Source organism: Cyprinus carpio, chromosome B5 (genome assembly GCF_018340385.1).
Source record: "Cyprinus carpio isolate SPL01 chromosome B5, ASM1834038v1, whole genome shotgun sequence".
Taxonomy (NCBI): domain Eukaryota; kingdom Metazoa; phylum Chordata; class Actinopteri; order Cypriniformes; family Cyprinidae; genus Cyprinus; species Cyprinus carpio.
Genome location: NC_056601.1, coordinates 17,708,656 through 17,780,744, shown reverse-complemented (window position 1 = coordinate 17,780,744; position 72,089 = coordinate 17,708,656). Strand labels below are relative to the sequence as shown.

At 37.5% G+C, this 72,089-nt stretch overlaps 3 protein-coding genes across 8 annotated transcripts in view; 2 read left to right on the top strand and 1 right to left on the bottom strand.

Annotated features, from left to right (window-relative positions):
* Positions 1–10,662, top strand: part of mctp1a (multiple C2 domains, transmembrane 1a) — a 165,898-nt gene extending 155,236 nt beyond the window's left edge. For all 6 annotated transcript variants that reach the window (XM_042724640.1, XM_042724642.1, XM_042724639.1 and 3 more), the window contains one exon: positions 8,537–10,662. In XM_042724640.1, the coding sequence (XP_042580574.1) occupies positions 8,537–8,608 (72 nt within the window). In that variant the 3' untranslated portion in view covers positions 8,609–10,662. The remainder of the gene's footprint in view (positions 1–8,536) is intronic.
* A 2,077-nt stretch (positions 10,663–12,739) lies between these two features.
* LOC109054604 (SMC5-SMC6 complex localization factor protein 1-like) lies at positions 12,740–43,477 on the bottom strand. Its single transcript, XM_042724638.1, has 15 exons — positions 43,195–43,477; positions 42,929–43,040; positions 38,885–39,055; positions 38,645–38,713; positions 38,141–38,287; positions 36,792–36,958; positions 36,570–36,704; positions 35,915–36,059; positions 35,483–35,630; positions 34,653–34,798; positions 34,317–34,447; positions 30,980–31,059; positions 25,415–25,507; positions 23,933–24,115; positions 12,740–13,549 (listed from the first exon to the last, which is right to left on the bottom strand). The coding sequence occupies exons 2-15, from the start codon at positions 43,037–43,039 to the stop codon at positions 13,044–13,046; spliced, it is 2,232 nt and encodes a 743-aa protein (XP_042580572.1). The 5' UTR covers position 43,040; positions 43,195–43,477; the 3' UTR covers positions 12,740–13,043.
* A 6,269-nt stretch (positions 43,478–49,746) lies between these two features.
* Positions 49,747–72,089, top strand: part of kiaa0825 (KIAA0825 ortholog) — a 118,423-nt gene continuing 96,080 nt past the window's right edge. Inside the window, 4 exon segments of the mRNA XM_042724637.1 lie at positions 49,747–50,093; positions 56,141–56,309; positions 56,440–57,118; positions 71,851–72,021. Of these exon segments, the coding sequence (XP_042580571.1) occupies positions 49,963–50,093; positions 56,141–56,309; positions 56,440–57,118; positions 71,851–72,021 (1,150 nt within the window). The 5' untranslated portion in view covers positions 49,747–49,962.

Sequence of the window (72,089 nt, the reverse complement as noted above, 5' to 3'; positions counted from 1 at the left end):
ATAGCAAAATTAGTCTGTTTTCTGAGGACATAGTCATTTATACCTTTTTTTGGCAATTTATGGCTGATTTTGTCCCCAACACATTTTGAAGCAGCTTGCAGCAGACATGGATGTAATGTATGTAATGTTTTCACTTTGTTAAAAACATTAATAAAAAATAAAGAAATAAAAAATCACTAAAACACAAAACGTTATGTTCCCAAATGTTTGACAAGTATGCTATTGGTTAGGTGTGTAAAGAGTGACTCGTTTTCGATGCATCGATTACAAACCCTGACGATGCATATGCATCGATCTTGAAACATGATTTTTGAATTGTGATTTCAGACAGTAATCGATTTAAAATGCTAAGAATTTAATGAATCGCGATTTCTATAGCGATTCAATGCTTTCAAAATATATACACATTCAATTACTCCAAGCACGAATTAATGGAGACCTTGAACAATGTTCGTGCCCTTGCATCCTTGCATCCTTGCATCCTTCACACGCTTCACTATTTACCACCTTTGACTGTCATAGGATTGCGTTCGCTCTCCGTTTGTCTCATTGACACATTTTTTGAGCAACTAATGTGTGATCTCTCCTTAGGACTCATTGCCAGTAATGCTAAAGTGAAGCAGTTTTACTTTTCTGTAGTTTTTCAATGGCTCTCGGCATCGACGACATTACCTGAGCAATAAAGCTACGTATTTATTGCATGGACAGAGCAGAAATGTAAGTGTCTAAAGCATACGCACAGTTCCATTGAATGATAAATGTTTTTTAACAAGGTTGTTGAACCGAATGTACGAAGGAAACTGTTAAAATAACCACAGCATTAACAACAACCTTGAAATAAGAGTGCAAGGTTTATCTGATAATCAGATGCATGAAAGTCACGTTCGTTGCTTTAGCAAACAGACACTGGGTGTGTTTTCTTTCAGAATCATCATTCGCTGATGGAGAGGAAAAGTTAAATACTATAGCATTTTATTTTATGAAAATGAGATGAAATTTTCGCACTGAAAGAGAAGCGATTTCGTGCTCATAGACGTGCCAGGCTATATCTGCAGCTAAGCTGAATAAAAAGCAGAATGAACTGATGAAACGTTCAAACAAAAAACATAATAAATAAATAACATTTTTGAATGATGCAGTGCTAATTGACATATCATTTATTACAGTACAGAAACTATTAAGCATATTTTCTACCTTATTCTGTGCAGAAAATTGAAATAATTGTTTGTAGTAAAACAATCATAAAATTGCCATTAGAAAAAAATTTTAGATTACAAATGAATGATTATTGTCCAGCAGTGTATTTGATTTCTTATAGCAAAATCAAAGTAATAGATAAGAAAAGAATTCGTTGTAAAAAAAAAAATAATAATAATAATTATAATAATACATGTATAAAATTATTGTATTTGACATTTCTGTCACTTGTAAAAAGATGGCTACGCCCCTGGTGTGACAAAATGTTAGCCTATGCATAATACTTTTACAGCTCTTTTTTAAAATCTTGGTTTACATAAATTTTTATGTATGCCATGTCACGAAATATTGTATTTGATATATTTTTTTGTAATGGACAAAAGTGTTTTTTTTTTTGTAATCTCTAACCTATGGTTCTGTAACCATAAAGGCTGCTGTGTAATTTGCCTCCTGACTAAGCATTTAAAGAATTTAGGGGAAGTATTTAAATAATCCTGTGAATGCACTTAAAGAATGCAGAATCGAATCGTTATAATCAAATCAAATCGAATTTAATTGTGAATCGAATTGAATCAAATCATTCTAAATATTCAAAAATCATTCTTGATTCGAATCGAAAACCTATAAATCATGAATCGAATCGAATTTTTTTTTGGAGGGGGGGGTGCAATAATTGTTTTCTCTTGTATTGTATTTTAAAATGTAATATATTCCTGTGATAGACAGCTGAATTTTCACCATCATTATTCCAGTCTCCAGTGTCACATGATCCTTTAGAAATCATCCTAATACACTGATTCGCTGCTCAGGGAACATTTATTATCTTATTATTCTTATTAAAATCAATGTTGAAAACAGTTGTGCTGCTTTATATTTATGAAGAAACCGTGATATATTACCATTTACATTTTTAAATGTGGGGGGATGTTTTTAGTAGAAATAAATGCTTTTGTTCAGCAAATACGCATTAAATTGATCAAAAGTGACAGTAAAACAATTGTTACAAAACATTCTATTTCAAATAAATGCTGTTCTTTCAAGCTTTCTTTTCATCAAAGAAACTTAAAAAAAAGTTTACACAAAATATTAAGTAGCAAAAACTGTTTTTAACAGATAATAGTAAGAACCATCATTATTAATAATATTTGAGCAGCAAATCAGCATATTATAATGAATTCTGAAGGATATGACGCTGAAGATTGGTGTAATAGCTGCAGAAAATTCAGCTTTGCCATCACAGGAATAAATAAAAATGTAAAATATATTCAAATAGAAATTATATCAAATTATAATAATATTTTAATATTTAGTTTTAAATAAATGCAGCCTTGGTGAGCATAAGAAACATAAAAATGATTTCCAAACTTTCCAAAGTGTCTAAACTTTTGAAAACTACTGTATACATGTATGTTTTTGTATTGTTTACATTTAACAACTTGGAAACAAAGCCCTGTCCCAAATGGCACCATAAACCCTTGCGGTCTTCCTCTGAGTCCGCACTTTCGTGACGTAATGCCACTTTGACTGTCGGGTAGAAGTCTGCTACGGAGCTTGCCCCGATGCAGGCTCGACAGAAGTGCGGATCGAGGGCGCATAACAGCCACAAAGGGGGCACTCGTGAGCACCCTTCTGAACTCTAAAAGGACAAAATGGGACACCGTACGGTCTCGTGGACTTAACGGACACACACACGCGGCGGTCATTTTAAGTCGCAAGACCGCAAATGCACATGAAGTGTTCCATTTGGGACAGGGCCATAAATGGATTCTTCTGGCTCAAATGGTAGAGCATGAGGCTAGCAATGCTAAGGTCATAAGTTTGATTCCCAGAAAAAGCATAACCTCCTAGTACCACAGATCAGATATCAGATCAATACATTGTAAATTTATCAAATACCATGTTCAATTATTTGTACACCCCCTAATTAATATCCATGAGCTAAGCCTTTGATAAATTTGTGATCTCTCCCACAGCTGTCCTAATCACTTTTGTATCTGAGGAGAGAGCAAGAATCTTTTTTCAGGCCTGTATTTGCTGAACCAGGGGTTTCTATTTAGAGTTTAAACAAGCAATTAGCGTGCACCTTACCTCAGGAAAATAAAAAAGTTAGGAGAAACTTTCCTCAGTGCCTTTCCCTCTATATTCACCTCGACAATGGATGTGAGCTTGTCTGTGGGCGTCTGTGAGCCCTTTTTTTCTTCTACAGGAGCATTTAATGCCCCTAATGCAAGGTTAGGTGTCACTGGAGATGAAGCAGGCACGGTTTCTCTGCTCCTCTATAAACAGCATAGCATAGTATCATTAAAAATGTTCAGCTTTCATTTACTTATTTATATTTGCCTGCCGCCCATGTGGCTTCAAACCCCGATCCACGCTTAGCAGCGGGATGACATGGCGTACTCGGCTGCGGCAGGTCCCGGGACGGCGTCTGACACCGCTAAACGAGGCGCTCGCACGCTTGGCGCCCTCTCTGCGAGAGCGCACTTCAAAGTGTGTTTTGTAGTGCAACTGTCAACATGGGGGAGCAGAGCGAGGGTGGAGCAGCCTTTGAGCAGCGTAAGGTCTTTACCCATCGTCTCCACGGATGTTCTCTTTGTGCTCGGCACTTGCTCCAAATTGCTATCTCACCGTAGTCACTTTTAACCTCCCTTATTCCATCTACTAAAGTTCTTCTCTTTGTATTGTTCCTTTTTTTTACTTTCTCTGTGTGCTTCTTTGACTCTTTGACTAGTGTGCTATGTTATCTTGGGTGGGACAGCTCTCTGTCATTAAAGCTGCAGTGCTTGTTGCACCATACAGGGTGGCATAACTGTCAGCAGTTAAGAGTAATAGAGCCTCTGACGTGCCACACACTCTCTATAGCGCTACTTTTGATTGAGCCTTTATTGTTGTTTCCCTTCATTTCTTTTCTTCCATTAGATTCACTAATGTCGATCTTCATCGCCTCACCTTGACACGTAAACTTTTGTTTACACGCAGTTCAAGGGAGGCTTCTGAAGTCAGACGCGACCCTGATGTGTTTAAAGTGAATATGAAAATAATGACCCCGTTAGGTTGCAATTTAAAGCGCACTTTGAAGTCAACGAATTCCAGGCCGCTCTGTAATCCTCCAGAAATGCTCTAGCTGTAGTTATGGCCCCTATTGTCAGTGTTGCGTTAGTATTTATGAGGTCTGCCAGTTTTAAATTGACTAAATTTTATGTTTTTTAATCAAATTAAAATTCAATTATATGTTGAATAATTAATTAGAATGATCGTATATATCAATTTTTTTTAGATTTTGCAAATGTACTACATTTACACTCTCATTAAGGAACATGATTGTTATTGTATTTTTTTAATTTTTTTTTCTTTTTTACACTGCAGACAATTTTAATTTTAGTTTGAAATTAATTATTGACCCAGTACTTTAAAAACTGTAGAAGCACAACTAACATAAAGATGTACGGAGCCCCTAAAGGGTCATGGTAGTGGAAAAAATTTGGGGTGTGAGGAAAAAAATATTTTTTTGATTTTTTGCATTCTCTCGCAAAACCTTTGCGTTCCCTCGCAAAACTTTTGCGTTCTCTAGCAAATATATTTGCGTTCCCTCACAAAACATTTGCGTTCTCTCGCAAAACTTTCGCGTTCTCTCGCAAAACCAGTTGAGTTCGGACAAACACTTCCTGTTTACTTTACAGCTTGTAGTGGTTCATACAGCTCCATACATTCACAGTGGAGCGGTTCATAGAGTTTTGTTTTGAACTTGGAAATACGAAATAGTCAGTGCATGCTTATTAAGGCACTGTTTTGGGACATTCTAAAACTCTTTAATGTTAAACACTGGATGACTAAATTTACCTTATTAATAAGCACATAGACAAGCAGAATAGCCCAGAATATGAACGTAACCCGGTAAATTGCACTTTAAGCGTGGCTATCCCTCATAGAAAGAAAACGCTTACTTAATGGACTAAGACAGTGGTATAAAAAGGCTGAATTTGGTACAGTTTATTAATAAATTATACGTGAAAGCAGGTAAGCCCAGAAGAACTGAAGCGTTTTCCTCCCATAAAGAAAACGCGGCTTAGTGAAGACGGTGATTAAAAAAAAGACCAAATATGCTATAGGACTTAAAATAAAAATATATTCTGTGTATGCAAGCAGATGAGCCCATATGAGCTAAATTGCATGATAAGCGTTTTCTTCTCATAAAACGCGCTTAATGTGGCTTAATATAAGAACATTTTATATTGTATTTAAAATATAGGCTACTGCAAGCAATCAACGCAGTAAGCCAGTGGTTCTCAGACCTTTTACAACGGCGTACCCCCTAGAGTATTTAGCCTAACATTCTTCTGAGTGCCCTAACTTAGACCACACCTTTTCCATTAAGGGACAATATTTCCCCCCTTAAATTGATTTACAGGTGCATTTTTACTGTTATTTAGGCAAAGTTTTCTAGCCTTATTTATTTTGTATCCTGTTTAATGTCATATTCTAGACATTCTATTAAGTGCATTATTAATATAATAAATAAAGCAATAAATGAGGCAAAACGAAGTGATACTTGTAGATTCAAAACTAAAATCAGCAGTAGGTGGCGGCAAGTCTTGCACTGTCTAATGAGCAAGGCGTCGCGTCATTCATTCATTCAGTAACGAAGCAAATGGTTGTAGTTACGAAAGGGTTATTAATCATTACTGACTCTCCGAATCATTCAAAGCTGCAGATTCGTTCACTAATGAAACACTGCTGTTGCTTGGAGATGCACACGAGTTCTGTTGCAAATTTCATGGAACTATTATTTTGTTGTAAAATATAACATTGTAAAATGTACATTTAATATTGCCTTTTTTGTTGAACTGTTCTATAAAATCAATGTCACATTTGCAGTCTTATGGATATTCAGGGAAAACTGCATTCTCATAGGTTCCAGAGCGAAATAAGAATGTAACAGTGTTCGCTTTATAAAATTTCTAATAAACTTTTATATTATTGAATCTTCAAACTGAATTTAAAATTGAATTATGCCCTACTGTAAGTGATGGAGTGTTTTATGTTTCAGCATTTTGATGTCGCCGGCGCCTCATGCACACATATTCATTGCAAGTGAGGGCTTTTCATTATTAAAATAAAGAATCACCAATACAGATAAAATGTTACACAGTCAATTTAAATAATCTTTTATAGTCTGTGCCATGCAGCGTGAGCCCCAGCCCACTCCAGTGTGGCACATTTTTGTTCATTATGATTTTTCCCGTCAACAAAACTCTATGAACCGCTCCATTGTGAGCTTATGGAGCTGTATGAACCACTAAAGGCTGTACAATAAACAGGAAGTGTTTGTCTGAACTCAACTCGTTTTTCGAGAGAATGCAAATGTTTTGTGAGGGAACGCAAATGTTTTGCGAGGGAATGCAAAGTTTCTTGAGAGAACGCAAAAGTTTTGTGCGAGAACTCAAAAAAAATCAGGAAAATATATTTTCCTCCCACCCCAAATTTTTTCACTCTGGTTTTTTTCCCACCACCATGTCCCTTTAGGGGCTCAGTAAAGATGTTCCTCTGCTAGTAACTAACAGTGTTTTGTATCAACCAGAGATGTCAATAGAGAGCATAGAATTTTGTACTATACCTTTAAATTATTTTTTTATTTAAATTTTTATACAAAATTAAAATGTACACTACCTTGCTGATTTTTTTGAAGAAAATTAATAATTTTATTCAGCAAAGATGCAAACTAAATCCTGGAATAAAATTAAGCAGAACAACTGTTTTCAACATTGATTTTATTAAGAATAATAAGATGATAATGTTTCTTGATACAAACACACACACACACACACACACACACACACACACACACACACACACACACACACACACACACACACATATATATATAATGTAATTTTTTTCCCCTGAATTGGCCCTTAAAATAAAGCTCTACCAACAGTTAATTTAAATTGTAATAATATTTTACAATATAACTGAGTTACTGTATGTTTCATCAATAAATGCATCCTTGACTTTTTCCAATAAAGAAATTACACAACCCTCCATTGGAAAATTGGACATTGGAAAAACAAAACAAAACCAAAAACTTTTGGTCAGTTGATTTAATGCTTTCTATCAATTTTCCGTGCATCTATTTAAATCTTTGTGTCTTGATGAAAAGATGCATGCAAAACTACAAAGCAGACCAACTTGGTTTGGAGAAACTACTTCAGAACCACATCAAAATCACATCTGATGTGAGCTGAATGTGGCACAGACAAACCCAGCCTCACACCTACAAGATGGATGGCTGAGAGATGGACACACTTCTCAGTGTAGGTGGTGACTGATGTTCCTGTCGAGTTGGCAGTACATGGACAACATTTCTTAGGAAGTCTGAGTATGGCGTCAGACAGTTTGAGGGCCAGATCTGAGGAAAAACCAGTGATCTGTCTGTTTCAGTCAGAGACGCTGACTGTTGCCGTCTTATTTGTCTGAAAGTGAATACTAGTATGTTGACAACCCTGTGAATTTTAAGCTGACATACCTCCCCTTTCTGCTCCGTTCCAAAACCTAGTGAGCTGCCTCGTTACCTAGATAGGTAGCCTTTTAATACACCCTAACTGGAATAGAACCTTATAAGTGAGTTTTTTGGAACAATCTACATAGGTTGCAACATAGTGTTGTGCAATTGATTCAATACAAGCAATGTGAGATCAACAACTATATACTGTAATATGCATACACATAGCACTTACATTCTGGTTTACATAGATCATTATAGTTATTAATAAATGTTTTTATTATAAGGCTTTCTACCCTTTTGAATATTCAAAAGTTTGGGGTTGGTAAATGTTTTTAAAAGATGACCAAGGCTCAGTTTATTTAATCAATTATACAGTAATATTGTGAAATATTATTACAATCTAAAATAGTTGTTTTCTATTTTAATATATTTTCAGATGTATTTTTTCCCGTGTGATTACAGCAGCCATTTCTCCAGTGTCCTATGATCCTTCAGAAATCACTATAATATGCTGATTTTATGCTTGAGAAACATTTCTTAATATTATCAATGTTGAAAACAGTTTTATAGCTAAACTGTGTGAATTTTTGTGGAAAGTTAAAAAGAACAGCATTCATTTGAAGTTTGAAAACATTAAAAGTGTTTGAAATTGTTTAAATTATGGCCAATGTAGTGTGCCTCTCAGTCATATGTGGCTTTTAACATGAGCCTTTAGTGTGACAGCACAGCTCTGCTCTCCATCATTGCAACCATTGCTGTGTTTGACGAGGCCTTCTCAGAAGCTGCTATCAATCCGCCCACCTGACCATGTGTGTGTGCTTGTGTGTGTTTTAACAGATTCAGTACCAAGAGCTGAAAGTGGAGCCCAGTCACAGCCCAAACAAAAGAAAGAAAAATAACCCAGGATAGCTCCTCTTCTCGTACGGATGCTCTCCCAACGCCAAGGAGAAGGAGAGGACTGACTGGCAACCAGCCTCTTTCTGTCTTTCTTCCTCGCTCTTTTTTCTATGTTTTAGCTGCAGCGTGGAGAGTTAAAGAGTGCATTGTTAATTACCATCCGTCCTTTTTTTGGGTTTATTTTTGCAGCGGGGAGAGCGGCGAAAGCTCTTGACCCCTTTTAGAGTCAAACAGTCTGGGTTATTTGTCAGCGCTTGCCACTAGCCAGACAGCTCTAAAAGCCAAGGTGTCCTTCCACGGCAGCAAACTGAGCCGCTCTAGCCACAAATAGCAGGATCAGCTGATAATACACCCACCTGTGCCGACACACCTCACCTCTACAGAAGGAAAAACGACCGTGGTTAAGTTGCAGTTTGCACCCTATAATTTGCGCGGCATGGTCACTGCCATATCTAAATCTATCCGCAGCTGTTATCGGAGTCGACAGCTGAGCCTGTTACGGTCCGATTTATGGCTGTAACTAAAGTGCTCGTGGAAATTACTCAAAAAACGCCCAGTGCCAGTGAGGTTTGCGATATCTTTACGTCATTTTGATGTTCTTTTAATGGTATAAATGATGCATGCTGGGATTGTTTATTGTAAACCTTTTTCGACCAATAGTAGCCGTGGCAGCGTCAGCGTTGTCCTCATACTGGAGATTAGGGAATTTACGTTCCCTTGCATCATTCCCTCTTCATCCTTTGCTCCTAAAGCACCACCAAGTGCCACTCCGCTGATAAAGATGTCGGTTTTGGCTGCCAGAATTTTGATGGTGTGGCGAGAGAGGCACTTCTCATTTGAAAGCGATTTCCTCTGTCATGTTCCCATGTGCCGCAACTCTGCCCTACGTTGGGCGCCAGCTCAACTTTGATCTCTAAAGGCCAAGTGCTGTTATATAGAGGAAAAACCGGCCGAAATCTTTTGAAAAATCCCAAACTTGAAGGGCGAATGTCTGTGTGTGTTTTCATTGCTGTGGATTGGCTGCTTGACAAGAAGTCGATAGCATGTGACAGGCTGCGTTAGGGCCTCCGGGGGTACCGGAGGGCAGAGGTTTACTGACACCGCTGTGGAGAAAAAGGAGGATGCAGGCTGCGAGGGAGGTCATGGACGGGTCCACGGGGCACTCTTGAAAAGCAATGAAAGATCACAGCGCAGGCTACATCAGAAAGGATGCTAGCCCTATCCTGCGCCTCCCTCCTGACTTCTCATTTGCCGTATCGCATCTATCATATGGAAAGACCATTGATTTGTCGGAGGGAACTCCATTACAAAGACGACACAATCCCCACTGAGCAGGACACGAAAGACAACACAATCCCCACTGAGCAGGACACGGATGGTACTTCAGTGACTTGTGTTATAAAAAAAAACAACAACACAATGATGATTTGAACAGCAGAAAGGATAGTTTTCTAAGCCTGAATGTGTTTCTATGTACTGTACGTGTTGATTTGAGTTGTTAAGTGGGTTCATTGTGAATGGTTTTTGCATCCCAAAAGCTTTGTTTCGGTGCAAGCAAACCAAAGTGGATCTTTTTTTGGAAATTATATATATATATATATATATATATATATATATATATATATATATATATATATATATATATATATATATATATGTATATATATATGTATGTATACTGTATATATATATAAAAGATAAACAACTACGTAGAATGTATTCAGTGGAAAGGGAATTAAGGCACTTTCATTTATACCAAATTTTTTAATTATTTAACATAAACATTTAGTTTTTTGTAAATATTCCTATTGTAAAAACAAACAGACAAAAAAGCAGAATATATATGGTCAGAGAATATATGTGATCACTTTATGAACCTGCTGCCTGTGATGTCATACTGTTCCCTGTGACTGGCTGAAACACAGTTGGCAGATTTGTGACAAAATTGAAACTAAAATATGAACTATGAATAATTTGTCATAACTTTTCAAGATGTTTTGTTTCTTTTTTATATAATTATTGCTTGTGTTCATCAATAAAAAACAAATCTCGAAGCATGTAAACAAGAATGACCTGTACAGTGCTATTTTAGTTTTATTTCTGTATATTATTATAGTACATATTAATATTTTTCACAAATATTGATATATTTTTATTTTATTTAGAGTTTTATTAATTTGTTTTTACTGTTTCTATTTAGCTTTATTTTTATTCCAGTTTTTCATCCAGAATTTACATTTACATTAGTTACTTTAAATTGTTTTTTAATGAATGAATGATAAAATTAGGTACTTTGAATATGAAGAGTTTACATACTGAAGGAACAAGGTCTTAGCGGTGGATCTTTTGTAGACAAACACACAGGTGTGTACGAGCTGGTTCAATCATTTCTTACACCTTCACCAGCGCTGCTATATTTCAAGCCGTTTGCCGTGAGCCAGGTTTCCCTGCCGAACACCTCACGATGTAAGCACTCTTCACACGCTCTCAGAGTGATGGAGGGACTGTGTGTTCCTCCAAAGGGGCTCCCCTGTGCTCTCAGCCTCTGCGGCCTCCCATCATTTGTTAGTCTGGCTGTTTCGGCCCTGTCTGATCCCTGCTGTTATTCAATATGACACCGTAGCATCACACGGCGTGATCCAGTACAAACGGCCGCTCTGCCAGACGCTAATAATCACAGTCACGCTGAAAGCAAGAACACTTGAGCTTGTTATTTATTAACCTCAGCATCCTCCATCGCTCTTGGGCTGTCAGGCTCAGACCATCCGCAGCGTCTTGGGTTCTAATCCCAAAGCCGGACTCTGTGATCCCTCGTCACCTCCGGAGGCTGCATTGTAGTTGATCAGGAAACGGCTCATTCTTCATGGAGGTCTTGGATGGATTCTCTGCTTTTGTACTGGAATCAGTTGTTTGGAGGGGATTGATTATTAACCCCACGTGGCACACATATGAGTTCCCTCCATCATCCTGGATCAGAGAGCTGTGAAGCGATGTCTTACAGGCTGGGCTTGAGCTAAAGTTAGGTTTATTCATTTGGAACAGAGGCATAGAGAGTCTAATGGACTGCAAATTACAGGTATATATGCTACAATTTCTCAAATGATTTTTTTTAAATGAGTGGACCAGATAAGACTAAAAAAAAAAAGTGTCTTATAATGTGAAATCTGTTTTTAAAATCTTCCCAGGATGATGTCCAAAGCAACTGAGCTGCAATTGAGAGAAGAATTTATATTCTGATTTAACATTTGGTTGTTCAGTGTATATTTCTTGTACATCTATTTGTTAATTCATAGTTTTGAAGATTAAAATTTGGAAAATAGCCAGTGCTGGGTAGTAACTGATTACATGTCATTTGGATTACGTAATCAGATTCCAAAAATGAATTCCTTTTAATTAGATTCTATTGAATTTTAAAATACTTTTAATCAGATTACAGTTACTTTTTTTTACTGATTACATTATATTATTCACACAATAGCAATAAATTAATAAATTTATTGATTCTTCCTTATTCTTTTTCATCTTTTAAATTTTCTTCTAATATATTTACTTGATGTCACCTTGAGATTTTAAGGTTATAAGTTTGCAAGTGACACATTTGCATGTTCACACTTTTTTTTTATAATTCATTTTATCATTTTAAACTCACAAACCCCCTGCAGTTCCTTCACAACCCCCAGTTTGGGAAACCTTGACATATTGTAATGTTTAATTGACATTTCATGTTGTTAATAACAACAAATTGAATATATTTTATTTCTCTGTGTATTTTTATATCAATATGGTACAAGAACATGATAAACAGGTTTGCTCAAAAGTAATCTGATTATATTACCTTAAATGTATAATGTAATGGACTACATTACTGACTACAATTTTTGTCATGTAATTTGGAATCAGTAATGGACTACAGCTGGTAAGTAATCTACCCAGCTCTAAAAATAACTATAATAATGTGCATAGGTGTTGCCACACTTTTGAACAGGTGTGAAAATTAAATATTTGAACTATTTGCATGGTTCAAATAATCTTTCTTTTCTTTCATTTTTCTTTCTTTCTCTTTTTTAAATTTTACAATTAAAAAAATACTAGCAATGAATTAAATTAAGAAAATTCTTAAGAATAACCATTTTTATAAAATATTATTTAGCCTACTGTAAAAATTACATTCAAATATTATTTCTAGTGTTTTATAGAAAAAAAATTTGCGCATATAAAAATCAAATAATCCCCAGATTTGAATATTAACAACCAACAAACAACAAAGTGCACAATCACTAAAGCATGAGCGGTACGCTGTCAGGGTGATATTAATTATTTGTATCCATTCAAAACTCACTAATCACACCAGGAAACATGTTTTACTAGTAGTTTACCAAAAGCCAGAGCTTTACCACTGTCTCTACAGATAGATGCCCATTTTTTTCTTGGTCCTTTATAGACTCTTTTAGAAATAGTCAAAATCAGATCGTCCAGTGATCAGTGCCGCCCCCTCTGCCTGCAGATCATCCAGCAGCTGCACGAACAGTCTGGTTTGATCCCCATGACAGCATCTCAATGCGGGGCTCATTTGTGACCCATACTGTTCCAAACTCAACACAGTCCTCAGGTCCTCAGCCAGGGTCACGGCACGGAAATCTCCCCAGGTGGAGGCTAGCTCATCTGGACGGAGGCGGATGAGGGTGCAGCATACAGTGGGACTAAGGTGGAGAGGTGTAAGGGGGGATTTGTAGGTAGGTATGTGTCGCTCTTGGAGGTAAGAGAGGAACAGGCAGCTGAGCACCCATGAGCAGGACTCTATGAAGGGCAGATCCCGAACCTCAGAGCAGGGAGCGTCCAGAGCTTTGTCACCTTCTTCTGCACAACGAAGGAGCTCATCACGTAGGGCCTCAGAAGACACAAGGTCCAGAGGGGTCTGGCCTTGATTGTCACACAGCTTTAGTAGAGGAGAGCCTTGAAAAGAACAAGAAAAGTACTTTACCATACAAGCTTACAACAGCATCGACCATTTGAGATGATCAGACGTAGTTAAGATCACGATTGCACTGCTAAAAAAGAACTTAGAATGGCCTGCTGGTCTCCAAACAGGGTCAAGCTGGTCTAGTTTGGTGGTTATAGGGGGACTTTGACATCTTATAAGCCTATAGCTAGACCATGTTACATTATTTGAGACCAGCAAACTTCTGAGGCTGATTTATCTGTTGTTTTTTAGCAGGGTAGGGCTAGTTACATTTTGGCAAATTTACAATGTTTAGGTGACTGACGTCACATCAACACATTTAGCAATGGGTCAATAGCAAACTGAGTCATGATTATTGTTCAATGTGAAAATCCAATCTACTGAAGTGTTTTAGTTTCTTAAACACACCGTCAGTCATCCTGAGTAATTTAAGCCATGCTTTTTTATCAATTAAAGCTAAAAAAATAAACAACACAGCTCTGTGAGGAGGAAGAAAGGATATTTTCCAGGCACCGTTAGTCTTATGTTGAGCCACAGGTTAACATCACAGCTAACTTATGCTACCACAATTAACAGAATGAAATCTCACATAAGAGTCAAAATGACCCCTAGAAATGGCACAGTTAGAACAGGAAAGATCTTCAGTGGCTTAAATTCAGAAATTGTTCTTATAACAATAACCCCCAGCCAATATAGTAAATGTAAAAACATCTTACGAGATTAGCATGCTCTGGTACTCTGGAAATTAGTTGTCTCATGCTCTTTGCAATAATACATTTCTTGATGTTTGATTTTTACGACATAATTTCTAGATGCCCATATATGAATTGGTTAAATTACTTTTGCTCTCTTTTGTGACTGCAGTTAAAGTGGCTTTAATGTGGCTGAAAGTAAAGCCCATGCACACTCGCTCTTGGCGTAGCAAACGCCAGCTGTGTCAAGTGCGCTCTTTGTTTGCATTTAGATCTCCCCATTTCTATGGCAAACTGCTCTCGATGATACTTGACTCTTAAACCTCTGTGCTAATGTGGCAGCCGTTCTGCTAAATCTCACACAACTCTGCACCTCTCTTAAAAGCTTTGGCATGATTTCTGCTCGCTGTTGATACTCAGATGAAATCCCACTATCAAAAGACAGGATCATTATTTGCACAAGTGCAAGAAAAAAAAAAAACGCTGCTTTATATCACAGAATTACTAAAGACCGGGCCACGAAAAAAATCTTCTTGCCTCTGTTGTCTTTTACATTTTTTGATGGTCAATCTGTTTCAATTGAATTCTTTTGAATACTGAATACATGAACTGATAAAAAAAAAATGTATAAATGTAAAGTGGTTTGGATAAAAGCGTGTGATGCAAACCTGATACCATCATTGTACATGGGACCATCACAGTATGTTTCATTTGTTTGAAAACCTGCTTATGCTGACAGATAACTCCTGGTACACTTTGGTAAAAAGAAAAAAAAAGTGGTTTTTCAAAATCCAGGGTCAGAGCAATTGCTGAGGTCAAGGAGTTGAAGAAGACATTAAGTCCATGAGACCGAATGGAGGAGAACAACAACAAATTTCTTCATAACAGGTCATCACCGTGACCCCCTCCACGGACGAAACCTTGCCCAGAGCTCAAGCAAGAACTTCACAAGTTTAAGGCCAGTGTGCACTTCTCTGAATCCTTGACAGATGTGTATGTTGTTGGCTTAAGGGAAACAGTGTTGTTTGACAGGAAGAAAACACTGTTTTCCTTTCGATGCTTACTGTAAGACTGAAATACAGTGACAATTGAATAAATCTGCAAATCTCTATTCTTTGTTGAAGGGAGAGGCCTTGGATTGGCTCCAGCTTCCCCCTGCTTGATGTTCTACAACTTTGATAAAAATTGGACAGAGAGAAGGCCATGTTTTATGCACGGTTAAATGGTGCCCGAGCTCTGAAAAGGGTTGTTTTTCTTTTCTCCTGTAAGGGGAAGGGGAACACTTGTGTCCTTCACAACACACTAAACATTCAAACATCTTTTTCATTGGTACCAAAATGAGTGCACACACAAAGTCATGCTCAAGTGCTCAAGTTCATTTCGCACTATAAGTACCATGACACCACACCGTAAGCTAATGATGAAAATACAGCATCGGTATTCATAAAACATTTATTAAAACTATATTGGAACATGCCGAGAATGTTTAAGCTACGATTTTACCACAGTTTTAAACCATGTTCTTCACTATCAGGAGATACAAAAAAAAAAAAAAAAAAAAAAAAAGACAGTAATCATGGTGCCCAATAGGTCGATCGCAGATCTTTTAAACATGCTTTAGGACAGCGTAAAGGGTGTTTTTACAGTGTTGAGCAATGTAGCCAATCACAGACATATCTGTTGATTTCTGGAACGCAATGGTCAGTCAGAGACATATATGTTAAGACAGAATCCACTCACCGCTGAAAACACAAGTTTTTATTCAAAGTAATACAAGTTTGCGAATCCTCTCATTACAACATACAGTGTATACACAACGTAGATGATAAGATTGTTTGTGCAGTGTAGAGAGTGTCATAGATTAGAACAAAACTTAGTGAGATCGTGACAGATAATTACTAGGAGAGAAGGCTGTTGGCGCAGACAATGTTTTGGGCATATCTCGGCATACAGCGTTGTTGCGCTTCGGGTGTCCCAAGTTTGCGTTCCGACTCGTGGACCTTTCTCGATCACACCTTCACTGTCATAATCTATTGCTCTGTGGGTGTTTTCAATGTAGTGTTAAAACTGAACATTAGTAAAAATTGAACATTAATGTTTTTATTTAAGTATTAGATTGATTCAAAATAAATATACATGTGTTGGTCCGAACAAGCTTTTTTGGTTTTTAATTGGTAGATGTCAATGAGTTTGTCATTTGAAAAGTCGATCCCAACACAAAAAGTGTGGGCACCCTTGCTTTAAATAAATAAGGACACTTTTCACAAGACTGTGATGATGCATTTAACGGTCATCAGCATCGTAAATCCTCCGAAGTTTTTTATATCTTGATTTTTTTTAAAAATGTATGTACATTTATAACACTATACTTTGTGTTATATCACATTTGAATCCAATGACAAAAAAACTAGTTAACGCTAATGCGAGGGTGTTTCTAATGCAGTATCGTATGGGAGGGACGATAAATTTGACATCGTTCTCTCTTCTGACTGCCGTTATCAGTCTCTCTAAATTTTTTTCCTATCTTGGAATTCTCTCTCAATGGTTTACTTTTGCTATTTGAGTAAATGGGAATGCAAAAAATATATTTGTGATACTCTCCCATTCACTGTTTGTGAAGTTAACCCAACTATGACGACTTCCACAACTGAGAATCCCAGAAATGTGAAAAAGACCCATGCACAATCATTTAAGCACACAATTCTCCTCAAGTTTGTTGGAGAATCTTTCTCGTTGAGAATATGCCCATCCACCAACATCTGAATAAGGTAGTGCGCTTTTTTAATGCCGGTCCCGCTGCAGAGCTGTCAAATATCTGACAGGCCAAAACCTGGAATGTGACAAAGGCTGAGACGGGGCCCTGCTTTCCCAACTGCAAATATGAGCTCGCCAGCGCTGATGAATGCGAGCTACGGGCAGATCTCCCTCCCCCAGGACGGCACGATCAGCCACAACCCCTTCTTCACAATGGCCCATGAAACACACATCTGTCAGCGCTTAGCCACGCCGACGCACGTGCAGCCACTGGAGTGGTCAGCCGGGGGTTTTGATATGACGCTGGCGCATTCATCACACCGACCGATTGAAGTCAGTCCAGGTAATGGCGTGATGTGTGAGATACTTCACTCAGCAGATAAATAAAACACCTGGGGGGATTAAATGCCAGTGATGGTAATTATGCCCCCTGTACAGGCGACAACAATGCAGGGGGATTCTGTCCTAGCAGACAAGCTGCTGCTGCTAACATGCATGTAAACCACACAGCAGTCAGAGCAAAGCAAGCCGCCCCTTAGCCTTTAGAGGGCAGACGAAGACTAGGAATAGAAAGGTGGAGGAGGGGAGGCAGAAACAGAGCGAAAACGATTCCATCCGTTCTGTATCTACACATATTTAATCTAGACAACACAAGCCCTTAGTATATAGGGCACACCATACATTTCTTTGTTATGCTGTGAACCCGCACCGATCTAACGCAAATCTGTTTGTGTGTGTCTGTGTGTGTGTGTGTGTGAAATCACATTACTCTGAGCTAACAGAGATTGACCAAGACAAAAGGCCAGGCAGCCACAGATTAGGACAGATTACTGTGCATGGGGGGCACAACAGAAGCTTTTTATAAACCTGATTCCCTGGCATCGCACTCGAGCCGCACAAGCCCCTCCTCGGTTCATGTTACAAACACAGCGTAGACCCATCGATGCCACCATGCCAGACTGATAAAGATAGGTGCCATTCATCCCACCTAGATTATCAGAGCAGCGCAGTTTCAGTTATGGCAAGCATATGAAGCTCTATAAAGATTTGAGTTGGTTTCAATGATCTAGTCCCAGCCTCACACAGCATGCCAGACCACTGTCTAATGCATATTGCACATGAAAATGGCAATAGCTGGATGAAATCACCAGTTCTGATTTCATTACCTTCTATGAGTCAAAGTGCACCAGTCCACTTGGAAAAAACGTTGTTTTGACAAGGTAATGGTGCAATGAGAACAGATCACTTGTCCAAACTGTGCCAGATTGGTATTAATATCATAATATATAAATAATGTTATTCTATATTAACACTCTCTGTTCTATTTCTATTTTATCTTCTTGTTTTCTTCTTATTTATTAAAAAATAAATAAATAAATTGACCCTCTAACACCTCAGTTCTCTATTCTTTTTCTACTCTATCTATTTGTTTTCTTTTTTTATTATCAAAAAACCTTTTTTTAGGCAGTACGTGTACTACGCTAGACTAATTGAGACTTGTCACATATCACATATTTCAAACTGAATATTTTATTTCAGGGTTTATACATTCCATACAAGTTCCTACATTTCCACAACTTCTTTTCCCAGTGTTTTGCAACTGTTCATGGATAGAATGCCAGTTTAGAGGAAATAAGCTTGTTCTGTGTTTTTATTGTGGCGTGCATGTGGCATGCTGTGATTACATCAAAAGGGCCCTTCCTGTCCAAATGGGCTGTTATTGGCCAGAATGAGCAGAAAGTGCATGCCAATAGCCAATAATAAACAGTCTGGTTATGTTTGACTACATACAAACAACTGAAGTACTAATAAAGCTATTAATGCGAATCTTGAGTTAAAGTAGAAAATAAAATGTTTGCATACTGATATTATTGCTCCAAACTTCATAGAAACAAAGCAAAATGTCAAATTTTTTTGCAGCTTTAATACCAATGTAGGCATGTCTTTTTGTCTTGGAGCTGTGTTCAATTCATCTGGATGTGCACATTTTCCCCAAATCTTGTGTTCTAACCACATAACTAGATTGGGCTGAGTGATTTTATTATCCAAAATCGAAATCCAATAAGTAGGTATTTGTTGTTTAACTTGCGGTTATATGCAGCAAGATTTTAAACTGATGAAATGTCGGTATCCAGCACAATGCCGCAAAAATCACAAACCAGTACAACTGACAAAATGTCCTGCTGCTTGTCGTGGTTGTGGCTGTTGTCATTACTGTGCAAGTATTCTAGTAAATATTTCAAAGAGAGTATCTGTGGCATTTTTAAAGAAAAAAAGAATGCTGCAAGTTTGGTGGAACTCACACACACACACTAAACAGAGAGTCAAACATTCAGTATTGATCCTAACAGTGGCACAGCTGAAAGCCTGCTGAGCTCAGTGTGAGGAAGTGACTTGGTTAATTATGCATTTTAATAGGAGAAAAATTATGCAGAGGAAGCTCAAAGGCACTCGCAATCAGAGAAAGAGAGAGAGACTGAAGGAAAGAAAAACAGGGATAGAGGAGAGAAGTCTGAGAAGAGAAGCTGATTAATGTATTTGGTGTGACTAGCACAAACAAACAAACAAACAGAGCATGAGGAGTTGTGTAATGACTAAATCGAGAGCTTTGCCAGAGCTTTAATCTAACACAGTTTCAATGCAAAATGCGAGGGGGAAATACTCCTATTAATGTACACAGAGTGGAAGAAAAGGAGAACAACTGCGTTTGAACTCAGCCTTATTAACAAAGACATTGAGCCATCGTTTGTCATTACAGTGCTGGAGTGACAGCGCAGAGAAGATCTAAGCCTTTAAGTGTTTTATACTCCAATACCACAACAAAAGAAATCATGGCTCTTTTGTTACTCTGAGTTACTGTCTATACCATCGGCGACGGGTAGGAAATATAGTCCAGAAATGATTGATGTATGGTCAAATTTTGGTGGCAACAATGTTGTTGAGAGCTTCAGAAAGTCATGAGACAATGCTGGAGAAGTACAATGACATTATAGTTTTACCCAACAAGAGTGTTTGGGTAAAACATACTGTAAAACTACTGTACCGTATATATTTACTATCTGTTTACAGACAATGTTAAAATGGTATTTGCAACAATTTTATAGGATTAGTTTATGATTTACTCACCCCATGCCAATCAAACCTGGATGACCTTTTTAAAAGATATTTTCAACAATGTTTTTTGCCCATATAATATCATTTAACTGGGTTCAAAACACCATCTGACCCAACTGACATTCACTGCATAGACCAAAAAAAAAAAAATTTTTTTTTTTTTTTTTTTACAAAATATCTACTTTTGTGTTCCAAAGAAGAATGCAAGTTTGAATGACAAAAAAAGTGAGTAAATGATGACAGATTTTGGCAAGGCAAATAAAGTTCAAAGGGAAACGATATAAGATGGGACTTGGATTTATCTACCAGTATTTGTTGGAAATTGGGGAATCAGGAAAATTGGGCTGCCTATTATATTTCCGCACCCAAGCGGCTTTGGCAATGTGGTACTGCAGAAAGAAAAAACATAATATTTTTCTTACAGATTTTGAAAACATTTCGCTTTATGTATAATATGACCAGGGACATTAATTAATAAACAATTTTGTTGTATTGTTTTTGGCATAGATATAATATCGACAAATTGTCCATCAATGGCTACAGTATCTAACGCCCACAAATACTGATTACAGGAATAACTTTATCTACAGCGAACATAAAATGTTTGAGATAATACTGAAAATCTAAATGAAACATGCAAATAAATAAGGTTAAGAGTAAAAGGGGGAAAAACCAAATACTAAGACATTCTGAAATTCATGCTAAATTTTCACTAATTTTCTTATACTAATAACTTGGTGCTCTCGATGCACAAACGGCTACATAAATGACATCAGACCTGAAATGGGATCTCATCAAAGGTGATACTGAGCACTTACAGGAAGCCTCAATTTGGTTTAAAGTGATAGTTCTTTTCTGTACGTTGTGAATAGGACTGAGCGGAACAATCTGTTAGATGCTGACCCTCGTACGAGAGAGGCTGAGTCATGCCAACAAGCTTTAATCCATTCCAGTCCTGAAAACAGAGCTCTATTCACAGCAACCATCAAGCCATTAAGATTCGAAGGCCATGGCAGTAACTCGAAAGCTCTTTCATGGCCGTTATTCGCTCTGCTATTCTTTGGATACAAGCTGCTGGGTGCTGGAAGCCGCACGCAATACCAATCAGGAAATGGCTGAGTGAACTTACGCTCCACCACGCTTACAATGTGTGTGTGTGTGTGTGCATGCGTGTTGAGGGGGAGGTTTGATCTGGCAGCCTTGGGCTAGGCAAGCTGATGACACCCGTCCCTGCCCTTGGCCATGGCAGTACCCACGGGCAGGAGAAGAAGGGACTTGTCTTTCACCCTCTCACCCACCCAGCCACTAACATTTATTATTATTTCATGCTGAGAATGCTGGGAATAAGAAAGCTGTGTTTTGCACAATGTAAGAGTTGAATGACCTTGAAAGCATAGAGCAACAGTGAGAGCGAGTGCATATGTCATTTTTATTCCAGAAATATGCCAACATGTGGTGAAGAAAGTACATTTACTTGAATGCCAACATTTGGTCTGAATCTCTTACTTTATTTCTGTATGTTTTATTATATTGTTTTCTATATTCAATAATAATGACCTATTGATAATGAGTGACTTTGTGAACCCGACTCATAAGGGGAAACAATTTTAATTCTAGGCATCTTATATAAACAGGCACTAAAATCCATCTAAAAGAATTTACCTAGTAATATTTAATAATAATTTTATTGTTGATAAGAGTCCCATGCTTTTTAAAGGGATAGTTTTCCCAGAAATTAAAACATTAACTCAACCTCAAGTTGTTTCAAATCTGTATGGTTTATTTTTCTGCTGAAGAGAGTTGGCAAACAATCTCAGTTTCAACTTTAATTTTTTTCCCATACTATGGAAGTCAGTGGGGACCAGCAACTGTTTAGTTACCTACATTCTTTAAAATATCTTCCATAAAGGTTTGGAACAACATGCGAGTAAATGATAGGATTTTTCATTTAGGGTTAACTATACCTTTAAACAATGATTTTCCATGACTTTTCCAGTCATTTTCTAGCAATTGATAGACAAGGGATAAATAAAATAAATAAATACATAAATAAATGAAATTTATTTAAAAAGCCAATTAAAAATTCATAGTTCAACATCCAATGTCGACTTTTCCATGACTTTGTAAAATCTGTATTTTCTATCCATTGCTGTGGGAATGATATGTTATATATATATATATATATATATATATATATATATATATATATATATATATATATATATATATATATATATATATATATATATATATTAATTATTATTTTCTTTATTTAATTTTATTTTCAAATAATTTGTCACATGGGAGGGCCATCAGAAATTAAGTAATGAAGGCAAAATGATAAAAAATGGTAAATTAAATAAATAAGACATGAATCTATATTTTAAGCTAAAATCTTGCTTTCTATAAAAAAATAAAAAAATAAAGCACCTGGACATAAGTCAACTATCTAAACTAAATCTACATGATCATCTGTGAATAAGATGCCAAATGGCAGAGATGAGTCCTCAGGTTGAGTGTGTGTACCTCCATGTATTATGAGGGATCTCATCGGCTGTCTGTTTCCCAGACACATCACTATTCTAATTTCATGAAAAAAAAAGCATCTTTTCCTGACCTCTTTTTTATGCACTGGTATAGGGCCAATCTCAGTCAGCAAGAAGAAAAATGAGAGAAAAAAAAAAAAAAACAATCTCACCGGGACCAAACAATCCCAATCTAATTTACTTTTTGAGGCCAGAATATCTACATGAGCTAATAGGGGAGCAAAATCAAATTAACTATAATTAGTCAAAATGGAGAAGCGAGTGAGAGAGAGAGAGAGAGAGAGAGAGAGAGAGAGAGAGAGAGAGTGACAGTAAGGCGTGTGGGAAACCAGGAGCCTGTCTCATTTTGTCTCTCCTCAAGTCCCTCCCCGTCGTCAAGCCATCCCGCGCTTACCGCATTGACACATGTCGGGCTCGCTTCAAAGCTCGCAAACATCGATTGCATGTGGCACGCAAACAGCCAGGCGCGCCAAAACATTTCTGTTCTGACAGATTTCCCCCGTGAAAAACCAGCATGTGAATTTCATGAGAGCTGCAGACCTGACTTGTCTAATCTCTTCAGGAGGATGCTAACAGCGTCATCCACGCCGATGGGTTATTCCTGCAGATGGATGGTTTTTATAGAGGAAAGAACATAAAAAAGCTTGAACCCTGAATGGCAGAAGACGATACTATGTGTGTGTGTGTGGTAGAACTCGACTGTTAAGCCACAGGAGAGGCCTGGATTTAACAGATTTCTACAAAGCACTTGTTTGTTTACACATGTAATGCCGCTGTAATATGACTTTCTGCCGCTTTCACTCATCAGTTTGTTTATACTGACATCACACATGGAAACAGAAACTGTTTTCTCCTTATTTATTCCAGTAAGAGAGGCACTTCCATATGACTCAATAAATTCAGCATCATTCTCAAAGGAATCCGAATCTGAACATGTTTTGAAGTAATACGGTATAATATGGTATTCAATACGAGTCAGGCTCCCATAGAAGGGCCTGTTTGATTGTGACTGGATAAGAGACTCGTGAGAGACTGAACCAGGAGGAACAAGTGAACTCATAGCTTTTTTGAAATTCAACAGCTTCTTTAAAGTTGCCATTGAAGGGTTTACGTTTACGCGAGCGCGACTATGTGCATGCACGCTCATGGTTTCATCCTTCTTATGAGAAGAAGATCTGTATGAATTTTCATGCATTGAGTGTGTGTATATATGTGTTGTTTTGTGAAGGTCTGATCTCAGAATGTATATACGTGTATGTTGGGCACTCACCGCCGCGCCTCAGCAGCATCTCGGCGATGTGCGTGTGTTGGTTCAGCAGAGCATCGTGTAGCGGACTGACTCCCTGGACCTGGCTGCCCAGCTGCAGGTTGGGGCAGTGCTGGAGCAGGGCCTTCACACACTCTGTGCTGCCATGGTTACAGGCTTCATGAAGGGGCGTCCAACCAGCGTGATCTACAAACAGTGACGCAAAATATACTGAGAGGATTTTGGTGCCTATTATCTTGACAAATGCAAATTAAACAAAAACAAAAAAAACTATACATATATAAAATTTTACGTACATTATGTCCTTAATATATATTATGTTTTACTATTCGCTGATGTCAGAAAGCAAATAAATCGGTATAATTGGCACATGCATAATAGGTACTTTTAATTCTTGCCATATAATTGTATATTAATAAGAATTTAAATTCAATGTCAGAATAAATCATAACAAAATGCCTCATCATAAAAGGTACTGTTTCTCTTCATAGTGTTTTTCTAACATTATCAACCAACTATTCGCTATTACATTGCTACTTTTATGCAAAGTAAATTATTCAACTTTTTTTATCCAGTATACTATAAAATATAGAATGCATTTGTTTAAATTAGAGTTACGATAACAATAAAGGTAAACAAAACATCCACTATTTGAATAGTTGTAATTATAAACATTTCTGTACATTACCATAATTGCGTAAACAAACTGATTCTAAAATCCAATTGTATGCTAGTAGTTTTTATATAAATCGTCTTAAAACTCCCAATGCTGTTTTTTTGGTAAAAAATAAATAAAAAATGCAACATTGTAAAATAAATAAATAAATACTTGATTTTTTTAAACGAAGAGGCCTCAAACGCAAACATTTCTGTACATCATAACATAACACAAACACACTGATTCTAAAATGCAATTGTTTGCTAGTAATTTTTTTTAATACAAATTCAAGTTTAAGATTTGCACTGTTGTCTTTTCAAGTGAAAGAAAACTACAAAAATAGCAGAACACTGGAAAAAATAAAAAATAAATAAAAAATTTTTTTTTAGCAAAGAGGCCTCAATCGTAAACAATCTGTATGTTATCACATAACTGTGCAAACATTCTCATTCTAAAGTAGCATTTTCTAAAAAAAATCCCTTTTTGAGTGAAAGAAAACTTACAACAAAACAAAAACAGCGCAACAATAAAACAACACAAGCAGAATTTTCATCAAGGTACTTGGCAAAAATATCCACGATTACATTAAGATTTCAAAACAAGATCAGAAAGCGAAAGGCATGCACAAAATTTGCTTGACGCCACGATACTAAACCGAGCCTAAAACAGTGTCCGAACCTACCAGACACACCCTTACATTTGATCTAAAAGGTTAGACGTGTGACGTACGCTTTCCTTTGTATGAATTAATGGTTCAGCACACAAAAAAGTAAAGAGAAGAAATGGGACGATTCTACTGAGGGCAGGGGAGGAATATAGAAACCTACCTTTAATGTTGACGTCCGTTCCAGGCACGCTGAGGATACGAAGCAACGTCTCCACCTGGTTCCTCTTGCAGGCTCGATGAAGGAGTGTCTCGCCTACACATGGATGGAGAAGAGAGAAAGAGAGAGAGAGAGAAAGGGCAAGTGAAAGAGAGAAGTGGGCAACATCCAAAATCAGGGTGCGTCCTGCCAACTGCCCTCAGTCCCGTTACCGCTTATTTAACGTTTTCCGTGCTCGATATTAAAACAACTAAATGGGCGCACACCGAAACGACATGGAAAATGTAAAAGTTAAACAGATAAAAGGGGCTGACCCTGAGAAAAAAAAAAAAAGCTAGAGATTTTTTGGGGGGAGAGGGACAGGAAGCGGAGAGAGAGAGAGCAAAGAAAGGCGCTCATCCGCTCTCTTTGTCACCATACCCCTTTTTTTCCGGACAGTGGGAATTCTTTACTTACACTAGCACCCCAAGTTGAAGGCGATTGTGGGAAAAGGCTTCCTGGCAGTCCGGTATTGTTCAGCCGGGGAAAGTTATGGTACAGAGCCCATACACAAAGCCTCAAACAGCCAGAGTTCAAAAGCTCCACTGGGCAGTACGAATGAGAACAAGCGATTCTCACTTTTGCAAACTACAACAGCCAGACACAAAAGCCTCCAAGGACTTTTATTTACATTTTCCTTCTGCTCCCTTTGTAAGGCAGCCTTCATCCCTCGCTCTGCTGATATGATATCAAATCGGGAATATATTAGAGGGTGGGCTGCTTCCTTTTTTTCATGTGTGGCTGAACTTCACAAGAAAGTAAAAGGCCAAACTTGAGTGCCTCTGTGGCTGCCATTATAATGCCGCTGTGCAAAGCTGCTAATAAATGCTTTACTGGGTCTCACCAGGGTGCCCATTTCTCTGCAGCCTTGGCCGGCTAGATAAAACCCGGTGTGCTAAAAGAGCCAAAGCGGAGAGAAGCAGCGGGGAAGAGGAGGGGGAAATAAAGCAGACAGTCCTCTTTCTTCTTGTGGCAGGGAAAATGGGAGAAGCTGCATCCTCTTTCACATCAATACACTGGGTGTGTTTTCAAGAAGCCCCTTTAAGCCAGATCAAACAGAGAAAATTAGGTTAGAAGAAAACGTAAATGACCAGATAAGGCTGATATGTCTGTGACTACAGAGTAATGTCTGTTATGGTATAAAGAGGAAAGATGCGGAAATCATGGAATCATGCACACTGCAGACTTTCTATAACAATTTTGGACTGATGGACAAAATGGTGTAAAACAAAGAAGGATTTTTCAAGAATCCTGCTGACAAAGACGTTTTAACATGCAATCTTTTAAGTTTCAATTCAATTCAAATATGTCTAGAAATAACTAGACATTTTTCTATCTAATTTTTCATCATGTGGTAACAGTGCATAGTGACAGATGTTTGAAGTTACAAATCCAGAGACTCTCTCCTAAAAATCTGATCACAAGTGGTTACAGAAAACCCATCTGAGACACAGTGTGTTGGGAGACCACCAGTCGTCGGATCACCAGAGACGGATATTAGTATCAGGTGTAAACAGGTTCTGACAACACATGAACGGAATGTTCCAGACTAAGCTAAATCAATGACAGAACTTCAAAACCTAAGATGAAAGAAATATATAAAAACCTAGCACATATCTATAATAACCTCTCTCTGTTTCAAAGGAAGGAACAACAGGGTAGGAAACAACAAGCCCCTAACTCACGTGTCAAAGTACATGAAAGCAAGATCACAAAGACTCGCAACCCAAAATCAACGAAAATAATTAGAAGGGTATTATGAAGAAATAAAACAGAATGCAATAAAAGTATGACTTAATGAGTGCCTCAGCACCATGGCAAGTTCTGGCTCGCACTAGCCCTTTTTTCACACCTAATAGGCCCTAAAACCCAGTGATTAAACATTTCTTAACTCCCCATGTGTACACAGTCTCAGAAATGCCAGGCCCAATCTTCCCTCTGTTAAATCACTTTAATGGCTCCAATTTGGACACAACGCTTCCATTATAGGGGTAATTGCATACTCAGCATTTACAAGCTTGAAGAGGATAAATCCATCCTGTCCTTTTCTGTAAATTGTGAAATGTGTAGCATTTGCGGTTGTTGTTTTTATTTATTTATTTATTTTTTCTGGTAGAGAGTACTTTCTTGCGTGGTTTGTGACGTCTGGCATGACAGCTCTGGTGCAGGTTGGCTAATGGTTTAAATAACGGGCTATTTGTCACAATAGTGCATTTTGAACACTGTGATGACAGGATGCATTTTCAATTTGACCACTTTTAGGTTTTAGCAACATCCTTTAGTTCTAGGAGTTATAAAAGGTTTAGTTTATGGGATTGTGAAAAAGAACTGAAAGAGGCTAATAGTAACTGGGTCAAAGATATTTATTTTAGTTTTACACACCACTTGCAGATGCTAATCATTTTTATTTTGTATTTTTTTTGTGCATCAAAAGCATTTTTTATTTATCACTGCCCTGAGCTCTGCAACGTGATACATTTTTAAATAATACAAAATAACTACTCAATTAACACAAATGTACTTTTGTACTTTTTGAAAAGTCCTGGTTTAAGATTCAACATAATAAGAACCAAGAGAGCTTGTGGGTGAACAGACAGGATCTTTCATGTATGCTAACATCAGTACATCATGAAACTGCTCATAAATAAGAATGCATTATTAGTAATGAGCTACCAAATGTAATGGCTAAACATCCTAAAGATTCTACAAAGGGCTGAATATACATATTATAAAGAAAGTATTCATCCTGATATCACAATCTGAGCTTTACCCCAAAATCATTACCAATATGCTTATAGCATAATTAACTGTAGCCATAAGCCACAATGAAGTGTATTGAGCAGACAGACAGCTCAGGGTGAAGTTAACAAGGCACCATGGACCTGCACACCTTGTGAAAAACACTGCAGCGTCTACCTACAGAAATCTACAGCTGAGAGCCTGCGGATGCTTCATCAAAAATTGATGCGCTACACATCAGTATAGGGAGCACGTAGTGCAAAAACAACACAAGGCAGGGAGCAGCAGCCTTGAGTCTCCTGAAAGCAGGGCTGTCTCTCTCTCTCCTTGCCCTCCCCCGCTCCCTGCTCTGGCGTGGGGTCTTTCTGATCAGGTGGAAGGGGAAAGATGAGCGTTGACACCTTGGTGGGTTCACACTGAGTGCCAACCTCCTAATTACAGAAACTTCCAGGCTTGGCTACCTCTGTCTTTCTCTCATTCGCCCCCTCTTCCCCTCTCCTTCCTCACAGCAGAATCCTAATTGCAGTGTTTAATATTCTTAAACGGGGGATCTGACAAGTATTATGTTTGTGTGTGTGTCGCCTGATTTTTATGTATTTTCCACCTCTTCCTCACCAAAGGATGGAGGGAGTGTAAAAAGCATGTGGAATGTAAATGCTGTTGCCTGAGGTTATAAAAAGAGGCTCTGTTGAGAGCTTTTGACCTAGCTGAATGCACTACAAAACTGAAATAGACAGAACGATAGATAAATAACAGACAGACAGATTAGATAGATAGATAGATAGATAGATAGATAGATAGATAGATAGATAGATAGATAGATAGATAGATAGATACAAAACTATAGAACAATAGATAGATAGATAGATAGATAGATAGATAGATAGATAGATAGATAGATAGATAGATTTGGTTCCTTGCCGCTGTCGCCTCTGGCTTGCTTAGTTGGGGACACTTCATTTACAGCGATATCGATGACTTGATTGCAAATGATTAGGGATGCACCGATCATGATTTTTCATGGCCGATTCCGATAACGATTTTTTACAAGCAAACTGGCCAATTCTGATACCGATTTCCGATTTTTTTTTTTTCTTTAAGCAAAAATCTAGAAAGAAGGAAAATATACATAAACAAGATGCTTATTTGGTATTTAATAGGCCAAACTGGCTTTTGGCTATTGAAAACAATAACCGTAACCATCTGAAATTAACAGCAGTGACTGCACAGTAAGTAGCCTACATTCAATACAAACATAGATGGTACAGACATCAGCATTTAGCTTTTGTTTTTGAATTGGGTTGAAACTACATAGAACGGGCCTTAAATGAAAAGATTAACTGTAACCATGTGAAATTAAAGGCAACAACTGCATAGTTCTACAATCCAAACAACACAATCAACACACATTCAAGAAGATGTTTCTTAATCAGCATTCAGTATTTTAGTTTTTAAATTTGGTTTTAAATAAAAAAGGTCTTTACCAGTGAGACTAAATAAAAGTATGCTATATAAATAAATTATTCCAAAATGTTAAAATCATGTTGGTGTGAATAAAACAAAGATGCAAAGTGTTTCATTCGTCCAATTAAAAAAAAATAGGGTAATGATTCACATCTGTATTTTTTTACTTGAGCCAATGAAAAATAAATAACTATTGGCTTAAGTTAAAAAAATATAGATGTGAATCATTACCCTAATAATTTTTAATTGGATGAATGAAACATTTTTTTTCAGTGTGCTACAGCAGGTGAATTTTAAATCAAATTAAGTCAAAGTAATTTTAAGGTAAAATAAAAATAATCATCCTATACAGAACTGATGTTTACTTCTGGCTTTTCAAATGTGTATGCAAGTTCTACTTTACAAAAAAAAACGCATTTCAGTTTTGTCACAGTTTAGTCCGTTTCGTTTCTCATCCAACATGCGAGAAGTTGAGCTGAACATCCCTTCACTGTCTCCACTTGTGCAGGGCGTGGACAGGTACAGTACGCTCGCGCAGCTTCAGCGAGAGCAGGAAAGGGGCTCTTATTTGTGTGCCAGTACACCAGCGGCTGTTTACTTCCTGTTATCTGTGACTCAGACATGTAACTCTGCACTTCCAGTGCTGAACGACTGCCCGTGTCCTGCGCACAGATTTCGAAATACTTACACACAAACGGCATGATAGCGAATGATTACAATGTAGTCTGTGCACGGGGGCGCACTTCCGGAAAAATCGTCCGAAAAAAGACCAAAAACCGTCCGATTGCCGATCGCGTATTTTAAGCAAAAACCGTCCGGTTCCGATTTATGGCCGGTCAACTGGTGCATCCCTACAAATGATTGCACAGATACTATTTAAACTGAACTGAGCTGCATGATGACATCACTGAATTCAACGATGAACTGCCTTTAACTGTCATTTTGCATTATTGACACAGTTTTCCTAATTAATGTTGTTCAGTTGCTTTGACACAATCTGTTTTGTTTAAAGCGCTATATAAATAAAGGTGACTTGACTTGACTTGAGATAGATAAATAGATAGATATAAAATGATAGAACAGATAGAACGATAGATAGATAGTCATGTCAATATAGCAATTTTGACATTTTGGACATTGGAATTTGACAGACAGAAATATACAATGACAGATAGACAGACAAACAATGACAGAAAGAGAAAGAATGATAGACCTAGTGATAGAACGATAGATAAACAGACATCATTTATTTTTTTGAGTGATAATGAATGAATGCTCTGCGTCTCTATGGCATGCAAGCAGACACTAACTCATAGCATCTCTTACCTGCAGCATTGACTCTGTGGTAACCTCTTGGGACAGTCTCTCGCCCTGAATCTGAGCCGCCTGCTGAGTCTTTCACAGCTCTGAAAAGAACACACAGTAACATTTAACAGACAGATTGAGATATCAAGCCATGTGTTTTTGAAGGGACAATAGTTCACAGAGCTTGTGGGTGAACAGATAGGATCTGTCATGTATGCCAACATCAGCACATCATGAAACTTCTCACAAATATGGTTAAATTAAGAATTTATCCATAGCCAGAGGACTGGAGTGCTGGAAAAAAGCCTGCAATATTTAAAACTTCCAAGACAAATCTCTCTTAAAACACAGAGCAGTGAGATGCTACCATAAAGATCACTAAATACTTCCCACTTCTTGTTGCTGCTTGTGTCTACAAACATCATCATATCACTGTCACAACATTTTCACACTAGCGCAGGATGGAGTTGAGGGACTGGCATCTAAGTGCATCGCCTGTAGCAACTATCAGCCAGCCTGAACACTAGCTGTACTTACTGAATCCTTTTATCCGAGGAGACAGCTATCCAAACCCCCATGGAGCTCACCCAGGATGCAGTCCCTGGCCAGTGTTTAAGAAACTGTCACTAAATGGCACCATAAGAGCTACAGTGATGTAGGCAGGATTGCAGCTGATGTTCTGGTTGGGTGAAGTGTGTTGGCTGTCTGCTCAAGTGTTGACTAAGACACATAGCTGAAAAAAGACAATCTCAGACTGATGGAGGGATAGAAATAGAGGGATGGTCACACGCCAAAAAAATAAAATGAAATCAATCAATCAATCAATCAATCAATCAATCAATCAATCAATCAATCAATCTATCTATCTATCTATCTATCTATCTATTTTAGTTTTAGAGATTAAGGTGGATTTCAACTGCATGATAGGTAATAACTTATTTTTCTTTATTAATAGATTAAAACGATTATACTTTATAATGCAAAAATGTCTCCAATAACCCCCTCAATGCTGGCTTGCAGGCAAAATCCTTTAATCTAGCTGATGCAATATTTTATAGCACAGCAAAACCAGAAAAAATCATATTCACTACAGAAAATGTAATGACTTTTCCAGACCTGGAAATCGCAACTTTAAAAATTCCCTTATATATTCAGACTTTCCTGACTGTGGTAACCCTAAAGAATAGACTTGTAATAGTGCTTATGATAAGCACTAACTCTGTAATAGTGCTTATGATTTTAAAAACTTACAATTAATTAAATAATTCTTCAACAGTTATCATACTTAACACTGTGCAGCCCTTACAAAGCACAAAACAAACAAACAAAAAAAAAGTATGCTAATTGAGCAGATTTTTACTTATGATTTACTTAAAGGTGTTACTAAACCTACTACCTACATAGAAAAAAAAATGTCCAGAATTGTGGCCAAGATGGTCACATAGTGGACTGACTTGCCTAAATTGCAGATAAGAAAATGTACAGTAGCTGCAATATGAGGGTGAGTGCTGAGTATTTTCTAATAAATTCTTGCAAGGGTTTGATTGATTGAAGAAGATGCTCAGAAAAATCATTTTAAAATATACCGCAAATAGCTAGAGAAGAGTACTAGATTCAGGCTGTAAGAGGCCTTAAAGGACAGTGTTATCAGAGGAATAAAGGCTTGTGCTTCCTTTTTCAGCAAGAATGTCTTGTTCCCTAGTAATTGGATTGTTCAGAACCAAGGAGCAATCTAACACACCAGAACAGTACAAACATCCACATTCTCACAGACACATGGTCATTTAGTTTCCTATTAGTGAGGAGTAAACATCATTGTGTGTAGTGTTCAAGTCTGTGAGTAAGGACACAATGTTCTTCCTGTGACCACTGCTGTCCTACAATATTCAGCACACTGTCAAACAACGCATCGTGGCAACAAGATGCTGAGAATCATGGCTTAGTCTATGTAATCAATGTGGAGCAGAAATCTGAAAGAAAGCATCAGTAGCCAAACGTTTTCTACCATACGCCAGTGTCTTACAGCAATAATGTGTTCATGAATTTACAGCTGTATTATTCCAAGCAATCATGCCAAAGTAGACACCTAACAAAGTAACACATTTTGTAAAAGCAACAAAAAGTAACTTAAATAAAAAAATTGTTAAATTAAGAATTATATAATTAGTATTATCATTTCCCAGAAATATAAACGTAAGTAGTTTTTTAAATGGTATATTGTAGAAAAGAAATGTGTTGATGTATGTATTAATATCATTCATAGTATTTAATTCACTTTCATTTTTTATTTTAATTTTAGTTAACATTTTTATTGGTCATTTTTTATTAGTTTTGTATAAATATAAAAAAATAAATATAAATATATTTATGTAAGAATATAAATAAATGCAATTTTTGCCAAAAAAAAGAAAAGAAATGCAGCAGTTGTGAGTGGGGTGGTCAACCCTAGCCCCACTTTGCGTTAACTGCATTAAATATTTTTAGTGCTGTCGATCAATTAAATAACATAACTAATTTATTGCACATTTTTTCAAAAATTGCCCCTAACAAAAACGTTTTTAAATATACTTTTATATTCCAATAATTTCACATTCAATCTTAACACATTTATACACACATTCATAAAAAATAAATAATTTCTTTTATTTTCCTTTTAGTAATTTTAGTACATTTCTAACTTTCCTCAGTTATATTTTATTTAGATTTTATTTGATCTTATCTTTATTTCAGCTTTATTTCAATTCAAAAAAGCAGTTACACAGTTCTCAGGTTGCATTCAAGTGCAGTCATGGTTTGTCTAAGCATGACGTCTCAGTCGAAGCCTGTAGGGGAAAAGGCAGATAAGCAGCAGTTGATTGAGCTGGTAGGAGAGACACACAGCCTCAATTACCCTTATGTCACCACTAGTAACAGGGCTGGTGGTCTGCTGCCATCACAGGTTGCCCCAACAGAGAAGAACAGCACCCTGTCTCTCTCCATTAGTCATCTTAAACCCCTCTAATGCCCCATAATGGCAGAAAATTGTCCAATTAAACCACCTACTGCACTCTCTGCCTCTGTCATACATGTATGGATGCTGACATAAAGAGGATCTTATAGTGTTGTAAGTGGAGAGTGGTTATCTCAAAATGTGCTCTGATGGCACAAGGATGTAGAAAATGACACCTATTAATTCTTGTGATTTTATAGAGAAGCATCTTACAAAAGTAAACACTAGTACCAGGTCTATTCATCGAAAATATACAAATAGTTTTAAAAAGTCAACGTATTTTTGCTTTTCTCCTTTGCTCTGTGATCTGCAGTGTCAGTATGGAGGACAATAGCAAGAGCAGATAGATGAGGCAGAGTTGAAACTCACTCTGAGCCTGGCACATGGGCGGCACAACTAGTAGAGGGTTGATTCATCTCTATTCTGTCAGTCTGTCCCTTCAGGGTCTGGACTGGTTCTCGATCACACAAGATCCCCAGAGCTCTGAGGTAGGTTGAGACCTGGCAAGAGACAAGCAAAATAAATCGTAACATTTTTTTCTCACTATTTTTCCTCCATCTCTCACTGAATGTTCTATTCACTTTATTGTGTTGTGTTATATGATGGATGCAGACTTCTGGGAAGGCAATTTGCTGCAAATGAAAGTGTAGTTGCTATAAATCTTGATGTTTATGTTAATAGACTTGGACACAAGTTAAATCTCACAATTTTGAGCAGGCAGAGTGGTTCAGAGCTCAGGATCAGGCCCCTGCTGCAGCAGATGTTTCTATAGATGGCGTCGGCAGTGAACATCCGGAGTCTTGCAGAGCGAAGGGCTGGAATCACTTCCTTCAGCATGTCACAGGGTAGGTCTAAAGGAGGAGACAGGATTAAGCTATTTAAATCTTTAATGTACATTCCCTCAAATAAATAAATATACAGTATATATGTATTTATATTCCACAAAATTACATTTTTTCCCTGTATTTTTGATCAAATAGATAGAGCCTTAATGAGCATAAGAAATTTCTTTAAAAAGAGCAGTGTTTATAGCAAAAACTTATATTGTTAGAAAAGGTTTCTGTTTTGAATAATTGCTGTTCTTTTTAACTTTTTTATTCATCAAAGAAAAAAGTATCACAGGTTCAAAACAATAGTTTCAAAACTACTAATAAACCATCATATTAGAATGACTTTGTTGTTTCTGAACACCAATAGATCCGTGGATCTGCAGTGAATGGGTGCCGTCAGAACAATGAATGACAGACATCACAATAATACACAAGTGATGTATGTCTTTTGAGCACTGTGCTGCTTTTATCAGCTGTCTGAACTCTCATTATGATGGCACACATTCACATTGCAGAGGATCCATTGGTGAGCAAGTGATGTAATGCTAAATTTCTCCAAATCTGCCCGATGACCAAACAAACTCTCCTGCATATTGACTGTGCTGAGGGTGGGTGTATTTTTAGCAAATTTTCATTTTTTGGTGAAATATTCCTTTAAGTGCATAACGTGATTCTTCACCAGTTTCCCTCTGCACTATGGGATACCTTGGCACAGTATGGCAATGTGTTCTGCCAGGTCTTTAAAGCCTTTCTCCACCAGACTGCCGTTGAGCGGACTGTGTTCCTGAGCCCAGAACTCCACCACTACACACAGAGTCTCCTGCAGAGTGACCGACATTCCCAGCCTCCACTCCTGCACACAAACACACAGCAAACTGATGAAGCATCTGGAATGGACATGTCACTACAAAATGGTATATTTAATGTGGAAATCTGTTGGCATAATGTTGTTGGCATACAGGTGTAACGTGACAAATTTTAATTGAAGCTGGGAAATTATCTTTGTGAGCTTAGGTCACAACACAATAACGTCGCAAAATTAAACCAGCAAACTTATAAATGTCTAAAACAGAAGATTTCAATAAAACATAAAGTGGCCATCATTTTTAGCATGAAAGGAGAAGACTTGAATGACACCTGAGTGGAGTTGAAAGCCCAGAGTACAGTCTTGATCAGCAGCTTGCTGAGTTGCTGAACTGCCCTGGAGGTCAGAGTGGACTTCTCCCACATGTTCCAGAAGGTACTGTACAGAACAGACGCCCGGCTGCTTCCGGGTGACCACCTGCAGAGAGGAAGACAGAGTTGCCATATATATTAATATTAATATGTAGATACAGCTGCTACAGATACAATGACAGATCTGCTATGTTGAAACGGGCAACATTTTAGGTTCGGGTTTATATAATATAGTTTATTCAGTTATCCATTAAATATAAAATATGTCATCCTGTCAAATATGGAGGATACATAGAAATGTGGTGGCAATAAAGAATAGTTGCTAATGTACAATCTAGACATTATTTTCTATGGTTAACGCAGTTACTTAACCATTGTCTTTCTATCAATCAAAACAGACTGAATGTAAATAGTACACAGTCTTTATCTTCAAAACAAGGTGAACAGTAAGACATCAGCATATCTCCAAGCAGCTACATTCTTCATAACATGTTTTGTCTGTGTTTATTTTGTGGAAAGGGTGGAAAGATACTGCAGTTTCTTTTCTTTGGGCTCATGCAGAATCAAAAAGTTGTTGTTTTATTGAAGCAGAGATGAACAGAGCTCAGGTGCTCACCCTGAGCTAGCAGCGTGAAGCTCCAGCTGAAAGAGTCTCAGGAAGAACTCCTGCAGGTTACAATGGAGACGAAACAACTCAGTGGATGGTGGGCTTGGCAGTGAGTGACAGGTGGGTTCGCTTGCAAGACACATTCTTGAATAAATCAGACAAAATTGCATTACTGTCAAAAAATCTATTTACTTATGAGCTGTTCTGACAGGTACATTGACAGTTTCATACCGAACTGATGTCTCAAGAAGTGACCAGAGGCCGCCCTTACATTCAGGACACTGGAGGATTTGAAGAAAGTACTTAGTGTGTCCAGGAGAACCCCAGGTAGGATTGTTGCGCAGGATACTGTGGAGAACTGTGATAAACATGCTGAGGTACAACGGCTTTGCATCACCCTAGAAATAGGAGAGCAAGAGCAAAGACTGGGTTATCTGGGAGGTGTAAACAAGCTTTTGTAATAAAATACATTTTTAAACAGTTCCATCTATTCTAAAGAGTTCAGATCATTACATAAACCTCAGTGTTCAAAACTGATACCTAAAGAGGTAGGTGGCTTATGGCCTGTATAATTCTGTTATATCCACAAATTAAATGAAAGTAAATTTTAACACAAACAATTCTATAAATATAGTTATTATTTATTTTTAGACAAATTCACAACTTAGCATTCAAATGTTTATGGCCAGTAAGATTGTTTTAATTTTTTCTGAAAGAAGTTTCTTATGCTCATCAAGGCTGCATTTATTTGATAAAAAATGTATATATTAAATAATTAATATATTTTAAAATACTATTTACTCCTGTGATGGCAAAACGGAATTTTTAGCAGCCATTATTCCAGTCTTCTTTGTCACATGATCCTTCAGAAAAATTTGAATATGCTGATTTTGAGCTAAAGCAACATCTCTTCTTTTTTATCAATGTTGAAAAACCAGTAGCAGTGCTTAATATTTTGTGAAAACAATGACACATATTTTCAGGACTTTTTGATAAATAAAAAGTTCAAAAGAACAGCATTCATTTAAAATAAAAATCTTTTGTAACATTATAAATGTATTTTTTTTTGTCATTCCTAAATAAAAGTATTCATTTATTTATATATATATATATATATATATATATATATATATATTATATAAGATATATATAATATATATATATATATACTCTTAAAGACAAAAATATGATTGAACTACTCTTAAAGACAAAAATATGATTTAATTAATTTGTTTGTTTTTTTCTGTGCTCACTTTCATTTAGCTTGACTCTATGGCTGTATGCTAATTGTATTCAGAGAACAACAATGCCAATTGTTAAACACAATAGTGAGTTTTTGCATAAAGAAAAACACTTTTTAACATCTTATTGCCATGTATTTTTGCACTTTCTGTGAATAGACTTTCAGTGTGTGGTAAAGAATGCTGTTTTTATGTATCAGAAATCACAATCCTTACAACATCCTTAATGAAAAAGAAACTATCACACTTTGCTTTTTAAGAAAAATAACACCAATTGAATGTGCTTTACAGTGCTTTATAAGTGCCTCTGGGATTTCGAATAGCTCTTATTATATATACATGCAGTGCGTGGTGCATTAGCTGTTGGAGCAGCGGAGCTGGGGGCATCACCCCAGGCTGCAGGGACCCCAGAATCTCCTCCAGAGCTTGAGGGAAGAAGGCACACTCTACCAAGCTCTGCATATTGCTGAAATCTACCGCTGGAAACTGAGTACAAGAGAAACAGAGAAAGAAAGAAATACAGGAAATAAGATGACTGATGCTAATGTGTTCTTAGGGTCAGTGTCAAATGAGAGCAATCGGACATTTCCGCTTGAGAAACCAGTGGAGGCACACTGCAATGTTTCTTTAATGGGTATGCCAATCATGAGTGTACTGATCAAGCTGATTTGCCTAAATCAGGTGACCTGGCTGTGATGAGCCTTGCGTTTATTACTCCTCTATGTGACACGCAGGAAATTGAATGACCTGATCCTTTTGATGAGTCAAACACTCATTTTTGTACTTTAACAGCTTGTGTACGGCAGATAGGTTTGTTGAAAAGTTTTTCACAGATTTGAATACCTGAACTGGCAGGATGGGTGTGTAGTAGCTGTAGAACTCTGGGACTGTCAAAAGCATTTTCTTCCGTTGCTGAAACGAGATGTCATGTAAGGTCATACTTTATAGAAATTACATTGATAACCATGACAACTTTCTCATTTGTGCCCAAAATCCATCTGTGAAAGCCATAATTATGTATCAAAATGATATATAAAAGTACCAGAATAAAAAGTGGATGAGGAGAATAAAAATATATTAGACCTCCATTCTTGTGATGTATTCTTTGAGCATTTCCTCCAATTCTTTTTGTGAAAGGTCATCGGTAACATCCATAGAGTCAGTGACTGCAGCAGCATCGATGGCCATTTCCCCGCTCTCTGCTTCACTGAAGGACTCCAAATTACAGGACCAGTTTAACTCTGAGCAAACATGCTACAAAAGAAAAACAACAAATACATCACCAATAGCACATGCTGAGGTTGAATGTAAAAAGGAAAAGCTGTCCAAATCAAAAGAGCATTTTTTTATGTTTGCAATTAGACTACCAAAAGTTTGGGGATGGTAGGATTATTACTATTTTTGAAAGAGACCTCTCTGCTCTCCAAGGCTGCATTTATTTATTAAAAATACAGTAACAATTTTGGCACAAATATTGTGAACTTTTATTACAATTTTATATTTTTAAAGTTTGAATGCTCAAGAGACATTTAAAAAAAGAACAAGAAAAAAACATGATTGTTAATAGATTTTAGATTACATAATATTCTAATTCTAAGTCCAATTTAGAAAGCGTTATGAGAGTAAAAGGACTAGTTTACCCCAAAATATCATAATTGATTATGTTTATGTTGTTACACCTGTATAATCTTTTATTCAGTGGAACACAAGATGTTTTGCAGAATGTTCATGATGCTCTTTCCAATACAACATACTAATGACATAGTGACCAAGTAAAAAAACACCAAAAAAGTATCAGAAAATTACTCTGTATGTCTGCAATATCCCAAAGCACTGTTTAGTGTCATGGCAATCAAATCTTTGCATGTCAAAAAACAGTGCACCAAGTTTCTATGTCCATAACATGAAGATTTTTATGAAGAACTTTTATAGGGCTTTTTCATGTGACAAAGAAGACTGGAATAATGGCTGCTAAAAAAAAATCTCTTTTATCGGACATTGTAAAGTCACCTTACTAAGCCTTACCATGAGATCATTTAGGAAAAGGTCAAGAACTTGGAGGTTGAGATTATTCTCATGAGGGTTTCAATTAGTAGAGAGAGCAATCTGTGACTATATTAAGATAGTATTGAGGGCAAGGACAAAATTACATGGTCCGAAATACATTGTAGCATCGGGAAGCAATTAGAGTCATTTTTCAGGGCTAATCACCAACACTTTATCATTTTCTACATGCACAGTAAGGAATGCTTGATGTCGTGGAAGAGAGGCTTGTGTGAAATTAACTGAATTATATAGCAGTGCACTTTTGAGTGGTTAAAAATACTGAATGTCATTTAATAATATATCAAAATAAGTAAATTCTGCAGATAATGCTAGACCTTTTCTTACAATTAACTTGAACACTTTTTCTGATTACTTTTAGGTATATTTGTATGTATGGATATATTAACTGTTATTTAAATATTTCAAACATAACGCACTTGTTAAATATTTCACTTAATGCATGTTCTCATGTGTATAATGGTTATTATCAGTATTATTTTAATAAATTCAGTTTGCTATTTCGTATCTAATGCAAACAAAGTCAAACACATTACGTCTGATTAAACTCTCCAAATATTTTGGGGCCACTGTACAACAGCAGAACTCTTCATTTATAAGGTTGTTACAGTAAGTAATATGTGACCCTGGACCACAAAACCAGTCTTAAGTCGCTGGGGTATATTTAAAGCAAAAGCCAAAAAAACATTGTATGGTTCAAAAATATTGATTTTTCTTTAATGCCAAAAATCATTAGGATATTAAGCAAAGATCATGTTCCATGAAGATATTTTGTAAATGTCCTACTGTAAATATATCAAAACTAGTAATATGTATTGCTAAGAATTCATTTGGACAACTTCAAAGGCGATTTTCTCAGTATTTTGATTTTTTTGCACCCTCAGATTCCAGATTTTCAAATAGTTGTATCTCGGCCAAATATTGTCGGAGCCTAATGAACCATACATCAATGGAAATCTTATTTTGTTCAGCTTTCAGATGATGTATAAATCTCAATTTCGGAAAACTGACACATTTAAGACTGGTTTTGTGGTACAGTGTCACATATATGCATAGACGTTGGAACAGGGGGGGCGGGGAGGGCTCTTTTTGAATACAATTTGTTCTAGATATCATAGATGTTGGGGTGGGCAAGGTGTGATTTTTTCGTTGTTTTTGTTTTCCTTATATATATATATATATATATATATGTATATATATATATATATATATATATATATATTATATATATATCAGGATTATATACGGAATATATATATATACAGAATCTGAATTAAAATGTGTTTGATTTAAGCCTACATTTCAAAATTTTGTGTCATAAAATTATATCGCATACAGCTCAACTAACGCGATCGTTATAAAGGGGTTTCAACAACAATACACTTCCACTTGCATGTATTTGACAATCGGAATATCAGATATTTCATGCCATAGCTAACACATTTGTGAATATTCTGAATAAAAAAAAAAAAAAAAAAATTACATAAAAGCAGATCATCATTCATTCGTTCATTTCAGGGGTACTATTTAATTACCATTTGTGCATTTCATTCATTGCGCCTTGACACCAGTTCAAAACTGAGTCCCAAAAGTACGCGTAAGAAGCATAACACGTACAGACTCCATGTAGGCATATGATTCGCTCTTTTGTTGTTCTGTTTTCTTTCAGGATCAAAAATACAACAAATGAAAGCGTTTATCTGTATTTCCGACTGATGAGAACTATGCATATACATTCATAAATCAGTCGATTTTGTAGTTTTATTATGAGATATTTTATTCTAATGTGATCAGTGATTCAAGCACTGATGGACCAAAGAGCGCGCATTTCGACATTTGCAGTAAAAACTTGAAATATAAATTCTCAGAAAATGCATTTAATACCAATATATTGAAACGTCTGTTTATATACTCTATTAATAAAGGAGTCCAGACATTGGAAAAATATCAGTCCACATGCGTTTTATATTTAATATGAGGGAAATAGACATGCATGCATGCGTGACACAAAAAATCTTTGACTTTTAGGTAGCAAAATATTTTTTAGTAATTCTGTCAATTACACTAAGGTTATTACATTGTCTGCTATATATTTGCTTCTTATTTATTAAATATGGGCAATTGATTGATAAAACATTGATCAAAATTAAGATACAATTTATACAAAACGAATATCTTTTTAAAAAGAGTTTTTCTATAAAACAAAACTTAATGAAGTCGTCAAAATCATGTTTTACCAAAAACAGCGACGTTGCTAGGAGGGCGCCAGCGCCTCTGCCTTTCAGCGCCTATGCCTCGCGAGAGTGGATGATACCCCTGAAGACGCCTAGCAATGGTATACCTTTAGTGGTAGTATACATTTAGTTAAGTTATACCTGAAGAGTCTTCGTAGCGCGCTAAGAGACAATGTTATCGGGAAACGCAGCCCAGGTATGATGCGTTTCATGCGTAATGGAGATTCCAAAGCGCTCTTCTTTGGTCAGAACCTTGGAGAGCGATCGCGGATAGGTCTGTCCTATGCACCGAAACTTTTAACAATGCAACAAAATATTTAAAGAGCATCAAGCTATTAAAATCTATATTATGTATACGCACAGATAATATAACAGTAATAAATAGCCTGTTATATACTATAACAGGCTATTTATTAGGTTAAGCAGTGATTGGATAAAGGTTTTTTTTTTTTTTTTTTTTTAATTTAACATTTTTAATTTAAGGCCCACCCACGATTGGTCTGGCCCATCCAAAACCGGAATCCTGGTGCCGTGCCTGGGTCACACTGAGCTGTGCGTAACGGCCACAGACGTGAAGTGAACGAGACAGAGGCTGTCCTGTACTGTCTGAAATGGTTAACTCTGTGGCGATGCATGTGCAAAACAGATTTAACTAATCATAAAGTCAATCAGGATACATAACACAGCCTACTATAGGCCTACACTAACACCCCCCCCCCAACCCCCAAAGAATCCCGCCCCCCTCTCACAATATAGTTCCCACGTCCCAGCATATATGCTTACCATGGTAAAGGGTAAGAATTTACGTTTCTTTAGTGCAGATACTCACAGAGCCCCCCAAATATATGCCCCCCAGCTTTCTGATGCCGTGGAGTAACTGTCTTTTCTGGGAATGGTTCTTGATGCCAGACATTTGAAAGATGTATTTGTTGTCCATCATCCTAGTGAGAAAAAAAAAAATACCCGGATTATATGATAATTATACAGCTATTGGCTGTTTATAAACACTAAAGAACAGAAGAATTGCAAGTAAAGTTGTATTTACTCTAGGGATCTGAATTAGATTGTCATTTTAACAGCATTTACGTATCTTACCTGAAACTGAAAACCGTGAAATCACTCTGATGTGATGAACTGGACAGGTTGAGCTCGCTCTTACTACAACGGCGCGCCAAATGTCATCACTGACCATTCGTCTATATAAAGTGACATTTTATCGAGCGACACCATCAGTACCGTATATATGACACACACCAAACATGATTAATATGACGCTAACTGTAAGATTAGATTGATTAGACATTTCTCCCTTTCGTTGTTTCTGTCATTTCGCTTAGTTTAGTTCTTCTTCAAAACTAGCGAACAGTGTGTTGCCTGACCACGGTATATTATTAGGGGTGACCAATATGTTGAAACTCACATAAATATAACTGTGTCTAACTTGAGGTGCAGACACTTATAAAAAGTACTGAAAACATGTCCAAAATAAAAGAGACATCATTAATGATATACAAATAACGAATGAGGAGAACATTATAATATTACCAAGAACACGCTCCCCCCTATTTTCTGTGATATACTCTGGCCCGTAACACGGAAATCCTGATATACTTCCGGTTGGTTGTCAGAGACGCTTTTCGCAAGAATCGCAACAGTGCGTCACCACACGTGTTTACAAACAAACGGATGCGACGGCTGAACAGTTCAAATATTCGTCCTCGTAAGCGAGCTAGACAGCATGTTTTTTTAACCACCAGACAGCTTTTTAATCTTATACGACACTTTTGTCTACAAGATGTGGATCTATATAAATGACTGAAACACTATTTCTCACATTCCCATTAAAACACTCGCAGTTTACTTCCATTAGTGCCACTATATTTACTCGACACTGTTAGATTTGATTGCAATAGTAAACACTTCTCAGATCATTTAGGTCATTTCACTGCAATGAAAAGTAAAAATTTGGTAAGAAATGCACCTGACAATTCTTCTTGGATTTTTAGCGCTGATAGTCCTAAATTGCTGTTGAATTTAATATGATTAAGAGCCCCTGAAACCACAGCGTCAAAAGGTACTGTGTACTTTGCCTTAACCTCAGTGTTTAGTAGTATTTACTAGTGTGTGTGTGTGTGTGTGGTGGTGTTGATAGTCAAAACTAATACACCCTACAGCACCCTATGGCATACTCCCACAATATGGTATGCCACACACTGCACTCTAACTTCAGCAACAGTTTAACACTGGACTATACATACACACTGCATTTAATACAATAATCTACCTGCTACCATCCAATGCACATCCATGACATTTTGTGTATCCAGTTCATGTATAATCTGTTGCACCTTAGCATATTTTTATGCGTATATATGTCTACATAATGTAGAATGTGTACATACTGTGTATAGTGTATAATGTGTAGTGCTAACTGTATGTATGTACATATTGCATATAATGTGTAGTGCTAACTGTAAGTATGTCTAACAGTACACTGTGTGTACTGACTATATGTATGTGCATATTGCACATTGTCATCTGTTGAAGTCTGTATGGTTATATTTAAATTGTTTCTGCAATTTCTGGAGCACGCTCGCAAGAATTTCACTCACCAAGGCACATGTGCTGTGGTAATGTGGCAATAAAAGTGACTTGACTTGACTTAATGGACTTGGACCATCAGTGGTGATGTAGTACAATAGTTAAATGCTTTGAAAGAACCGCCCTGTATATTATGCACTTATGTGTGCTATCAAAGAGCTGTTTGATGAGGGGTTGTTGACATGAAATGCTTTTGGGAAGTGATGTGATTTGGTGTGACATACTGTAGGTCAATTTTTTACAGCATTTTGCTAACTCTTTTATAGTTATTATGAATGCAGATTTTATTAATTGAAAGATATAGGCCTATTTTTTCATTTTAAAGATATTATGCTCATGAAGCCTATGTTTATTTGATTAAAAATACAGTGCAAACCATAATATTGTAAAATATTATCACTGTTACTTACTATTTAAATATATTTTGAAATGAAATGTATTAATGTGATGGCAAAGCTAAATTTTCAGCAGCCATTACTTCAAACTTCTGTGTAACATGATCCTTCATAAATCATTGTAATGTGCTGATTTGTTATTTTTAAAACAGTTGTGCTGCTTAATATTTTTGTGGAAATTGTTGTACTTTTTTCATGATTTTTCGATGAATAGAAACTTTAAAAGAACAGTATTTATTTGCCTTAGCAAATACAGTCCTTAGCCATCTTCAAGAATCAGCTAAAAAAAAACATCTCTTCCATCTATATCTGGCCCTCTAACTCTAGCACTCTCTATTCTAAGTCTATTATTTAAAAACTATTATTTAAAAAAAACTTGCCCCTTTTAGACTTGCACTCTATTCATTTACTAACAGCTTGTTTTCTTAAATAAATAAATAAATAAATAAATAAAAATAAAAACCTAACACTAGCGCCTCTATTCTTTTTATATTTTGTTTTCTTTTTATTTACTATAAAGGCCTCTAACCACTACAGTAGCTTGCTCTATTTATTTTCTATTCTATCTGTTTTCTTTTTATTTATTATATAATAAAAAAAACCTTGCTACGTGTACTGCGTTAAGCTAACCGAGACTTGTTATAGCACTTGCATATAATTTATTTTTTGCTGATTTTGATTGCTTCTAGTGTCCTCAATTGTAAGTCTCTTTGGATAAAATCTACTAAATGTTAATGTAAATAGAAATCTTTTTTTAACATTAAAAATATATTTACTATCACTTTTAATCAATTTAACTCATCATTGCTGAATAAAAGTATTAAAAAAAACATATCGACCCCAAACATTTGTACTGTAGGATTGTTAGAATTGATCGTTTTGATTTTGTCTCTAGTTCTAGTTTGTTTCTATACTTTTGTTTTTTAGAATTTACTGTGTAAAAATGGGTCTCTGAGCTTGAAATTTTTATGCTTAGCTAGAATTGGAAGTGGACATATATAATATGCATTTTTTTTTTTTTACGACTTTAGATCTATGTATATGACCCTGCAATCAAGCCATAATCATATTTCAACTACCCATAGGACCAACTGTGATTGACTAAATGTGAATTATGAATAGGTTATCGATGTGAATTAATATGCTCTGCAATGAAATGTGTCCATTTCAACCTCCTTAAACAACCTGAGTTCTAGCTCTTGAATATTAAGTGTTGTTGGATGACATTGAGAAAGAAACTGGTGAGTGGTTACCATGGTAGCATTTATTTAATTAATCATAACAGTAATTGTGATGTGAACATAAATTGCATTACATTTCCTATATATATATATATATATATATATATATATATATATATATATATATATATATATATATATATATATATATATATAGGTGACTTCTTTTATATTTCTTCTTCTTTTTTTTTTTTAACAAGTTTACCACTGCAGCTCTCAGTCATGTTCTAGCGCCTGACATATTTTGACAAATTCACCTGAAACTGAAAAGCAGTGGAAACTTTTGAATACAGTAGTTCACATGTTAGCCAAGAATTGTGAAGTATAGTGAGAATATTGTCATAACCATTCCAGGACAAGTTCAGGAAAAGTCATCCAGCAAAAAACAACAACATGCACACAGTCAGTAAACACAGAATGCATTTAATCCCCTGAAACTTTTTTCTTTCTTCCTTGCATTCTTTCTTTTTTCACATTCACCTCTGTTGTATGAGTATTACACACTTTTACTTGTCCCAACCAACCGACAAACACAACATTCTCACTATTTTGGAGTAAAACAATATACTTCTTTAATACATTAAATATCCCAAAAGCTTTATTTTAGAGTTTTGGGAGCTAGAACATAAGAAAACCTTTTTAGACAGTTTTAAAGCAGAGGCACTGGCTGCTAAATATTTCACATCGCTACCTCCATTCTGAGCTTGGAGCAGTTTGTAAGGGTAGACATGCGGAGAAATACTAGTGTGTCTTTAAGTGTCGAGAGAATACATCTGCCCCAGCTCTTTCTCTCTCACACACACATGCACACACTATCTTCCTTGTGTGGCAGCTTTCAGAACTACTCTGGGACTCCACAACATTTGAGTTCAAAATAGATAACAAGACAAAGGAAATGGAGGGTGCATCTGCCTAATTGGGCCCTATGTGGTGACAGCATGAACCTGACACTTTTCCCACAACTCTCATGTGGATGAGACATGGGCGATGATGCGCATCCCTTTGTAACATCGGCTACACACACGCGTGTGCGCACAGACATTGACGCAGTCGGTCCCAGTGTAATTACACTGTTCAGTTCCTAATCCTGTGTCTTAAAAACCTACACAAGTCAGTCTCTCTCGCTTCACTCTTTCCCTTCAGACAGTAGTCGAGGCTTGAATAGAGTTTAGAAAATAATAACACGCGAGCTTAACTGCGGAGTCTGTCAAGTGAGGGAAATAATATTTGTCCAGCTGGACAGCCTTTGCCGTTGTGTGGGCTAAATTAATGTTGAGATTTCTGTCTGCGCGAGGAGAAAGGGCTGTCGTGTCGGAGAGGAAGTGCGAGCTGTTTGGTGTTTGACAGGGATTATTAAAATCAGCCCAGATGAAGGGGAGAGGGGCGCCAGCAAAGCCAAATTGACACTGACACTCTCCATTACACTCCACTTGACTTGCGATGACGACGTTGATACAGTGTCTCTCTCTAGCGCATGCTGGATCAGTGTGAGACTTGAACGTTGAGGGCTTTATAGCAATCTGAGGCCAGATGGATTGTTTATTTAAAGCGAGGGCAAGAAGATGTGTCAGTCTATATCCCGCCGGCGTCTGGTAATACCGCAAGGCCGCTCTTTCTGATATGCATGTATTACCACCGAGCAGTACTGTAAATTGAATGGCACTCCAGCTTGACACAGAGAGGGGAGGCGGATAGATGAAAAGCAATGGATTGCGGCTAGAAATATTTATGGCAGATGATAACTAGCGCCTTGTTCCAGCTGCGCTTTGACGCGCAAAGATCTTGTTGGAGGTGACATCAAATCATTTCGTGTAAAGGGCCGTCATGTGTGTTCGAGGACATGTTTCATCAGACATAAAGGCTTCCCTTTTCAAGCTTACATTTGATCCCATTCAGACAAATGCAGTACAGACATTGATTACTTCTTTTCATTTTACTGGCAATGGCTGTCCACAAAGTAGGTTATGGTGCCCACAATAGGTGTGAAATGAAGCTGTATAGAGATATATTTTACCCAATACAGTCATTTGCTGCAGAAGAAACTCTTCTGTATTTTTGTTCATTTCGCTTAGGTTGCCAGATCTCACAAAATAAAAAGCCCAACTTTCCTTACCTGTAAGTCCTTTTATTTTGGGGTGGGTTTATGAATTATGATGAGAGAAACTTACATATAAAAAAAATAAATACTGATTATATGAAAAAAAAGGATGGTAATTAATAAATCACTTTGGCATCTTTTGGCATAATAAATAAATAAAAATAATAATAATTGTATTCAGGAATCATTGGAGTGGGGAAAGTCCTGGAAAAAAATTAAACCTGGGGCAAAATGTGTCACACTTTATTATGCTGAAGAACCCAGACATTAGCAATACCAAAGATGCAACTATATTCTTGAAATATGCCGCAAAATGCAAACTGAGACTTCCCATATACATATCCAGCTTTATGATGTCACAAGCCTCAAAAGTCTGTTGATACCACTGATCTATATCTAATGTTCTGGTTCCACTCTATATTAGGTGGCCTTAACTATGTACTTACATCAAAAAATTAGTACAATGTACTTATTGTGTTCATATTGTATTGCAAAACACTTCTGCTGCTATTGAGGTGGGATACGGTAAGGTTAGGGACAGGTTTGGTGTTATGGATAGGTTTAAGGGTGGGTTAAGGTGTAAGGGATGGGTCAACAGTGTAACTATATAAATGTAATTGCAGAAATTAATTACAGATGTAATCACATGCAGGTATTTTTTTTAAATATAAGTATAATGTAAAACATGTATGTACACAATACATACATTGTATTAAATGATTAATTTAAATGTAAGTACATAGTAGTCAAAGCCACTTAATATAATGTGGGAACAGTGTTCTCTGTTATAGATCAGTGGTTGATACCAAGGATGATAACTATTACGATAACTATAAATATATATTTTTCAAAATAATTCTACACTACAACTATAATGATGATGGCACAGGGGAACAGTATTGTTGGAACCACTTTTATAAATATTTGTATTGAACGATAAAACATTGACAGCCAATTAGAATCCATCCTGTTTTAAAGAACTTGAGGATTTACAGCAGCAAATGACATAGGAGCAGTGCATTCTTCAGGAGAATGATTACTAAAGGGTTGTTCACACTAAGGGCAATAAGTATAACAATATCTAAAACTATAAATTTTTAGTAATTGTTCTAATTCTATTCAGTCAGAATCCACCTGACATTAAAGAGCTTATGGCAGTAGACAAAACTGCAGCACAGTATGATAAAAAAACATTAATAAACAACATTATCATTGGTTTGGATGCTAGTATAGTTGTTATGTCTGTATGTATGTGTGTACATAATATATATGTATCGTAATATATATGTACACACACACACACACATATATATAGCTATCATTCTTTGAGTGGAAGACATATAGTAAGTGGACATGGCAACACTAACCCTAATTCGAAACAAAATGGTAAATAGTCTTCCTTAGAGCTGAAGAGCTGGATTTACCTTATGGTCTGAATGTATATAAATATGATGGCTGAAGTATGTTTTTAAAGCAGGAAATAACTTTATAAAGTTTCACCAGTGTGTCATTGTTTTGCACTGAAGAGATGGACTGGCAAGGTGACTTCCTGCATGACCATGCATTTGTGGAGCTGCAGCTGGAAGGAATCCCCAGTGAGGTGGACATCCAAAACCTGATCAGAGACACAGAGGAGAAACTCAGACTTAATGCCTGCAGGTCAGTAGCCTAGATGACTCACAAAAAATCTTGATTTGTGAATGGATTGATATGGAAAAATTATCAACAAATTAGGAAAGGTTTACACTATTTATAATTTTTAGATCTGTGTGTTTGTTTTATACCATTGCATTCAAACAGGACACAAACAATAGCAATGTTCCCTATTTTATAGAATAAAAGCTATTTCTATGCTCAATCCTGAGATTCTAAGAAAAAAAAATATGATTATGTATTTTGTCATTTTCTGGTATACAGGGAATACAGCCCTTCATCTCAAAAACATAAACACACATCTTGTAGGTTTTTAATGGACTGACCCATTCAAAATGAGACAGTCTCAGTTTGTATTGATCCTCCATGTGCTTCAGTCTTAAAAGTTCTGGTTCTTTAGAAGATTATTGATCACCCTCATATAAAATGCATCAATATTTTAATATATATGACCAAGGTGTTTGTACTACAAGGATACTGCAAGAATTGCTACTATCAGCACTGTTGGATGAGACATAAAATTGCATAGGCAAATATATTAAGCACAAGGAATTTTTGTCATGTAGGAGATATAACTGCAGGGCGGTAGCAGTTGTTTAGTGCTTGAGTGGGCATTGTGTAGCACTTCATTTTCAGAGCTATTATTTCCATAGAAGCTTCCTCCAGTGTCGGTAATCCTAACATCGAGACCACATGATTAATTGAGGGTTGATGAATAGCACGCCACTTCATCTGAAATCAATGAACTTAAACACATTCTGAATGCAAGCTTGCAGCTAGACGTCCTTTTTTCCATTGTGATGGAAGGTTTTGGCATTATCAGATATTGAGGTTTTGTTGTCGGTGAAGGACATGGTGACGAGCGCCCCTGAACTTGTTTCTCTCGCTCCGTTTTAATTCATAATCTTTTTACACAGATAATGCAACTCAAATTCTCACCTGCATCAGTAGTTTTGGAGGACATGCTTCTCACGACTAGATTTCTGTTTGTTCTCCTGATCCTTCTCTGTCTACCCTCCCTGATGGCTCCTCTTTCTATTGTGCCGCCGGTTTTCTAAAAAATCTATCTCTGCCATGCTTTTATCCTTTATGTTGCTCTGAGGACACACGCAGACCAGAAGGGTCTACGCTAAATGTGTTGTGCGTGAACAAAGGCGGTCTTACTCCCCCCTGCCATTAGACACACGTTCTCATTCCTGTCTGTCCGGCCTCTCTTCTCTCCAAATGGGAAAGTAATAATTGAAGATTCCACATCTTGAAACGAAAACCCTTGTGTGGGTAATTCAAGTATTATTACTGAAGGCCGAGACAGTTTTTCTGCCTCTCTAAGCATTAAAGGGTTATTTTGTGTTCTTGGAGAAAGATGGAAGATGGGGAACCATTATAAGAACAAAGAACCCGGATAATAGGGAATTGTGCCTAGGAGAAAGAGAAAGGGAGGACGGGAGGGGTGTAGCTCCAGTGGTCAGTCGGAGCTGTGCAGATGTGGATGGAAGTGGGGACGACTTCGCCCTTTTCTGTGACCTCTCCTCCGGGGTGGGCCAAAGTTGTGCTCTACACCTGCTACCTAATCTACTTATCCTAGGACAAACCCAAGAAAAGAATGGGAAACTGGAGAATTCGTGGCTCGTTTCTCGGTCCTAACCCATTTATGGGTCAACGAGACAGGCCGCCTCCTCTCGGTTCTAGGATGTCGGAGATTTGCCTAAGAGCCGCTTCCTAATTGAAGGAGATTAAGATAGCCTGTCAAACAGCCTTGGATCTCCCAAATTGAAACGCTGTTATCCATTAAGCTTCATCAAATCGGACACTCAGGGAGGCCACCGGCAGTACACCGGCCTCTAATGAAGTGTCAGCCATAGTCCAACGACGAGAGGCCGGGCTTTGGATTTCAATCCGGTTTATAGAAGATAGCCACAGCGGCATGCCAATTTACCTCATGTGTGCGTCCTGACAAATAACCCGTTGGGGGTTTGGCACCAGAGGAGGCTAAGCGGGCCAGATCTACAGTTGGCGGGATCCACTTTCACGGGTCTCATTGGGTCCGGCATATTCAGGAAAAGTGAGGCCTTCTTTGATAGCTCCCAGATAGGCTATTTGTTTCCTGGGCACATGACTTGGTGCTCACTGAAGCTGGGGCTTATTTGAAAGAGATCTTTTCCTCTCCCTCCCTCTCACCCTGCTATTTCCTTCTCCGCTTCACTCTCCTGGAGCGCAACAGCCCACCCACACTAAATTAATTTTGACAAGGAACTTAAGATAACGTCAAAGCGCTGACTAATCAGTGTATTGGGTTTCTGTAAGGCAGGGAGCTGTGAAACATGCCATCATATTTAATAAAAGACTCCCGTTGCCTCTCTCTTTCTTTCTAGTCCTCTTGTTCTCCCCCCCACCCACCCTCTCGCTCTCTCTTTACCTGGTCTGTCATGTCTGGTTTGTGCGGATTTGAAAAACAATTACAGTTTTTGGAAGTGTGATTGGCAGACAGGGAGGAAGCAGAGAATGAGGCTTAAGGGAGCTTTCGCTAGTCTCTGCGCTCAGGGTTTTGTGTGGAGCTGGTCTCCCTGAAATTCCTTTCAACTTCTCCTTTTGTTGTTGTTTGATTCAAAGGGTAGATTAATCAGGAATTTTTTGTGCGCGTGTGAGGCTGTTGACGGTCTTTTTGGCTTTAGCCGGTGTGTTTCTTTGAGATGCTCTCTCTCTCTGTGTCTGCCTCTGTTTTTTCTTTCTTGTTGTGTGTGGCTGTCCGAGTCAGTGAAAATCGTGCTATTGGATCTGATTAATCTGGAGGGGGGTTAGCACACCTCTTCAAGTGAGGTCAGATGATAGGGCGCTTTGTCTTGACTTAATCTTTTTCACAGAAAGATATGTCTCTAAACCTAATTTTTTTGTATGTATGTATGTTGTATTTTTTGTTTTGTATGTACCTATAATTAGTTGTATTTGATCATTATTCATAGTTGTGAAATGTTCATATTCTTAGCTACATCGTTAAAGAGTAATGCAACAAAACAAATGAACAGTGCTTAATATCATATATTATATCATGTGTCATCAAGTATTATACTCTTTATACCATGAATGGGTAAATAGTACAATGTATTTTACTGTGGTTAGTAAATATGGAGAAAAAAAAAGAAATTGCATAGGGTGGTTTCCAACTAGTGGATTGCAACAAACTATGCATTCGTGCATAGTTAGGATAGATGCTTCTCCTATAGTTTGTTAATATTTTAAATGATTGAAATTACATAATATTTAATATTAACAAATGTTTGTGGTTTTGATTTTTTTTTTTAAAGTTATTTTTTATTTTATAAAATCAGCAATTTTGGTGCTGTGTTGGGTCTCAACTCGAAGTCGTTTTGTTTGTTTTGTTTTGTTTTACTTTGCTTTGACAGTGGTCTTGACATTTATACTGATACTTACTGGTATGGATGCAGCATAACCGGAAAGTTTTCATCACACAATGCTACTGTAGACTTTGACATAAACGCAAATGTAGTCAACTATGATTAGTATCCAATAAAAGGCGAGTTCCTAATGTGACAGTGATCATAAGAGGGAAGTAAAAAGCTTGTTCTAGGATGATAATGATGGATGATAAAATGTTTCAAAAATAATATTTAGGAGGGAAAAATAGAATGCTTTACATATGGAGACACTATTAAAAGTGTTACCAAAAGTTTCCCAAAAGATGATTGTATTTATTTATTTATTTTAGAAAAAAAAGTTACTCATTTTGAACCCATCTGTGATAATCCATTCATATGTGAAGCATGTCCCTTAAATATTTATTGTTGCAATGTGAAACTCTGACCCATCATCAGTGGCAGCCGGGCAGAATTTTGACAGCAGCTGCCCCTTTGATTGATGCCAGTCCTCATGAGTGCTCAGACCAACACTGTATGTAACTCGCCTTCAGTGAACGCTGACCCCATCCAGCGCCGATACACAGAGGATTATGCAGGCGTTGGTGAATGGCAGAAGTGTGTGCGGATGAGAGATGGGACTTTTATGAAGTTTTAGCGTTGTGAGGCTGCACAGATGGAAGCTCGTTTAGACCCTGCTGTTTGAGCAGAGTCCTGGGGTGACGCCTGGCTCAGCACCGGCTCTGAGCACAAATCCTTATTTTATTAGAAACATTAAACAGACTTAGTCAGTATATCTGCCTTTCTGCTAGCTCTGGATGGCTACACTTAACTAATGTATAAGAGCTAAGCTGAGCGATATCCTTGAGTTAACAACGTTCACAGAAAACACAGAGGAGCAAATAATTGTCATGAACGTGTTCAGAACACCCTATAAACACAATAGTTCACACAAAACTTCTCAAAATATACCAAACTGGTAAAACAAACTCTAAAAGTGAAGTAAATCCACACATTTACATACAATTTGACTGCTTTCGTCAACACGTGTCGACTATAAGCAGAATTTCATCACTATAAAAGGGCAGTTTTGTTTGTGTGTCTGTGTCGACAGCATCTTTAGTGTGTAAAACAGAATTTTTATGTTCCCTGTTAGCGCTTGTGTTTTTACAGCGAGCTTTAGGCTGTTCATTAAACAGAATGGGAAGATTTGCTTTTCCAGCACGGTCCTCTCGTCACACATATTTCCTTTTTACTACAAAAAGAGACACATTTGTTGGATTCCTGTCGGCAACCTTGCATTTTAACCAACGGAAAGAGCCCTCTTCATCTTTGCTTTCTACATTATTCAGCTGCATATCGTTAAAATTAACAGCCCTTTATGCTCACTTTATGTTTGCTCTCTTTTTTGGAGGAAGTAAAACTGTGTCACATTTAAATGGAATTTAATAAGCTGCCATTCGAAGGCATCTGGACTCATGCATAGCCGTAGTGTTTACAGCAGTGGTTTATGTTGCTTTGTAAGAGTGTGTTTCAGCTGCCGTCTGTGTGTACGTACCTGTATGGCTTTACGGCTTTGTGTCATGTCTCATTTTTCACAGATAGAAGGAGACAGAAGTGCTGATGCTGTGTGGTTATGAGGAAGATTGGCTCATCCTGTGTCATTGAGAGAGATGTGCCACATGCCGAAACATGCACACACAACTGATATATTGATGTCTGTGTTCATTAGCCCTGATGTGGCTGATATCAGCTGTAGAGTGACGGTAACCGGAGTGTACTTGAGTTTAAAGGGACAGCTTGCATGTAACACATTGTGAGGGTGTATAAAAATAATTTCAGCGCTAAAAGTTCATTGTAATTCAATTGCGCAATATGAAGTCAGACAAAGATTTTCTAAACAGGATGTCCATGTTGTGTCTATTTTTCTTTGGCATTTTATTGATAGAAGAAGTGGATCAGACAAAGCAGGCAGTTTTCAAACTTCAGAATGTGTAGGAACCACAGCTGTAATTGCTCCTGCAGAGCCCCACGGAAAATGCTTCATATTTGAGCAGAATTTGAATATGTGTCATTAACAAAATGATGCACATCCATCTCTCATTGTGTCTTTTTTCATTAGATATTGTTGGCTATATGTTCATGCATTCAGGTATAATTGAGAACGCAACCCACCCTGCTCTGTTTAACACAGTTTACCATGTTTTTAATTCATTTAAATGTATTTTTTATTTCACATTTTCCCAATATGTTATGTTTTATTTTTTTTTTTTTTTTTCAAATTCAAATTTATGCATGTTTCATTCACATAAGTGTGCAGAGCATGTGGGCCTAGTTTTGAGAACTTGCTTATCACAATTGTATGTAACTTTGTAAATTAGAAAAAAAGCTTCCAACATTTTTTTCTCAGCCTTTTCTGTACACCGATGCCACATGGCCATTATGTATGTATGTGGGGGTCAGCAAACAAGTATGCAGGGCAAGTAAAAATCTGAAATACTGATGTAAATGAGACTGCAGAACAAAGCTTTGAACCCTAGGACATGACTATTTTAATATTCCTGGAAGTTGATTTAGCACCATTAAGATTGTGACAGTGGAAAGTAAATCACTGACATTGAAGACTTTTATGCAGAGTTTGGACCCCTTTTTGAGAGTGTGTGCTTCTTCTTTTTATTATAGTATTGAACAGAACCTGAAGGAACTGCAGGCCAAGGTTGGTGAGGCCAGTAGCGGAGAGAGAGTTCCCAGTCCAATAGAATGCCTCCAGTGGTTCAGTCAGCGCAACCTGAGCATCCTAAAACCAGTGGCTACGGGACATCAAGAGCTTCTGGACTTTCTTCGAGCCTTGGTGATCAAAACCATACTTAACCCCAAATGCAATCTGTACAACAGACATCATCATGACATGTTGAGGAATAGTATTGATTCCACATTCAGTTCTTGACATTATTAATTCTGTCTGTCATCTGTTTTAACAGCAAAATTCGCTAAAGGCAGAGAAGGCTTTTGAAGAGGCTATTCTACATTTACTACTGAACATCTCTACTCAGTGTGGCGTTGCTTTCCCTACTTCCTGCCCTGCATCTAGCGAAGAGCATTCCTCATCTCCTAACTTATCCATGCCATGTGATGACCTTGCTCTGGAAGTCCAGAAGGCATGGGATGATGTTTGTTTCTCATTGCGGAGCCACTTACTTGGCAAACTCCAGATGATGACTGAACCAAGCCAGACTGAGGGAGAACTGGGTGTTGGGACCAAGGTTACTCAGAAGATCTTCTACCTTCAGCAACTGTTATTCCTCTTCCCTGAAACAAAGTTCTTCAGCTGGTACCAGCACCTTCAGATCAAGGCCGTCCTCAGTGTTCTCCGAAACTGCCAGAGCTGCATTCCAGGTGGGAAGAAGGGCTTCGACAGACTGACTCAGGGCTTTCAAACCGCCTCTCCAGTTCTTTGCTCAATACTTCGAGAGGAAATTCATGTGCTTAATGGAGTTGCAGAACCACATAACATCATTGCCTTCCTCAACCATGTCTACCTGAACACAGTGGCACAGGAACTAGGTTTGCTGATAGACAAGGAGATCGAGACCGCACTGAAAGACAACACCACGCACAGCATGAAAGGAACCAATATGTCCAGCAAGAAGTCTGCTGTAGGTCAGTGTCTACATGCTCTTCTATTCATTTTGCACATTAAACTGGAAGTAATAAAAATTGGTTTATAAGTTGAAACTGCCAGTTCTAATCTGTTTGGCTGACCGCTACAGTACCGAAAAGTCGTTGTTACTGATGTTTACACAGTTTAATGTCTCAGTGTGCTTTGAAATGAAATAAAAGAACAAATAAACAACTGGGGAATCAACTTTTTGACTTAGAGTAGCACACTTGGCAGAAATAATGAACACACTCATTTTTTAATGAAAACCAAATTCTGTTTGTAAAGTTTTTCCAAACACTGATGCAGAAGTTTCCACAAATGTGTTGCACTTGTAGGTTTCTTTGTTTTCACCCTTCTGTCCAGTTCATCCCAAACCAACTTGATAGGGTTTAAGTCTGGAGACTGTCCTGACCATTCCCTGATTTGAAGCCTTTACTTCTGATGTAGTTCTAACATAGCCTGGAGGTATGTTGTGGGTCATTATCTAGCTGTAGGGTGAACCCCTGACCAACTCAGTGTATACCAGAGGGTATTGCATGGCTTCAACATGCTGTGGTAGTCTTTTTGGTGCAGGGTGCCAGGGTGCCACTCACTCTTGAACTGGAGATTTCAGTAGTTCACTGGCAATAAACCTCTTTTTTTTATTCAGAAGATGGAGGTGTTCTACAACATTTGACTGGTAGAGTATGTGATTTACTGGAGTCTAGGTGTACAGATTTTTTTTTTTTTTTGCTGCCCTCCAAAAAAGAGATATTTGCTGCATAAAGTTTGCTTGGTTTGGGGCTTCAAATCTTTGAAAGATATTTATATTTTTGTTTGAGATCATAACTCAGCACATTGCACCAAATGTTTACAAAAACTTTCCAAACAATTTTTGGTTTCCTTTTTTTTCATACAAATAATTAAACAGAAATGTTTAATTAATGAAAATAGAGAAACTGTGTCTTGAGTTGACTGAATCATTGTACATAACACTCTCAACACTGTCAGAATAAAAGTCCTCTTCTGACACTTATTGGCCAAACGGAAAAAAAACTTATTGGCTGGAATCAGTTATTTTTAAGCGTTAGCATTCTTAGCATTGGCAGAAGTGCATTTAAGGTGCTAGCGTTCCTTGCACTGTCAAAATAAAGTTGCTGGAACCGTCAGAATAAAAGTCCTTTTCCGACACTTGTTGGCCAGACAGAAAAAAATTATTGTCCAATGTCAAAAAAAAAAAAAAATCGCTTTTTGGAAATTTATACATTTATAAATCATCTTTCCATAATTTTCCAAAAAAGCTTTCCATTGATGTATGGTTTATTGGGATGGGACAATATTTGGCTGAGATACAATTATTTGAAAATCTGGAATCTGAGGGTGCAAAAAAAAAAATCAAAATATTGGGAAAATTTCCTTTAAAGTTGTCAAAATTAAGTCCTTAGCAATGCATATTACTAATCAGAAATTAAGTTTTGATATATTTACAGAAGGAAATTTACAAAATATCTTTATGTAAAATTGTCTTTACTTAATATCCTAATGGTTTTTGGCATAAAAGAAAAATAGATAATTTTGACTCATACACTGTATCGTTGGCTATTGCTACAAATATATCCATGCTACTTATGACTGGTTTTGTGGTTTAGGGTCACATATAAATATTCCTTACCTCCAGGCATCTTGAGTTTTAAATGCATCATTTGCCAAATGCGCTCATATTTTAAAGGGCTCATATGATGCGATTTCAATTTTTCCTTTCTCTTTGGAGTGTTACAAGCTCTTGGTGCATAAAGAAGATCTGTAAAGTTACAAAGACTAAAGTCTCAAATCCAAAGAGATATTCTTCATAAAAGTTAACACCCGTCCACGGCTCGTTCTTACACGCCCACACGTCTACGTCACGATGTGGGAAGATTTGCATAACACCGCCCAGATGTTCATGCAAAAAAAAAAAAGGCGTACCTTTTATTCTTGTTGTAGTATTGTTGTTTTCGCCGCCGCCATGTTGTATAGACGCTGTGTGTTTCACTGTGAAAGCGAAACTACTTTGTTTGGCCTTCCAAAAGAGGACGATATCCGCTTCGTCATGCCTGGGGCTGATCCATGCTGGTCACTGAGGAAATACATCAACTTTGCACTGTGGATTGCCGGATCGGCTTTCCAGCTTGGGGTTGCCGCAAGCTCCTTCGTTGAATCCACCGGCCACGCTGTTCTCAAGCTGCCCCCGCCTCTGCTCACTCAAGCCGGCCAATGCTCACTCTAGACCGCAACCCACTCTAGGCCTCCGGCCTTCACTCACTCAAGGCCGCGGTGTATGAGTTCCTTGAGAAAGCGAAACTACTTTGTTTTTGCCTTCCGAAAGAGGACATGACTAGAAATTATGTTTATATCACGTTTATAATGGGTTTTATGTTTATGTCTCAACGCTCTGGCCGGACAGGGCATCACAATATGTTAAGAGCTTTGTGAAAATCCTTTCAGAAGGCGTGGCATAAAGGAGAAACAATTAATGTACATTATATGGAAAATAATGTGTTTTTTGAAACCTAAACTGCACAAACACATTGCATTAGACCAAATACACAAAATAATGTTCTTTTTTAGCAGCATCATATGACCCCTTTAAAGATTGTAACAGTCAATGTTTTACTTTTTTTTTCTTCCTGTTCTACTGATATTATGCCAAGTATTGACAGATCAGTAATAGACTCACTTATTGCGGCTCCTTGTAGAGACGTCAGTGTCCATTTTTGAATGGACTCATTAGGCCTTCTCTTCCATTTAATTCACATTCCTGCCACAATTCACTAATTTTTACAAGCAGCAGACACTTTCCCTCATTTTCCCGCTGTAAAGATAGGATGAGGGAGCAGCAGGGCTAAATAATTGGCCCTATGTCTATGCAGCCGCTAAATTCAGGTCCACAGACCTATATAGGGCCCAACAATCCTTCAAACACATTACCAGGGGCACTGCAAGTGTGTCTGTAATGTGTTTCAGACACTTATGAGTATATAAATAATGTACTTACAACTCTGTACCAGAAGCCCGTAGGCAAAATTTAAAGATTGAAATAGTTGTTTTTCTATTAGTCAGTTATAGCAACGCACAGTCACATGCCTCTTTATGGCTGGATTTCCAGCTAACAAACGTCTCAGGAAATCTAAACATGAGGTGAAATCAAACAATGAATGCTTTGACAGTTTTTGATGGTTGCAGGGTTTGTGTTTTAGCAACATAGCTGAAGTAAATGACGAAACGGTACGCTTTCAATGGAAGGCATCAAAACAACCTGCCGTTTCTTTTCTTTGTCTTGTTAGGTGATATTTATTGTGCTTTATTCATTCTCCATATTTTCGTTGAAAGCCTGTCTGGGAGAAGTGGTGGTGGGGTTGGGGGGATGGGGGTGAATCTTGACGTGCTGTCCCATGGGAGCGATGCTGCTCCTGGCATCACACACTGTCAAAGCACTGAAGCATTTAACAGCTTTTCATGCGCAGATATGCCAGTTCCTTTAACCCCTCCATCTGAAAGGGATGAACAGACTTTGTTCCCCCCCTCCTTCACCAGATGTGGGAGTCTCAGCCCTTTGTACCCATCTTCTTCCATCCCTTGCTTTTCATCCCTCTCACTTTATGTCGTCTTTTTTTCCACTCCACTTTTTTTTTCTTAGAGGTAATGGGGGGAGGGCTGGGCTCAGGAGACTGCCATACAGGTCAGCTGATCTGGAACAATGAGGAGTTTAAACCCTTACTATCACACCTCAGTGGATTTGCAGCAGACAGGATAAAGAACTGAAAAGGTGGAAGTGAGAGACAGATTGTGTGTGTGTGTGTGTGTGTGTGTGTGTGTGTGTGTGTGTGTGTGTGTGTGTGTGTGTGTTTGAGAGGGAGAGAAAAAGAGCTGGCTGATGTTTGTATGTTCTTGCACATACAGTGTATGTGCACATTACATGCTGTATTTGAAACTCACAGACATTGGATATTTCACATATATGTCATTTTCAATTCAGCCTGAAGAAAAGTATACAGATTTCTGCGATGTGCTGCATTCTCAAAGGAGACTCTTTTTTTATGTACAGTAAAGCTTACAGAAAATCAATATTACTTCACTCACTTTTTGGTAGGGCAACGTTTTCAGTTTGTATAACATACAGTAGGGTCCAAAACTCTGAGACTTCCCTGAAAATCTGGCATTAATTTTAACCTTGGAAGGTTAAACAGAACATTTCAGTTTATCTTATTATTAGAACAATAAACATGACAACTTCAAAAGTCTTAATTTCTAGGTCACTTCTAAAATAAGTAAGTTTGTGACGTGAGCGTGTGTACAGACGGTCAGATGTTTTTCCACTGGAGGTCAAGATGCTCTTTGCATCATCTTGAATGCTTGGGAACATGTTCTTTAGGTGGATGGAGTTCGTGCAGCTCAAGGCTGTTGTTTTTAAAGCAAAAAGGGGGCAAACCAAATAGTACTGAAACATTCAGAAATGTTTTTCACTTCAACATTCCGCTGTAGTTGTTATGCTGATAAATTCAGTATACAATGGACATAAAATGCAATTCAAAAGCATTTTCCCTAGTGGTATTAGACATTTACGCCATGCAGTATGTATGTAACGTGTTTTCAGAGGAGATCTATCATATTTTAATGCAGTAATGTGCAGGTGCATACACCTATATGTAGTCCGAAAACAAACAACCAAAAAAAAAACTTCCATTTCACATACATTACCATTTAAAGTAAATTTATTCATAAACAAATATTGTTCTTTTAAACTTTCTATTTATCAAATAATCCTGAAAAAAAAAATCATGATTTCCACAAAAATATTAAGCAGCACATTTTTTCTTTTTAAAATGTGATTATATGTGATTATTTTTTCTTTTTTTTTCTTGAGCACCAAATCAGCATTAGAATGATTTCTGAAGGATCATGTGACATTCGATACTGGAGTAATGACTGCTTCAGCTCTACCAATGCAAATTTAAATTACATTTTAAAATATTTTAAAATAGACCCTAAATTTTGAATGGTACTCTATTCTAATTCTAATTATTTTCTGTGGTTGTTGGTGATTTGTATCACATATAAGCTTAACTTTTATTTAACATGGAATATCCTGTTAAAGGGTGATTCAGAGATTTTTTTATTTTTTTTGTCTTCACCATAGCATAATGCTTTGTTTATGCTGTGTAAATCAGTATCATAATGTGATTTATTGAAGTTGTTTACCTGTGGGTTCATTGTGTATTTCTCAGTAATTGTACAAATATGTCAAGCAGTTCTGTTATACCTGCCACTGATTTTGTTTTAGTAAATTTGACTAACCTACACAACCTATGGCTTCAGAACGATTGCATGTAATGCTGCCAAAAAGACAGGAGTGGAGACTCACAAAACCAGTTACTCCTCCCTATAACAGATTAATAAAGATATCATAACCTGCCATTTTTTACCTCCAGAAGAGCCGCCCACCCCCTACTGCATCCCAGCTGGACTGTGCCTCTGGCATCGAAGGAGCCGGTTTAGTGTGTGTCAGTGGGAGCAGCTTATAATGCCGCCTGTCTCAGTGAGCAGCGGGCTGCAACAGACAACCCACTGCATGCCACAGCAGCCAGACTCCCTCAGGCCGTCAGGGGGCTCCACATGTGGTCGGTTCAGGCCCCGGGGCCCCACCAACCACAACACCACCAAGAGCACACGTCCTGTTATATGAGATGGACCGATCTTTGCATTTTCAGCTAGCTATGTGCTTTTCCAGCTCGCTTTTTCTCTCTCGCAGCTCCTTCCCATATCATGCGAAATGTAAACCAGTGAATATAAAAAACATCTCTAATCCCCAGAGCATCCGCATCAATACGGATGTCTGTCTGTGACACTTGGCAGAGTCGTTGTCATGCTGTCACTCAAAGGCGGCGGAGAACGGCGTCTTAGACGTGGCTCGTGGATAAATGAGACTTTTTCTGAATGGCTAATGTTCTGGGTCAGGCTGCACGTCAGGAACAGGAATGCCACTGAACGCCCGTCATGTCTTTTTAAAATCGGCCTCTCTCTCTTTTCTCACTTTTCTGCCAGAGAAGCCAATCAACACCAATACAAGAGAGAGAGGAAATGAAATCAGTGGCTAAATTGTTGCGTGATTGCCCATTCCCTAAAGATGCCGGGCATCATTTGGAGAAAAGCATTTAATAATTGCTTTTAGGGCCATGTCAGACACATGCAATTCCCTGCACTAATGGCCCAGCTAGGCAGAACATGGCCTCAAGGGTCAGAGCAGGACAAGCCAGCCAGCGAGAGCTGGAACTGCATGTCTCTGTTTGTGTGTGTGTGTGTGTGTGTGTGTGAGTGAGAGAGAGAGAGACTGAGGCAAGGAGAATGAAAGAAGAAATGAGGGAGCAGGCATGGAGGAGATGAAGTGGCAGCGAGTGTAACCCAAAGGGGAAATGCACTTCAGTGTGAGTTTAATACTCCAGGCCGGGGATTTGGCAACCTGCCACACAGCAATTGTTTACCTTTTTGCTCACTGGCTGCATCTGTTCTGTTTTGTAAACTGCACTAAACTATCTGCCCGTAAACACTGGAATCAATAACAACTGTTTGGGGATTTCCCAGCCTCCCCTACGATTCTTTCTTCTTCTTCTTCTCTCTCCCTAGCTCTCTCTCTCGTTTTCTTTGTGCCATTTTTCACTGCCTCCCCCCTTCTACTCAAAGCAAGTGTGATGTGAATAGTTTACAAAAGGCTTTTTTTATGCTGAAGAACACATTTTAAGAAAAACGCTATGGCTTTGCAAGTAATTTCATTTATTATCAGTCATTATTCCTCGTAACCATGCTTGATGTGCTGTAACTTTCATGGAATGTTGCTATACTCTTAAAAAGAAATGTTCTTTTTTGGAATCTATGGTTCCACGAAGAACCTTAAACAACCATGGAACCTTCCCATTGCACAAAAGTTTCGATATATTGGAAAATGTTCTTTATACCAGAAAAAAAAAAAAGGTTATTTTAAGAACTTTTTACTGAACCCAAAATGCTTCAGCAAACTTCCAAGGAGGCATCAATATGAATGAACATTTGAGACAAAACAATTAAAAATCAAGATATTTGTAATCAAGAAATATATACGCATGCATTTATTTGAAGAACCAGGTCCTCACTGTCTTAATAAATCAGGTAGCCTAATTGAAATGTGATATTTTCACATGAAAAAATCATGGAAATTATAATGAATAGCCTATACATTTTTCTAATTATGCCAAGCTCTAAAACTTTTTATTCGATAGAAACTGTGAGTAAAACTATATTTTTTAATATTTTTTAATTCTTAATCTTCATACAGTAACTCTAGGTCAACTGAAAATCATGTGGCTTTCAAATGTTGTTGTAGACAATGTGCGACCTTGGAGTCAAAATGTTCCTAGAGCGGCCATACAAAAATCATTTAGTCACCTTTGTGTTGTTTAAAACCTGCTTAACTTGCTTTCTTCTGTGGAACATAAAAAAAAAAATCTACTTTTAAAAATAGCTTCTTTTGTGTTCTGCAGAAAAAAGAAAGTCATATAGGTTTGGAACAATATGAATCTGAACTGTATCTGTACCTGTACCTTTTAAAGTAACACTGCAGTTGAAATGTCTTTTAAATAATTTCTTTGTTTGTCTGAGCATCCTGACCAGCCAGATATAGCAAGACTGGCTTAACCAATGGCATTAGTTTGGAAGCAGTACTTGATACTTGAAAAGTACTTGAAAATTTAATTTAATTGTTGGCTAAGTCTTTCCCCTAATCTTAATCAAGAGCAAAATGGTCATCCTTTTCAAGGTTCAAACCTGCAGTCTTTTATCTTCTCCCCATACTGAAAAATGCACAGGTTTTTTATTGTATAACAGTTGCCCACAAAGCACTTAGAGCTCTATGTAAGCTTCCTCAGGTCATCCTTCTCAAAAGTATATTCAACACTCTTACATTCTTGAAAATAATGTGCTCAGGTAAAGCTTTTACTTTCCTCAGTTGCCTGATCTCTCTTGCATTATAATTGTATTTAGTTCTAATCTGTGAATTCCCTGCTGCTTTTAATGGATATTTCTCAAACACTTGAGTGATGTTCTGTTAAACACTTCTGCCGCCTCCGTCCGTTGTTTCATCTATCTACTGTGCTCCCAGGCCTTCCCTCTTTTACTACATCTGCTATGAGTGCAATGTCCTTTTAACGACCCCGGCGAGGCCCTGACTCTCAGCTCTTTTCACAGTAAACGACACGTATCACTGCTCTCAACACCTTCAACACCTCCACCCCATCAGCGTGTTGTAATAACCCCCATTATGGCTTCAGTGGCTGGGCCATCCTCCCACACAAGACTCCTAATGGTTAGCTATGAGAGAAGCCCTAATAAGCCATTAATGGCGGGGTAATAAATAGCCCGACAATGGCTGGGTGGGAGGAAGAGACAAGATAGAATGACAGCAGAGCTTTAAACATAAAGGTGAGATGGCCGCTCTAAGTGTGAGTTAGTGGTTGGGGTGTAGAGGACAGGTGGGGTTCAAGGACACCTCTGAGATGGATGGAGATGGATGGCGGTTGTTAGGCAGGTGAGGTTTGGAAACATTTTGCACTGTATGTAGAAGACAGTGTCATGAATTTCCCTGAAATAGAAAATGAACTTTTATTGTCACTTTTATTTTATTGTGATGTAAGAATTTGGCTATAGGAAAGAAAAGTCTGCAGGCAACATCGATGTGTTGTGCATTCATATGATCACAACAGAGTTTCTGTAATTACAAAATGCTGACATTTAGTGCTGATCAGGCACATCTGTTGTTTCTCCTCAGTTTTATTTAGTCTGTTCTCTATTAAGGTATAGTTTGCCAAAAAACTATTTTCTAACACAAAATTACATTAGTTCTGTCATTAGTTAATCACCCTTGATCCAAACCAATGTGACTTTAGAAAATAGAAGATATTTGGCAGAATGCTCAAGCTGCTCTTTTCCATTGAGTACAGGTGATTTACTGTATAATGTCCAAATTGTCAAAAATAACAGTAAAAATATAAAGGTTGTCCATACAATTAATGCGTTCTTTTGAATTATATTGTTATTATATTATTTATTTTTATTGTTATTTTAATCACTTTAAGGGCCCTATTTTAACGATCTAAACGCAAAGTGTAAAGCACATGGCACAGGTGCACTCAGGGTGTGTCCAAATCCACTTTTGCTATTTTAATGACGGAAAGACGGTTGGCGCGCCCGGGCGCATGGTCTAAATTGTGTTGTCCCTATTCTCTTAATGAGTAATGGGTGTTTTTTGGGCGTAACGTGCAATAAACCAATCAGAGTCTCATCTTCCATTACCTTTAAGAGCCAGTTGCGATCGTGCCATGACGGATTTGCTATTTACACGGTTGGAATTTGGCAAGTGTAAAGACAGAACGTGTCTCCGAGATGAAATGGAGCTGCTCGTGTGCGAGCAAATAGATAGCCTAATTCTGATACATGCGTTGACTATCCATTATGACATGTAGGCATTTTTATATTTAATTAGCCTTCAAAAAATTCTTATGCATTGCAATCCTTTGATTTTTAATATTTGGCATGTTTGTGTGCTGCTGTGCGTCCCTGTGTTTAATAAGCAGCGTGTACGCGCGTTGTGGACCCGCCTATACAAACACACTCTTTAAATAACAATGATGAAACATTGCGCCAGACTTTAGACCAGGTTTGATTTGGTCTATGGCGCAGTCTATTTTCAGCTCCTTAAAATAGCAATGCGCCTGAACACACCTCTTTTTTAGACTAGCACGCACATGGGCGCACAAATGGGCACAAATACATTTGCTAATTAATCGACGTGGCGCTGGACAGGAAAATGCGAATGGCGCCGCACTGAAACTAGCAAACACACTTGCGATGCGCCTTGCATCGCATTGCGCCGGGTGTATGATAGGGCGCTAAGTGTTCTAAATCATTTTACATTTTTTATTGTTGGAAAAAAAGCAAAAAGAGCTCCTTGGAATTTCTGCCCAAAATCTCATTTTGTGTTTTACAGAAGAAATAAAATAAAAGGCATTTGAAGGAGAAAGGGAGTGATTAAAGGTGCATTTAAATATGAATTTATGTAAGGCAAAAAAAAAAAAAAAAAAAAAATTCAAGCAGATTTCACAACAGGTTAAAGTTGGTAATGTAGATTCTCTGCATTGTTTTATTTTTTTTAAAGGGGTCATATGATGCTGCTAAAAAGAAAATTATTTTGTGTATTTGGTGTAATGAAATGTGTTTATGCAGTTTAAGGTTCAAAAAACACATTATTTTCAATACAATGTACATTATTGTATCTCCTCTATGCCCCGCCTTCTGAAATGTGACGATTTTTACAAAGCTCATCGGTCTGAAAAGTGAGGTGTGCTCTGATTGGCCAGCTATCCATTGCGTTGTGATTGGCCGAATACCTCAAGCGTGTGACGGAAATGTTATGCCCCTTAACATCCTGTGATTCCATGTCCAGCCGGAGTGACGAGACATAAACATAAAACCCATTATAAACGTGATATAAACATGATTTCTAGTCGTGTCCTTTTTTGGAAGGCTAAACAAAGTAGTTTCGCATTCTCAAAGAAACAGCATCACACACCACAGATTTGAGTGTGTGAAGGCCGGAGGCCTAGAGTAAGCCGCAGCCTTGAGTGAGCAGAGGCCGGCTTGAGTGAGCAGAGGCGGGCGGCTTGAGAATGGCGTGGCTGGCGGATTCTATGAAGGAGCAACTGGTGAAACACAGTGAAAAGTTGATGTATTTCCTCAGCAACCAGCATGGATCAGCCCCAGGCATGACAAAGCGGATATCATCCTCTTTTGGAAGGCCAAACAAAGTAGTTTCTCTTTCACAGTGAAACACGCAGCGTCTATACGACATGGCGGTGGCGAAAACAACAATACTACAATGAGAATAAAAGGTACGCCTTCTTTCTTTGCGTGAACATCTGGGTGGTGTTATGCAATTCTTCCCACATAGTGACATAGAGATGTGGGGGCGTGTTAGAACGAGCCATTTCAGGGGGTGTGGACGAGTATCAACTTTTATAAAGAATATCTCTTTGGATTTGAGACTTTACAGATCTTCTTAATGCACCAAGAGCTTGTAACACTCCAAAGAGAAAGGAAAAATTGAAATCACATCATATTACCCCTTTAAAGTTATATTTACGGGCTTTTATACCTTTATTAGATAGGACAGTAGAGAGCAGACAGGAAAGCACTGGGTGGAAAGAGGGGAGTGGGATCGGCAAAGGACCTCGGGACTTGGGTTGCCATGAGCACAGTTGCACTATATGTCGCCGCAATGACCATGAGGCTGTTGGCACCAACGACACTTGGATATAAAGTGACTGCTTTGTGAGCTGTGCTTCATACATCGCAACTCTATTGACAATGGACAAACATTTTTGCTAATGTGACCACACCTCAAGTGATAAAATGCACATTTTTAACTGGACTGTTTCTTTAAGACTTTATCAATTGTGAGAAAAAGGCAAGAAAACTCATCGCAGACCCCACTTATCCAGATGACAGCTCTTCTAACCTTCTAACCTCTGGCTGGCGTTGCAGAGCACTGGGCACCAGAACATCAGGCGCAAAAACAGTTTCCTCCAACAAGCTAATCTCCATCTATAACTGTTAGTATAACCATAGTCTTTTTAACAGTGCAGTGTTTTCTAGGGCATTATGCAGTGAAGATGTTCATTATGTAAATATATACGTTTTCATTTACACTGTTGGAATACACTGCACTCAATTTGCACAAACCTGTACATAAGTGCTCTGTTTACTCTCTCTATATGTTTATTAATGTAATATATGTTCCTGTATATATACATAATATAAGCAAGCAATATAAGCAAGCTCATGCAGATCCTAAGCCAGTGAAACATTTATTATGATAATTCCATCATGATGTGAATGCAGTTACACACTTCATTGAGATGTTTATTTTTAATCCCGAAGTAAAGAGTTACAGATACTCCTATACAGAAGGACTCACATACAACACATTCCCAGTGCACATATGTTACTCGTGTGCTGCATGTGGCACATAATGCACAGGTCTTATATAATGCAGGATTTTACTGACAGGCTGATGTGCTTGTATGAGCGGGAGTGGATCTCCATGCATTCATTTAGCCGTTTTCCCAGTTCTGCCTCACAGTCTCCCTCTGGACCCTATTAATGAAGAGCCAAGATCTTGGTATGACACGCTCACCTGTGAAAAAATATGTGCACGATCCTACAAACATGTATACATCACAAATGCATGAATTTATTCCAGGCGCTCACTAACCCACCTCATGGGGTCAGTCTCTGCATCTTTATAATCTGCTGGCTTGCAAAATTATAAAATGGCACAAAAAAAAACAAAACAAACGTATGTATGATCACCGTATGTGCCTGATGAAGTGGAGAGAAATGAAAGAATAAGATTGTCATATTGTCAGCTTGATGATAATAAAGTGACAATATGGTGTTAGAATCCAGAGGCGATATTGTTGCAATTATTTGGGACTCCTTTCTTTTTATTTCTCCCCTCCCTCCATCGCCTTCCCACTCAATCTTCCTGGAGCTTTCATAGCCAGGGCTAATGCCTTCCTGATCCACTCCCCAATGCCTTTTCTGTCAGAGGAAGTCATTTAAGAGCACACACAAAAGTATTTGTCGAAGTGTCTGAAAATACCGCAGCCCTCTTCTCCGCGGCCCATTCTTCAGGCCTAATGCGGAACATCCCCTGGGTGATGGCTTTGGCAGCTGCAGAAATGGGAGAGCCACGCTGGAGATGAGGGTCATCGGCGGGTTACAGGAGAAAGTTTGTGCCCAGCAATGTTTGACTGTAGATTTGAGGGGAAACTTTACAGCCTCTGTAGGATTTGTGTAGATTGCGAGGCTACAGTTCACAGCTCCCTGGTGTCAAATGCACATTCACAAAGTCTTTCAGTTTTTATTTCGTTTATTTGAGAAACGTGCCATCTTGGATTCCATAGTTGTTGATGGAATGTCCTCAAAGTAACCCTCGAAATCTTTTACAATATCAGTCTCCAAAAATCTTCTAATTTTCATGAAAAAATATAATTTTGTGTTAGAAATTTTGAAGCAATTATATATAAATTATTGAAAAGAGTTCTGCTTAATATTTTTGTTACATTTTAAATGTTTTTACAGTCACTTTTGATAAATGAATTTGTCTTTGATTAATTTTTTTTTTTAATAAATAGTTTTTACTGTAACTTTTGAACAATTTAATGAAACTTTGCATAGTAAAATAATTTACTTTTACATTTACATTAAGTCATTTAGCAGACGCTTTTATCCAAAGCAACTTACAATTGAGGACAATGGAAGCAATCAAAATCAACAAAAGAGCAATGATGCAAGTGCTATAAGAAGTCTCAGTTAGCTTAACACAGTACACGTAGCAAGGATTTTTTTTATTTTTATTATATAATAAAAAGAAAACAGATAAAATAGAAAAAGAATAGAGGAAGCTAGTGGTAGAGGCCCTTTTTGCTTTTTTTAATTGTGTAATAAATAAAAAGAAAACAAATAGATAGAATACAAAATGATTAGAAAAGCTAGTGTTAGTTTTTCTTTTTTAAGAATAGAATTAGAATAGAGAGTGCTAGAGTTAGAGGGTCAAATAAAGACGGAAGAGATGTGTTTTTAGCTGATTCTTGCTGCTCAGATTGAGTTGGGCAGGTCATTCCACCAGGAGGGAACATTTAATGTAAAAGTCTGTGAAAGTGAATTTGTGCCTCTTTGGGATGGCACAATAAAGCGACATTAACTTGCAGAGCGCACGCTTTTAGAGGGCACATAATTCTGAAATAATACATTTAGGTAAAGGGGTGCAGAGCAAATGAAGGTTTTGTAGGCAAACATTAATAATAAAAATAATAAATTTTCTTCATAAATAAAAAGCTTTACTTCAACATTTTGAACAGTAGTGTGTATATAAGTTGGTAAGATTTACTTGTATTATGCTAGATTATTTACTAGTGACAAGTCCTTTTGAAAGACTTTTAAATGTATGAAATGGACCAATAGAGAATTTTTTTAAAGCTGTTTTGTCGCTTAACTTTTCTGGACTCATGTTGATGTGCTTACATTTCAACCTTCTAAATCCCTATCCCAGAGAAACTGTGTGTGTGTAGAGTTCTGCAAATCTTTAAAAACAAAATAGCATTTGACTTGTACAAACCAAATATGTGCACAGTTACTGTTTGGTGCTGGTTAAGGTGCTGGACTAGCATGGCCATCCAAAATGTATCTGTTTAATTTCCGACAAGTGTAGTCATTCTTTAGCCATTTGACTAAAGAAGTCTTGATGGGTAAACTAGTTCATATGTATTTACATTAAATCATTTAGCAAGTGCTTTTATTCAAAGTAACTTTCAAAGGAGGACCATCGCAAACAATCATTCAAGAACCAACAATATTTGCAGTACCTGATGCCAAGAGTAAGCTAGAGTAGTAAAAATGAAGAAAATATTTGTAGCTAATTTATAGCTTTTGTTTATGGCTGTGGTTTATTTAAGTGCTCGCAGAAGAGTTGTGTCTTCAACTATTTCTTGAAGTTTGTGATGGTCTCAGGAGAACGGGTGGTTGAAAGCTCCACCACAGAACCGCAACAAAAAATATGCTGTTCTTTCCAGCAAAGATGTCTATCGACATTTTTCCATGACTGACTCTTTGTTGTGTTTGTCTACAGCTCCTCAGCATCCTCCCCAGAGAGAGCGAAGCTTCAGCCTTACCTCCCATCAGCTCAGGTGTCTGACCCAGCTGACCAACACCTTACTGGAGCTGGAACAAACTGTGGAGGACATGGCAACTAATTTGGGTTTCCTTAACTGCGCTGGAGAATCAGTATGCAGTGGTAAAGGTACACTTTAACAACTATCACTAACAATTTCACACACATAAATGTATATACATGTAAATATTTTCAAA

What these genes read in the sequence shown, in the direction of transcription:
- LOC109054604 (XM_042724638.1), bottom strand. Translation starts at nt 43,039, where the DNA reads ATGATGGACAACAAATACATCTTTCAAATGTCTGGCATCAAGAACCAT. An exon ending in GCCCATGTGCCAGGCTCAGA is followed by an intron (nt 31,060 to 34,316) that starts GTGAGTTTCAAC and finishes TGTTCTTTTCAG; the next exon opens with AGCTGTGAAAGACTCAGCAG. An exon ending in CCACAGAGTCAATGCTGCAG is followed by an intron (nt 25,508 to 30,979) that starts GTAAGAGATGCT and finishes ATCCATGTGTAG; the next exon opens with GCGAGACACTCCTTCATCGA.